This window comes from Arachis hypogaea, chromosome 19 (assembly GCF_003086295.3).
Source record: "Arachis hypogaea cultivar Tifrunner chromosome 19, arahy.Tifrunner.gnm2.J5K5, whole genome shotgun sequence".
Taxonomy (NCBI): domain Eukaryota; kingdom Viridiplantae; phylum Streptophyta; class Magnoliopsida; order Fabales; family Fabaceae; genus Arachis; species Arachis hypogaea.
In genome coordinates this window covers 80,788,209-80,860,297 of record NC_092054.1, presented here as the reverse complement: position 1 = coordinate 80,860,297, position 72,089 = coordinate 80,788,209, and the positions used below count along the sequence as shown (strand labels likewise).

At 39.6% G+C, this 72,089-nt stretch overlaps 2 non-coding genes across 2 annotated transcripts; one reads left to right on the top strand and one right to left on the bottom strand.

Annotated features, from left to right (window-relative positions):
* The first annotated feature begins 32,567 nt into the window (after window positions 1–32,567).
* Window positions 32,568–32,675, top strand: LOC112780357 (small nucleolar RNA R71). Its single transcript, XR_003191199.1, has one exon. It is a non-coding gene; the product is annotated as a small nucleolar RNA R71 (small nucleolar RNA).
* A 4,441-nt stretch (window positions 32,676–37,116) lies between these two features.
* On the bottom strand, window positions 37,117–37,224 carry LOC112780501 (small nucleolar RNA R71). The gene has a single exon (XR_003191333.1). It is a non-coding gene; the product is annotated as a small nucleolar RNA R71 (small nucleolar RNA).
* Between the last annotated feature and the right edge of the window lie 34,865 nt (window positions 37,225–72,089).

Sequence of the window (72,089 nt, the reverse complement as noted above, 5' to 3'; positions counted from 1 at the left end):
CTCCTTCTTCTTCCTCTCTGGATGTTTGAACTGGCGTGGCACGCCCAGAACTAGCATGCCACGCCCTCAGCAAAACATGATCATCCTCCTCTAGAATGTTGAACTAGGGTGGCATGCCCAGAATTGGCATGCCACGCCCTCTATGAACTCTTCTGTCTTCTCCTCTGGAAAATACACTTGGCGTGCCATGCCCTCAATAAGGTTTTTATTGTCTTCTCTGGATAGTTAAACTGGCATGCCACGCCCAAGTCTGGCGTGCCACGCCCTCGATAAAGCATGAGTAAACCCCTTTGGTCTAGTAAACTGGCGTGCCACGTGCAGGATTCAAGTGGCATGCCCCAGGAATGAGCAAGTTTGGCGTGCCACGCCCTAGTCATCAAGTGGCACGCCCCTATTCATGTTGCCTTGGCGTGCCACGCCTAAAGTCCCAAGTGGCATGCCCCTATTCATTGGTCCTTCCTCTTTGGACCAATGAACTAGCGTGCCATGTCTTTGAGCCCAAGTGGCACGCCCGGGGTATGAACAAGGTTAGCGTGCCACGCCTTCGAGCTCAAGTGGCACGCCCATTATGGTATTGGGTTCTATAAGCTTGGCGTGCCATGCCTAGAGCTCAAGTGGCACGCCCATCTATTATTTGACTTGGCGTGCCACGCCTCAAGTCTCAAGTGGCACGCACTTGTTGGTGCTTACTTCATGCTCATCTGTTCAAATGCCTTGGCATGCCATGCCTTCGATCTTAAGTGGCACACCCCATGTAGATGATGGAGTTGGTGTGCCACGCCCAACCTGGCGTGCCATGCCCCTTGTGGGTCTTCAAGGATGCTTCTCTGGAAATTATAGTTGGCATGCCACGCCAATACTAAAGCTCATTGTCCCTTCTCTGGAGTTTACAGCTGGCGTGCCATGCCCATTGTGCTTTATCTCCCTGGCGTTCCACGCCTGGCCTTGGAATGCCACGCCCATTGAAAGCTTCATGGACTTCTTCTCTGGGTTTGATAACTGGTGTGCCACGCCCTCAGCTGGCGTGCCACGCCTATTGAATTTCTTTCACTTTGTTCTCTAGACTTGCTAACTGGCGTGCCACGCCCCTTGGCTGGCGTGCCACGCCCATTCAAATCATTGGTGCTTGCACCAAGTGGCATGCCCAGCACACATGCCCAGCTGCTCCTTCTTCTTTCCTTCTTCTTTTGTTGTTCTTTTCACCTGAAATTCAAATAAAACTTATTTCAAAGCAATGTACCATAAAATTCATGATTTAGTTCATGAAATTGCATTAATTGAATGAGATTGCACTATTTCTATGGCCCTTTTAGATAAGAGAAAGAGGTAGATGATGCAAGTCATCAGCTATCGATAATAATAAAAATCGACTGCAAAATCTGTCGCTTTTAAATGTGTCGATCTTTTAAAAATCTAATAAAATCAACGGCTTGCAGGGCTGTCGATACTTTTTCAATAAAATTGACACCCAATGTGTCGATAATATGGAGTTAAGATTTTTACATATTTATAAAAAGCGACACTTTGGTTGTCGATAATATTATCAAAAAACGACGACACATTTGTTGATATTTTATTTATTAAAATCGATGAACTCTCCGTCGATATAACTATTAAATTATTGACAAGTCTATCCTCTATTTTTTGTTTTATTTTATCCATTTTAAATTAAAAAGCGACAGCGTTGCCATCGATTTTTTTGTCCATCTTAAATTAAAAAATCGATAACATAACTGTCAATTTGAGTAGCCATATTTTTTTATTATTTTTTCCTACTTGAAAATAGTAAACAATTAATACAAATAAATTTAAATAGAGAAATAAAATTTACACTAAATATTAGATAATGAGACAAATAAACTTTTAAGCATAGAAATAAAATTTTTACTAAATATTAGATAATGAATTTACAAACTTATCAAAATAATGAACAATCCTCTAACATAAAGATTCAAAACAAAATAAATAACTAATCTTAGACTTAAATATGTCTAAATTGCAATCTACTAATGATAAAAAATATTATTATTATTGTTACTGAAGAATCCTTCTCAATTTGAGACGCTGCAATCTCCTTGCAATTTTCGAACAAGCATCCTAGATTATTGTTTAGAAAAAAATAGTAAGCATGATACATAGCAGCTACAAAATTTTGCACAACATTCAAAATATAAAATATTAAATATTGTAGTTCAGCAATAGTTGAATGCACTAAAGATGAAAAATGATTAGGATCCTAACTTATCTTCCTAATTTTTAAAGAATGTAAGAGTATCCATTTGTCTTTTTTATAGCTTCATCCCTGTAGAACAGAAACAGATTATTAAAAAGGCTTCATAATTGGATTGTCTTAATAAATGCTTTGATTTCACTTCCTCAAACACTTGAGTTCAATGTGAATGATGGCTTACATATCTCCTCCTTCACAATAACTTAAGACAATAGATACAAAACAACCCTTCAAGAAAGAATATGAATAACTCTGTTAGTAAATCTACCAAACATATATAATTGAGATTCTGATTGTCAAGAAAAGATTGACCCTTTCTACCCATGAATCTTTATGCTCCACTGTAAATAGATTTTGAACTTTAGATATAAGCTCCATCTATAAACCAAGGAAGAAACATAACCAATCATCTTAATTAATCTCTAATAAATTTGAAGGACATCATCATTTCTGGATTCTATGTATATGAAACTACAATTCACATATAAAATTCACAAGAATGAACAAGAATAGGATTAAGGATCAACTCTAAATTCTCAAGCATTTCATAGTACCTGCCAAAACATAATATGGAAAATGTTAAAAATGTAGTGAATTTACATCCTGCTGAGCAGACCTTCGAGCTCTGTCCGTCTAGTGAGCAAGGCGAATCTTCTTGAGGACATATCTAAAGCACAAGGATATGACATGAATATATGTAAACAATGAAATAACATCTTAATTCTTAAATCACACTGAAGATATGGATTGGAATGATCCTTACTTTTTCTTTTCATGCTTGTGCTTGACAAGAAGAGCAGAACCAAAGGTACCTTTGCGAATCTTCTCTAGAATTTTATACTGCTCCATTTCACTCTACCTCTTATAAGTCAGAGTAACACTAGCCTGTAAATATTATTACTAGAAAAGTTAAGTTCAAGAATTCATTGCAGTAACTAATATGGCTTTAAAACCATGACCTAACATATCAATGGTGTGTAATGAAGAGCTTCAAAATTTAAATCTTGTTGGTTGGTTCAAATGACTTGCCACTTGTTTCATTTAATTGAGGTTTTAAATGCAGTGCTGCTAACCAAACTAGAACCATACATCAAAGTGCAATCACTGAGCAAAAAATAAAAAGAAAGAAGCACAAATGGCATTTGGAATCCTTCAACAATAATGAAAACAAAGTCTCGTATATACCATGGCCATTGGAAATTTATCACCAACATGAGTATAGAGTAAATTACTGCCACTAACAAGTTTTTCAAAAATATAGTCACTATGCAATTCTCAGAAACCACCATTACTAGTGAAAAAAAAGGCCTATTGATTTGTTGAGAAGGTGAAAGTGACCTTGGTGGTAATGAATCTCAAAATTCACTTGGGAATTTAGTTTGATATATTTTTCCATGGATTGACTCTCACCTACTTTGTTGGTTTAGGCTTTCAAAGAGGTGTGTCACAGGAGGGGCATAAGAAGAGCCAGTGAACACACCACAAATTTCAACCACAACATTGTCAGAGTACTAAGAAGGAACAATAACATGCTGAAAGCACATCTTGGGGCTCAGAATATGAATTACCAGTTGGCCATAGAACATCAGAAGGAGCAAACAGATAGCTTGGTTACAGCCCTTGGCAAGCTCACAGATGCTCTATCAAAAATTGCTAACAAGTTGTGACTATATTCAGATTTGAGAAGGAACATAAAGCATCCTTATGGGGTGGACAAGGATGTTTCCAGTACAATTAATTTTGGCAGGCATTTCATTCTGGTAACATTGATGCATAGGCATCTTAGTCTAGTTTTACAAGACTTTTTCATTAGTTTTCATTAGGTTTCATGCACTTTCTTAGGCAATAAGTAAGCATTTGGATGAAAATTGCATGCATGTCTTGATTCAATCAAACATTGTTAATTATGTGCATTTTCATGAGATTAATGCAAGAATTACCTAATGCAATGAATTATGAAAAATCTTGTGATTATGGCAAGGCTTTGATTCATTTGTTTGGTTGATGATAGGTGAGGAGAAGCAAAGGAAGGGCAAGGAAGAAGCAAAGGAAGAAATGTTGGTGGCCAAAGTTGGCTCACCAACGTTGCCACAAACGTTGCCTATAGAGAAAGAAGAAACGTTGGTGGCCAAAGTTGGCTCACCAACGTTGGCACAAATGTTGATAGAAGAGAAAGGAAGCAACGTTAGTGAGCCATTGGCACACCAATGTTGCCTACCAATGTGCCAAGCTCAACAAAGCAACGTTGGTGTGCCAAAGTTTCCACTAATGTTGCCACCAACGTCTTCGATAATTCTTCAAATTGGAGCTGGAAAAAGTGCTAGGGTGCACACGCACAAGGCATTGTGCGCACGCACAAAGGGAAAATTTGCAAGTGTGCGCACGCACAAGGCATGATGCGTACGCACAAGGGGGAACATTGGCGGCACCAACGTTGGTGAAAAAATGCCAGTGGCAACGTTCCTAAAGGATTTTAAAACGAACGTTAGCCACTGTTTGTGCACAAATGTTGGTCACCAACGTCAGCACCAATTTCCATTCCAAATGGCAGCCATGCAAGCTTGTAAACGTTTGTGAACTAACATCGTTGTCAACGTCACAAATAGTCACTCCTAACTTGCTTCAACTAAGGCCAAAGCCCACATCCAAAGACTTGAAGATTGTTGGGAAAGTGTATAAAGGATAGATTTTGAAGTAGAAGAAAGGCTGGGAAGCAGGGACCTTAATTGGGAAACCCTGAAATCATTTTCTTTGTACTTTCTTTTCTTCTTTTGTTTTGCTGAGCAATGATGAATTAAACCCCAATTTCATTAGGCGAGGATCTCTATTGTAATTCACCTGATTGAATAAAATTCTTCTTCTTCTCAATCTGCTTGTTGTAGCTATAGGATATCTTCTATATTGATTGTGATTCACTCACTCCGGAAGGGGGTTTGAATCTATTGAGTGCCTTTGTAAGCCTCGGAAGGGGAATCATAGGTATTAGAATTAGAGCTCTATCCTTCACAATTCTCTTGACCAACACTATTCGGAAGGAATTGAGGTCTTTAGAATTTGTGTGGCTTATGGATAAGAGAATGTGCTTAACCTGTTCTCATGACAATTAGATCAAGGAATTGGCAAGATTGATTGTGTTTAGAGAGATTGGGTTGCTAAGGAATTGGGACCCAATCAATTAAAAGTTGCCATAGATGTACTTCATATGATTGTGAAGGAAGTTGAGACCCATTTGATTCACAATGGATTATGATATCTCCAATCTCTAATGAATATTTCCCTTTGATATTCTTCAATTTAGATTGACTTGAATTTACTTTACTTGCTTTGATTTATTGCTTTAGTTTTTCCAGCACCCAATTTCCTTTTTAAATCATGCAATTTAAGTTTCATCGCCATTTATATTCTGCCCTTTACTTTCTCGCAATTTAAGATTCAGCTCATTTACATTTCTTGTCATTTAAGTTTTTGTCATTTACTTTTCAGCATTTATTTCTCTAGTACTTTACATCGTATGCCATTTAAGTTTTTGCCCTTTACTTTCCAGCATTTACTTTCTTGCAATTTATGTTCTGTCCATTAAATTTCACCAAACTCCTTTCAATATTAGCTTGACTAGACTCATCACCCAAATAAAATTTCTTGATCCATCAATCCCTGTGGGATTGACCTCACTCTTGTGAGTTTTACTACTTGATGCGACCCGGTATACGACTAGTTTGTGCGGATGTGATTTTCCGCCATCAAGTTTTTGGCACCATTGCTGGTGATTGATTAAGATTGACAATGATTAAGTAGGTGATAGTCTCGATTAAGCATTTTTCTTTGTTTTTTTTGAAGCCTACTAACTGTTTGACACATTGTGTCTACTAACTCTAACACTACTCTAGCAATAGAGTGTTCTGTTTTATTTTCGGTTTGTTTGTGTTGTGAATGCCAAGGGGAAGAAGAGGTGCATCTACTTCCTTTGAATCTAAACCAGAGAGAACATTCTTGAGACTAAGAAGAGAAGCAAGAGAGAAGGGAGTGATAGGAGAAGAAGAGTCAGAAGAGGGAGACCAGCCTCCAAGGAGAGTGTTAGTTTCCTATACCATCCCTAACCCAAGAAATTGTGGGAGCAGCATCCTTACTCCCAATGTTCATGCCCATAATTTTGAGATCAAACCACAACTTATCACTCTAGTTCAGAACAATTGCCAATATGGAGGAAGTACTGCTGAAGACCCAAATCAACATCTCTTTGTTTTCTTAAGAATCTGTGACACAGTCAAGACCAATGGAGTGCATCCTAACATTTACAAGCTACTTCTATTCCCATTTTCTCTAAGGGACAAAGCCTCTCATTGGCTAGAAATCTTCCCAAAAGAAAGAATTACTAACTGGGATGATTTAGTTAGCAAATTCATGGCCAAGTTCTACCCCCGTCAAAGAATCATCAAGCTCAAAACTGAGGTGCAAACATTTAGACAACTAGATGGAGAGTCACTATATGAAGCTTAGGAAAGGTACAAGGCATTGATTAGAAGATGCCCTGAGGACAGATTTAGTGAGTGGGTTAAGCTCCAAAACTTCTATGAAGGTCTATCCATGAAAGCAAGAAAAGCATTGGACTACTCTTCAGGATGGTTATTACAAATGATGAAGACTGCACAAGAAGCACATGACCTCATAGACATGGTTGTAAATAATCAATACTTCTATTCCTCGGAAAGACAACCAGCTCCCAAAAGAGGTATTTATGAGCTTGAAGGTGTGGATGCCATCTTAGCTCAAAAGAAGCTCATACACCAGCAGCTTCAACAACAAATAGAGATGATGTCAAAGAGGATGGATAGATTACAACTAGCCACAGTGAGCACAACCAACTAACCACCAGTTGTGTGAGGGCAAAATGAAGAGAGCTATGATGCATATAACACTGAGCAGCAGCCTGAACAAGTTTAATACATGAACAACTCAAATTCTGGCCAAAATGACTTTCATGGGGACACTTACAACTCCTCATGGAGGAACCACCCCAACCTGAAGTGGAGAGAAAACCAGAATTCATGGCAAAAAAATTCCAACCCAAGCAACTTCCGCAACACAAACCACCAAAACCACCAACCCACTAACCATAATCCATATAGAAAACCAAAAAACAATCCTCCCCCATTCACCTACTATCTACCAAATAACCCTTCAACTAACCAAAATAACTTCCATCAACCATCAACATCCTACATCAACCACAACCACATCAAGAATCCCAAAGAATCTTCAACTTGGAGATGATGATGGAGAAACTGATAAAGAGTCAAGAAATGGCCAATAAGAATTATGAAGCTTCAATGAGGAATTTGGAAAGGCAAATTGGGCAATTATCTAAGCAGCAGCCAGCTGAAATACCAAGCAACACATTCCCAAGTGACACCATTCCTAACCCCAAAGAGGAATGCAAGGCAATACAACTAAGGAGTGGAAAGACATTGGAGGATGATACCAAGGTTGCCAACAAGGAAGGAACAAAGGATGAAGAGAATGACCAAAAGGATTCCAAAAAGAAGGAGGAACCACAAGCCTCAAAGAAGGGAAAGTAAGTCTCAGAGAAGCAACCACAAAAGCGAAAAGAGGAGGTGAAGCCCTATGTCCCTCCTCTACCATACCCTTAAAGGTTGCACAAAGAGATCAATGATCAACAATTCCTCAAGTTCTTGAAAATCTTTATGAAGCTAGAGATCAACCTTCCACTTACTGAGGCATTAGAACAAATGCCACTATATGCAACATTCCTCAAGGAGCTCATCAACAGGAAAAGAAGTTGGAAAGAAAAAGAAACTATGATCCTAACTCAAGAGTGCAGTGCTATGATTCAAAAAGGCCCCTCGAAAACTCAAGAATCCTGGGAGTTTCTTCATACCATGTACCATTGGCAACATACCAATTGATAAAGCTCTGTGTGATTTGGGTTCAAACATCAACTTGATGCCACTTTCTATGATGAGAAAGCTATATATAGAGGAGGTGAAGCCTATAAGAATGTCATTGCAACTAGCTGATAGGTCACTCATCACACCCAATGGAGTGGTAGAAAACCTTCTAGTCAAGGTGGGCAAGTTTATCTTCCTAGTAGATCTTGCGATTCTAGACTTAGATGAAGAAGGAAGTGATTCAATCATACTGGGATGACCCTTTCTAGCCATAGCAAGAGCTATTATTGATGTAGAAAAAGGAGAGATGATCTTAAGGGCACACGATGAACAAATAACTCTCAATGTCTACAAAGGGATACAACTTCCTGCTGAAAAGAAAGACTGCATGAGGATTGAGGATGAGGATTTAAACTGGAAAGAGAAGCCAAAAGAACCATCTCTAGGACTCACAAATTCACCCTTGGGGAAGAAACTTGAGACTGAAGAAAAGCAGACGGATCAAGAGAATAAAAGAGCTGAGGAAGAATTGCAAACAGAGTTCCCAGAAGTGATCACTAAGAAGAAGGCCCCTGACATAAAGGGTGGAAGAATAAGAGAATTCTAACTGAAGGGTTCCCAGAGGGAGACAAAGTGAAGTTGATCTACCAACAGTTGGAAACACCTCCATATTCTGCTGGATATTACACTGTCAGCAAAATCCTTTCACTAGAGCATACGAAAATCATCAATCAAGACACAGGAAGGAGGCTTACAGTGAGAGGAGATAAGCTGAGACACTGACCATCAGCCACCCTAACAGAGAACTAACGTCAAGCTAGTGAAGATAAAAGAGCGCTTGTTGGGAGGCAACCCAACCAGAGGTAACTATCTTGTCTTAGTTGTTTCAATAAGGAAGTTAAGTAGGTTTCCCTGCATTACAAGGAGTTAACTTTGGTGTTGCACACCAAAATGAGTTTAAACAGGGAGAATGTGTGATGCTAAGTATGGTATTCCACCACAGATTTCATAAAAACACATCACAACCCTTCGAAGAACACAATTAGTCATTAACTCCAAACAATCATGGAAACCACTTAACAGTTGTTTAAATTCTAGTTCATAGTTAGTTTACTTGATGAAAGCACAATGTGCATGCGACCAATTCACTGCATTATGGATGTTGGCAAGAAATTAAGTTTGGTGTTCACACACCAAAACAAGTTTAGAAGCCTACAAACATACATGTATGCTAACCATGTCTCAAGTGCTTGGGGGACAAGCAACTTCCAATATCTTTGCAGGAAGTCATTCAATTTCTTGGAGGGACTATGCATCATCATAAAGAATAACATATAAGGAGGGTGATGAAGGACTAAGCATGAAGGCACCAAGAGGTTGTATTGTCACCTAACTATTTCCAGATTGAAGTGTTTTAATTGGAAGTGTGATTATACCTTGTGTTCATATTCATTTGCATGTTGTGATTGTTCTTTAATTGTCATTTCAATTTTCTAGGCTAAGTGCTTATGCTATTTCATCTTGCTTGAATGTATGTTTTGTTTCCCCTGCATGAATAAAAGAAAAAAATTGTGAAATAGAAAGAGTAATAGTCCATTTTGGTAGGAGAAAGAATAAGGTTAAGTTGTGGTGCATGCTTGAAAACTTAGCTAGTTCACTAATAAAGATGAAGGGTAGAATGTCCTTTAAAGTATGAACTTAGTTGCTTTATATGAAACCTTTGTAAATAAAGATCCTTAGAAGAAAGAAAGAACAAGAAATAAAGAAAGAAAAGCCAACGTTGGTAGCAAAGTTGGGCTACCAATGGCCAGCACCAACATTGGCAATAAAAAGAAAGAAACCTATAATAAGCTAGGCACCAATAGCTTGAACCTTAAGACACGTGCCTGTGGTGCTTTTGTACTAGGATCTGCTTGGATGATTAGGTTCTAAGGAGTGTTTTAACACTTGGTAACTTGGGTTAACTAACCCAGGATTATCAACCAAAAATCCACTATCAAGAGCAACCTAACTACAAAGCATTTAGTGACCCAAAGAGGTACTGGGCATCAATATTTTTAGGTTGAATTGTGAGCCAAGTGTCTGTGTTGTGTATGTGTGAGGAGAGGCTTGAGTTAGTAATTCTGAGGGGTGCTTCATCACCCAACACCTTGAGCCAACTGGGTTGGGAGTGTTAACTGAAAACTTACCTTAAAAAGCTGCTTCAACACAGAACACAAAGCTGCAAATAAAGAATAAGTTTCTAACAAGAAAAAGCAAAAAGTAAGCACCAAGGATCAAAGAATAACAAGGTTTCATAGAAGCACCTTAGTTAGTACTTCAAGGGACATCTCAACCTGAAAACCAATAAGAGTTGAGCTTCAAAGATATCTTGCATGAAACCCCATGAACCAGATTGATTGTCTATAAATAAGGACCCATACTCATCTTTGTTTTCATTCATTCTTTCTTATGTTTTACTGCTTGCTTGGGAACAAGCAAGATTTAAGTTTGGTGTTGTGATGTCTAGGCATCTTAGGCTAGTTTTACAACCCTTTTTCATTAGTTTTCATTAGGTTTCATGCACTTTCTTAGGCAATAAGTAAGCATTTGGATGAGAATTGCATGCATGTCTTGATTCAATCAAACATTGTTCATTATGTACATTTTCATGAGATTAATGCAAGAATTACCTAATGCTATGAGTGATGCAAAATCTTGTGATTATGGCAAGGCTTTGATGCATTTATTTGGTTGATGATGGGTGAGGAGAAGCAGAGGAAGCAACGTTGGTGGCCAAAATTGGCTCACCAACGTTGCCACAAATGTTGGCTCAAGGAAAGCAAGCAACGTTGGTGGCCAAAGTTGGCTCACCAACGTTGCCACAAACGTTGTCTATGTAGGAAGAAGCAACGTTGGTGGCCAAAGTTGGCTCACCAACGTTGCCACAAACGTTGCCTATGGAGAAGAAAGCAACGTTGGTGGCCAAAGTTGGCTCACCAACGTTGCCACAAACGTTGATAGAAGAGAGAGGAAGCAATGTTGGTGGCCAAAGTTGGCTCACCAACATTGCCCACCAATGTCCCAAGCTCAACAAAGCAACGTTGGTGGCCAAAGTTGGCTCACCAACGTTCCTGGCAACGTTCCAAGCTCAATAAAGCAATGTTGGTGGCCAAAGTTAGCTCACCAACATTGCAGGCAACATTGCAAGATAAAAGAGTGCCAACGTTGGTGTGCCAACATTGCCACCAACGTCTTCGATGACTCTTCAAATTGGAGTTGGAAAAAGTGCTAGTGTGTGCACGCACAAGGCATTGTGCGCACACACAAGGCATGATGCATACACACAAGGGGGAACATTGGCGGCACCAACGTTGGTGAACAAGTGCCAGTGGCAATGTTCCTGAAGAATTTTAAAAGGAACATTAGCCACTGTTTGTCCACAAATGTTGGTCACCAACATCAGCACCAATTTCCATTCCCAATGGCACCCATGCAACCTTGTAAACATTTGTGAACTAACGTCCTTGTCAATGTCACAAATAGTCACTCCAAACTTGCTTCAACTAAAGCCAAAGCTCGCATCCAAAGACTTAAAGATTGATTGGGAAAGTGTATAAATAGGATAGATTTTGAGGTAGAAGAAAGGCTGGGAAGCAGGGACCCTAATTGGGAAGCTCTGAAAGCATTTTCTTTGTACTTTCTTTACTTTTCATGTACTTTTTTTCTTTTTTTGTTTTACTAAGCAATGATGAACTAAACCCCAATTTCATTAGGGAAGGAGCTCTATTGTAATTTACGCGATTGAATAAAATTTTTCTTCTTTTCAATCCGCTTGTTGTAGCTATAGGATATCTTCTATATTGATTATGATTCACTCACTCCGGAAGGGGGTTTGAATCTATTGAATGCCTTTGTGAGCCCCGAAAGGGGAATCATAGGCATTAGAATTGGAGCTCTATCCTTCACAATTCTCTTGACCAACACTATTCGGGAGGAACTGAGGTCTTTAGAATTTGTGTGGCTTATGGATAAGAGAATGTGCTTAACCTCTTCTCATGATAATTAGATGAAGGAATTGGCAAGATTGATTGTGTTTAGAGAGATTGGGTTGCCAAGAAATTGGTACCCAATCAATTACAATCCACCATAGATCTACTTCATATGATTGAGAAGGAAGTTGAGACCCATTTGATTCATGATGGATTATGATATCTCCAATCCCTAATGAATCTTTTCCTTTGATATTCTTCAATTTAGATTGCCTTGATTTTCCTTTACTTGCTTTGATTTATTGCTTTAGTTTTCTTAGCACCCAATTTCCTTTATAATTCATGCAATTTAAGTTTCATCGCCATTTATATTCTGCCCTTTACTTTCTTGCAATTTAAGATTCAGCTCATTTACATTTCTTGTCATTTAAGTTTTTGTCATTTACTTTTCAGCATTTATTTCTCTAGTACTTTACATCGTATGCCATTTAAGTTTTTGCCCTTTACTTTCCAGCATTTACATTCTTGCAATTTATGTTCTGTCCATTAAATTTCACCAAACTCCTTTCAATATTAGCTTGACTAGACTCATCACCCAACTAAAATTGCTTGATCCATCAATCCTTGAGGGATCGACCTCACTCTTGTGAGTTTTATTACTTGATGCGACCTGGTATACTTGCCGTTAGTTTGTGCGGATGTGATTTCCTGCCATCAAGTTTTTGACGCTGTTGCCGGGGATTGATTAAGATTGACAATGATTAAGTATATGATACAAACTGTTAACCAAAACAGCTTACTGAAGGTGTCTTGTTAACACTGCTTCCGTGTGTCTAGTCACTTTAGCTGTGCAAGAATGATCAGCAAACTTTGTAAGAGACTAACAGAAAGAAATGATCAGTAAACTTTGTATATAACTCACATGTCCTTTATGCAGAAGCTTAAAGTGTCTCTAATATCCCTAGTAAAAAGCGTTGCAAGACACTAAAGTTTTTTACATATTTCTTCAGCATAAAATGATGTTACATATAGTTGATCTGCACATTGAATCTAACCTAATAAAAAATTAGATAACTAACACCGAAAATAAAGAAAAATCCTATAAATCCATGTCAGTCATGAAGAAAGAATACAAAATTACAGGATAACAGAGAAAAATTTAACACCCGCAATGCCTTTCTTCCTTCGTCAATCTTTGAATTGAAAACCTATATCATTGAGAAAAGTAGTGAATCATCTAATGCTGAGCAAATTTTTTATTGATGAAAAAAAATCAATTGAAGAACAAAAGAGAGAGAGTCACTGATTTTGATTGTGCACGATCAATTAAAGCCAGTAGCAACAACGGCACAGAGAGACGAAGCGATTGATGAAATGTGATGAATTGATTATGCTAACTAGGTTTCATTAATATTGATATGATTGTTATTAACAAACACAAATTAAGAATTTTATTATGAAAATAGTAGATACAACAACTGCAAAAATAGATATAATAATCAGAGAGATTGAGAGGAACTTACATGAAGAGGATGGCGCGGCGACGGGCTCGGGGAGGAGGAGCAGAAGAAGAAGAAGAAGAAGCTCTACTCTCCGGCAGAGGACGGCGGGTTTTCTCAGATGTCAAAGAAGAAGAAGCTCTACTGATCTGCTCTCTGCCTCTCTCCGTGATGGTGACTCCGTCTCTAGTCTCTACTCTCAGGCATTGTAGAAGAAGAAGAAGCAGCCTCACTCTGAACTTTGATTCTTTGGAGGTTTGGGGTTAATGTTTGGTAAATTGAGCTAAACAAAGGACGCGGTAATAAACACGGGCATAATTTTTTGTGGATAAAAATCGACGGTAACTTCATCGATTTTAGTTAAAAAAAAATCAACATTTTAGTCGTTTATTTTATATAATAAATTTACACTATCCATCTAAGTTTAAAAGAAGATCTCCATGGTTTAAATTTATCGACAGAAAAAACCCGATATTATAATTATTAAAATAGACAGCTAATCCGTCAATTTTAAAGAAAAACAATTATAACCCATTATCTCGACGGCAATGTGACGATAATATCAAGGAGTTGAAAGTTGCTAAAATAATAGACGGCATTGTCGTCGATTTTAATATTTTAATTTTAATAATTTCTTTTTCATTTTATCGACGCCAAGCCGTCAAAAAATATCAACGGAAAATTTGGCCGTCGATTTTTGTCGTCGATAATTACATTGTTTCTTGTAGTGCCCTCAGGTGAGTGAAGGTCAACCCACGAAGATTGTTAGACTGAGCAAACAATAGTTGTCTGGTTGGACCTAGTCAAGTGAATCAAAAAGGGGTTTGGTTGGTTGAAACACATAAACAATAAATAAGCAATAAAGAAAGAAATAATCAGGTTTGGTGTAAAAACAATATGAGAAAACAGTTAATATTTCGGAGATGTTTATCTTTTCGAATTAAAATTTCTTACCAACTATTTTAACAATGTATGATTCATTCTATGATAAACTGTAAATGTCTAAACCCTAATCTCTTAGTTATTTACCTCCTCGAACCTTCATTAACTGCCATTCTCGTGGTCACTTAATTCCGATTAGAGGGTTAAGTTCAGAAAACTAGTTTAGCACCACAAAAATCCTAATTACCCAAAGCTAACAGGATTTTATGTCACATATCCCAATTAGTTCATGTAATTAGCGATTTAGGAGGAATTTGTTTTCAAGTTGTAGTTCAAGCAAGATAACTCTGTCGAGAATCACAAGAACTCAAGTAGAAAAGGGTCATACTCTCGTTCAACCCAATTCATAACGTAAAGAACGAAAATAATCCTTAGAATTGAATCAAAACATTAATTAACATAGAAGAATAATAGTTCTAATCCATAGAAATAAACAGAGCTATTAACCTTAACCAGGAGGTTTAGTGCTCATGACTTATAGAGAAACTAGGGTTCTGAAAACGTGTCGAAGGAAGAAGATCCGAATCTTAAGTGATTTTTTCCCTTTTATACTAACCTAATTTGATTCGAAAATAAAATAGAATAATATATTCTAGGCCTAACAGGTTTTTTTTGTAAATAAAAATAACTAAATTATGATAAAATATAACAATTAAAAGCTAAATCCCACTAAAGATGCTCCCTTTGAGGATTTTTACCCGTTTTTGGCATTAAACACCGGCAGGGGGAAGTTCTAGCACTAGTTCTGTCCCTCTTGGGCGCTGAACACCAGGCTTGGTGTTTAGCACCAGATTTGGCAATGATTCCAGAAAAAACATATAAACTATTATATATCGTTAGAAACCTCTGGAAGTTGGCTTTCCAAAGCCACTAAAACCGCGTCAATTGGACCTTTGTAGCTCAAGTTATGTTCCTTAAAATGCAAGGAGGTCATGGTTGACATCATCTACTTTCTTCCTTTGTTTTTACGCAAAACACTGCCAAATTCGCCCAAATTTCACCTGAAATCATAAAAACACCAAAACAACTCAAAGTAGCATCCAAAGAGGATTTTTGCACTAAAATCAAGTAAAACTAAATAAAATCTAACTAAAAACAACTAGAAAATGATACGCAAAAGGGAACAAGATGCTCATGCATCACCTGGTATGAAAAATGATGTGGCGACACATGTTTCAAAGTATTTAGCTTGACAGAAAGTAAAGATTGAACACCAGAGATCGTCCGGGACCTTGTAACCCTTAGAAGTTCCGCAATGGAAATGGGAGAGCATCACAATGGACTTAGTGTCAGGATTGCCGAGGACTCGAGCTGGATTTGACACTGTCTGGGTGATTATGGACCGGCTGACAAAGTTGGCTCACTTTCTACATATTCGTATGAACTGTACATTGGAAGAGCTAGCACATTTATACATAATTTTAGACCAATATCCCCATTTCACTTCAAAGTTCTGGGGGGAGTTTCAGAGAACTTTTGGAACCTGGTTAAGCTTGAGTACAGCTTACCATCCTCAAACTGTGGTAAGTCTGAGAGGACGATCCAAACCCTAGAGGATATGTTGAGGTCTTGTGTTTTGGACCAGCTGGTGAGCTGGGATCGGTATATGCCACTAGTGGAGTTTGCGTATAACAACAACTACCATGCAAGCATCGAAATGGCTCTGTTTGAGGCTTTGTATGGGAGAAAGTATCAATCTCTGCTATGCTGGTATGAAGCTGGGGAGAAAGGCTTGTTAAGGACTAAAATGATAGTTGAAACTACTGAACAAGTCAAGAAAATCCGAAACAGGATGCTCACTGCTCAAAGCCATCAGAAGAGTTACGCAGATCAGAGGCGAAAACCCTTAGAATTTGAGGAAGGAGATCATGTTTTCCTTAAGGTTACTCCAACAATAGGAGTAGGTAAAGCGATTAAAACAAAGAAGCTGAATCCTCAATACATCGGTCTATTTCAGATTCTTGAAAGGATCGGACCGGTGGTGTATCGGATAGCTCTACCACCACATCTTTCGAACCTGCACGACGTATTTCACATGTCCCAGCTTTGGAAGTACACTCCTGATGCTAACCATGTGTTAAAACCTGAATCTGTCCAGTTAAAAGAAGATTTGACACTCCAAGTGACTCCAGTCAGAATTGACAACACCAATATTAAACGGCTGCGTGGAAAAGAAGTTGTGTTAGTCAAGGTTGTCTAGAGTCGAGCTGATATTGAGGAGCACACTTGGGAACTTGAATCAGAAATGCGAACAGACTACCCGCACCTATTCTCATGTAACTAAATTCGAATTTTGTGGGGGAAAATTCTTATTTAAGTGGGTAGAATATAAAATCTAAATAATTAATAAATAATTAACTCATAAATTAATATTTATCTAATAAAATTAGGAAATTTGATTTTATAGTTTAATGTGATAAAGCTAATTAAAACAAGAATTTTGACACTAATTTTAAAGAATTTGGCCAAAGATTAGGCCAAACCGGGCAAGCTAGGCCCATATTGAGGCCAAGGCCCAACCCTTCACCTTAACAAAATGATTTTAACTTATTTCTCTCTCCTCAGGCATGCTGAAACACTGAATGCTCAGCAAGGAAGGGAAGAACACCTTCTAAAAACACAAACCCTCACCTCCATAATCAAATCCAAATAACTTTTGATCCGAAGCTCCGATCGCCATACTGTTTACGGCCACACGACCACAGTGTTGAGCTCTACAAAGCCCACTACATTAATTAAGAGGTAAGTCACATTTTCTCACCAGTTTCCCAGCCCTTGATTTTTGAATTTATTATGTAATGGTGTTGAATTTTTGTGTAATTCCGGTGTTTAGGTTCGAATTAAGTTGTGAGAATTGTTAGGCTTGGTCCGTTTGGTCCGTGGGTATAGTAAGAATTCTCAACCCATAGTGAATTCATTGAGTATATGTGTTTGGGTATTGAGTTTGTATGTGTGGATGTCAATGATGTGTATTAGGTAATATAGATGTAAGTGGTTTGGAGCTTAATTGAGGTCTTGGAAGCTCGGAGAGGAATTTTATGCTGAGAAATCTGTTGGTGAGGTGTTGAAGCCTTGAAAGTTTGAGAAACGGTGAATTTAAGGGGTTCCGGGGTTATTGGAAAATCGACCAAGGTATGGTTTCGGTTTCTCGTATCTAAAATATAATGTATTGTGAAAACTTATGCTAGTGACCCTAGGATAGGAATTGAATTGTTGATGTTGTTGATTGGTTGAGATGGGTTGTATTGATTATGTGGTTAATGGTTTTTGGAGGTTGTGATTAATGCTCTTGTTGATGATATATGTAATTTGTATAGGATATTGATTTGTGTGCATAATGGTTGATGAATTTGAGTATTGTTGGAACTGGAAATGTAGAATTTGAGATTGATAAAAATTGAGAATTGGTAGGTGGTGGATTGAATGTGGAAGTTGGAAATATGAGTTGAGAATGGTTGATGCTGAATTGGTAAGGATTGGGTTGGTTTTAAAAGGTTTTGAATTGGTATATTTTGAAAATGGAAGTTTTGTAAAGTTTTATGAAAACCATGATTTTGACCCAACTTTGGTGGAGCTTAATTGTTCATACCCTGGACCGAGCTATAGGGTCCGGGTTGGACGAAGACAAAACGACCGATTTCTTTATAGCTTGATCTACTGCCGACCTCTTCACAAAGAGCTCGGACGAATCACCCCAAAAGCCCAAGAAGGCCAAAGAAAGAAGAAGTCACCACCTACTAGAAGGCGGCTGGCCAAAAGATAGGTGATCTCACCCTCAAAAAGATAAGATAAGATAGAAAACTCATCTCAAGGAAGGTTACTCAACACTGCTATAAATACACTGGAGCACCCAGGTATAACTCATATTCCAATTCTACTAAAAAGCCTGCTTAAAGCCCGTGCTGATTTAAGATTCGGAGTCTCTTACAGGTACCACCACCCCCTGGTGATCAATGTCCAGCCACATCTCAAGCTCCAAACAAGTCAGACACGGCAACCCCGATCACACCAGAAGATCTCGTCCGAGATCAACCTTAACGTTTCAGGTAACCCTCGGAACATTGGCGCCGTTGTCTGGGAACTTGGAAGTCATCCCATGGCAAACAACCCTGCCAACGACCATAACTCTGGATTGGAGGAAGGAATGCCGCTTAAGAACACGGATGCCACATCAAAAGACACACACCAGTCCAAGGGAGACAAGCAGACTCAGAATGCAGAAATTTTTTATGCCATTCGTGAACAGCAGGATCACCTCAAACAGCTCGAACAAGAACCTGATCGTCAGCACGAAGCCGGGCGAGATCTCCACAGAGAAACAAGACGGCGTTGAGAGCTGGAAGAAAAACTCTTGAAGCTCGAACCCGACCTCAAAACTAAAGCCGTTCGGTCCAACTGCAAAGATAGCCCTCACAAGGACCAAGAGCCATTCACAAAAGAAATCATGAAGGCTAAAGTCCCGTAGGACTTCAAAGCCCCTAACATGACCCCATATGATGGTATGTCCGACCCAAGTCATCACCTCAGCAACTTCAGAAGTCGGATGTACCTCACGGATGCCTCAGATGCAACCCGTTGCAAAGCTTTTCTGACCACCTTGACTAAAACGGCAATAAAGTGGTTCAACAGCTTGCCACCAAGGTTGATCACAAGCTTTGATGATCTCACCAGGAAGTTCTGAGCCAGGTTCTCCATCCAGAAAGACAAAACCAAGCACGCTCCAACCCTACTAGGAATTAAGCAAGGAGATCGGGAAAGCCTCCGCAGTTATGTGGAGAGATTTAATAAAGCATGCCTTGACATACAGAATCTCCCTACAGAAGCAGCAATTATAGGACTCATCAACGTTCTACGGGAAGGACCCTTTAGCCACTCCATATCCAAAAAACACCCCACATCTCTAAACGAGGTACAAGAACAAGCAGAAAAGTACATCAATATGGAGGAGAACTCCCGATTAGGAGAAGCTTCAAAGACCGGATTCTCCTACCCACCACGGGACAAGGATAAAGAGTCCAGGATAAAAGAAGACCAGCCCACTGAGAAACCTAGAAAGTACCATAACTACACCCCCCTTCAGGTGTCCCTTGTGGATGTCTACCGAGAGATATGTAACACCATAGAGCAGATTCTCATACATGTCGATCATGCTGCTCACCAGATGGCCTTGAAGCTTGATGTAATCATCCTGAGCAGATTGAAGTCTCTCCCTAGTTTCCAAGAGCTCGCCATATGTGCGAGTATAGTGCTCCTTGGACTTCTTGGCCATCTCCTCGGCTAGATTGGCAGTCGCTTCTACAGCAGTAGCCTGAGCCTTCTCCTTCTCTACATCAATCTCTAATTTAGCAACCTTGGCATCCAGCTCGTCCTTCAAACCCTTCACCCTGTCGTATTCAGCCTTGGCCTCTTCCAAAAAACCCTTGGTAGCATGGACAGGGGACTCCCGGACAACCCGAGATAAGGCCACACTAAGATTGGCCATCCGAATAGTGTTGCTTGATATAAAATCAAGATGATGCAGGATGGAGACGTCATACAGAGGAAATTTACCATGAGGAGCAATCAACTCGGTGGCAAAGGCCATACCATCAAACTCTTTGTCGTTTAGATTATAAGTCCTACCAAGCTTTTGTCTTTTGGGATGGGGACCAGCAGAAGTAGAGGAGGAGGCAGCACCTGAGGTCGACTACGGCGGTTCAGAGGAAGCTGGCCGAACTCGTGGGGTTAGGATAATCTTCCTCGACCACTGAGAATTAGTTGCTGGTTTCTTTGGAGGTAACTTCTCCGAAGAACCCTCCCCCAAAGTCTTCTTTGACAAGTTATGGGCAGCCACTGCCTTCTTTGCTTTGCGAAACATTTTCATTGAATCTGAAGAAGACACCATCTCTGAAAAGAAGCTAGGAAAATAGTTACACAACAAAAAAGGACAAGATTGCAAATAGTAAAAGAAAACTATTTCTATGAAAACGAAAGAGGTCGGATACTACCTAGTTCGGAACAGAGGAGGGAAGGATCTCCTAGAAATTTCTTTGTGTCTAGATGAGGAGGCTCCCCCCATTGCTCTTCTAAAACACCCACAAAGGCCTGTTCTACCTCATTTAAACTCTCCCAAGGATACTTAAGAACTACGGGATCTATCTGCCACCATAAAGGAAAGGCCGGCTCATTATTTTCGTCCAAGAAGAAGCGACAAACACCCTCAATAGCTCAGACTTTGAAATAATAATTTTTAAAGTCCTGAAAGGAGTCATCGAACATGAAAAAGACTTTTCTACCCTGGGTAGCTCGAAAGGAGATCCCGGAAGCTTTCTTCTTAGTTGCCCCAGGTTTTGTTAGCATAAACAAGAAGAGAAAAAGAGATAGGTTAGGTCGGACACCCAGCTCTTGGCAGTCTGGAAAATCTTCATAAAAGCCCAAAAGTTCCAATGAAGCTGTGATGGCACTACATTACAATTCCATAAAACTTCATTCTCAAAATCAGTAAAAGGAAGCGTTATACCTAGTTGGGAAAAGAAGTAGTCATAAGCATAGAAAAAGGGACGCTATGCCCGACCTAGGGAAGGAAAACTAACCCTCTCTTCAGGATCGGGTGACACCAGCTCATAGTTCTTTTCATCATCTCTACTACTATAGATTCTATGAAATCTCCTAAGTTTTTCACAATACTCTGGATCGGCCACAGTAACACACATCAACTCTATAGAATCTAACCAGTCAGCCATACCAGAAGGAACCTTTGTAGACATCTCGACAATATTTTTACGTGAAGACATAGAACAACTACACCTACAGTAAGAAAAATGAAAAGTGGTCACTACCAAACAACTCGGCCAAAAACAGAACAAAGAAGAAAACCAGCAAACAACAGGTATAGCAGCAAAAGGGGTACCCCAGGATTCACAAAAGCAACAAAAAATCATCATCAAAAACCCAGGGGCACCCTTTGGAGGCGACAGCACAGAAGACAGAAGGAAAAAGATGTTGCAAAAAACCAAAGCCTTAGACCTCCCAACATTTCTTCAAATTATGAGCGCAAAATAAAAAGGTCAAAGCTTTGCAAGGAATAAACAACATGCAACATCACCAGAAGCTAATTCAAGGAAGAATCACAACTATCAAAACCAGAAAAATAAGAAATACATAAAGGTACCAACCTGGATAAGAGAATAAGGCAGGAGGACAAATGAGCAAGCAGCAAGTCATGAACAACCCTCACTAAGAGATGAAAACGCCAAAAATCCATGAAAGGAACAATCTTGGAGTGCTGGGGCAATCAGAGGATGAATGAAAGGAAGCTTCTTTCACTGAGAAAATAAAATGCACGACAAAAGACACGAACGATCCACGAGCAAAACTCCAGAAAAGAAGCGAGCTTAGGGCAAAATCGAAGGGGTCAGACGAGCGAAGTTTTTTGCAAAGAAGCAATGAAGCAGGGAAGCAAAAGAGGGAAGGAAAGTGAAAAAGCAAAACCTCTTCTTTGATTTCAAACAAAGTTTAAAGAGGGAAAAGAAACGACAAAACAAAATAAAAGCCCAATCAATAGGCATTAAAAGCGCGTGCGTATTCCCAAGGAGGTAAAACCGTTGAGGAACAAACGCAGAAATAAAGGAGTGAAAGCAAAAAACGCTTTGCATTTAAAAACAACGCAAAAATTGCGAACGAAGGAGCAGATCGGACAAGATGCTTGAGCACGACTTCCCCAAAGAGATCGAGTCTCAGAAAGCATCATCTCATGGAAAGGTCCAAGCTCAAGCAGGGGCATTGTTCATACCCTGGACCGAGCTATAGGGTACGGGTTGGACGAAGACGAAATGACCGATCCCTTTAAAGCTTGATCTACGCCGATCTCTTCACAAAGAGCTCGGACAAATTACCACAAAAGCCCAAGAAGGCCCAAGAAAGAAGAAGTCACCGCCTACTAGAAGGCGGCTGGCCAAAAGATAGGTGATCTCACCCTCAAAAAGATAAGATAAGATAACAAACTTATCTCAAGGAAGGTCACTCAACACTGCTATAAATACACTAGAGCACCCAGGTATAACTCATACTCCAATTCTACTAAAAAGCCTGGTTAAAGCCCGTGCTGACTTAAGCTTCGGAGTCTCTTGCAGGTACCACTACCCCCCGGTGATCAAGGTCCAGCCACATTTCAAGCTCCAAACAAGTCGGACATGGCAACCCCGATCACACCAGAAGATCTCGTCCGAGATTGACCTCAACATTTCAGGTAACCCTCGGAACAATAATGATGAACGGATATTTTATACGCATTTTGACATCATTTTCGTATAGTTTTCAGTATATTTTGTTTAATTTTTATTAAGTTTTTATAGGTTTTAGTGTTAAATTCACATTTTTGGATTTTACTATGAATTTTTGTGTTTTTGAACAATTTCATATCATTTCTGCCTGAAATTGAAGAGCTGGAGCAAAAGTCTGATTCAGAGACAAGGAAAGCACTGCAGATGCTGTTCGGATCTGACCTCCTTGCACTCGGAAGAGTTTTTCTAGAGATATAGAAGTCCAAATGGAGCATTTTTAATGGCTATAGAAAGCTTACTTTCAGAGCTTTCCAGTGATTTATAATAGTCCATACTTTGCGTCGGATTAGAAGGCCCAAAACTAGCGTCCAACGCTAGCTTCCTCCCCCCTTCCAGGCATCCAGCGCCCAAAGAGTAGAGACCAGTGTCCAAACGCCCAGAGAGGACCCCCTAGCCAGCGTTTTACACCCTAGGAGTTTCATAGCACATGGATCTCATCAAAGCTCAGCCCAAACACTCACCAAGTGGGCCCCAGAAGTGGATTTTAGCACAAAAAGAATGTTTTACCCTTACTAGTCATTTGTTTGGTATTTAACGGATTAGATTTATGTTATTCAGACCTTCTTCGACACTTTTAAAAATTTTACACGTTTACATTGTATTTTCCTTTTAGTATGAGTTTCTAAACCTCCAAGGTTAAGGGGAGGAGCCCTGCTAAGTCCTAGAAATTAATAAAAGTATTACTCTTTCTCTTCGATCCATGTTTGATTAATTCTAAGATGTATATTCACACTTCAACATGGTGAATAGGATGACAAGTGACAATCAGCTCTGTCATCATACTAAGATGAACGTGCCTAACAAAGACCCGCGTCTACTTTGGTTCGTGTGAATACTTCATTGGAAAGCACACACCACCAACTATGTTTATACATCTCTCAGACGGCTAATTCCCAACTTCGTTGGGGACTTTTCGAGACACCAGTTTAGCCGATTTCAGGGAGATTAGGGTCTCTGTGGAAGAGGCTAGAACCCAAAGATGCAGCATTCTCTGATCCAGAAGATCCGACCTTGTCTGTGGCGTTATGAGTAGGATCATTAAGGAGAATGGACTATACAAGCTTCACCCTCAAGAAGAGATGGATCCACACTAACCCTGAGGTTTAGATCCGGAAGAGTATTGACGACCTCTCAATAAAGGCGTGGATCACATACGGCCTGCCATTGAAGAAATCACTCATAAGCAAAGAAGACAGTAATACCAGAGTTAATCCAGAAAGGCAAATGTTCACACCCTAGGTCGAGCTATCCGACCCGGGATGTTTAACGACAAGGCGACCGACCTCTTCTCAAAGAGCTCGGCCAAATTGCCAGGAAAGCCCAATAAAGGGCCCGAATAGAGAAACACGACCCAAATCCAAAGGCAGCCCAAGCCTATAGAGATAAGGGCAGTTCCCTTGAAGATAAGATGACCTCACCTAAAAGATAAGATAAGATAAAGATAACCAACTTATCTTATCTAAAAAGGTCACTCTACACCATTATAAATACACTGGAGCACGCAGGTATAACTCATACTCTGATTCTACTAAAATCCTGCTTAATACCCTTGCTAACTTAAGCATCAGAGTCCCTTGCAGGTACCCCCACCCTCCGGTGACAAAGGATCAGTAGCCTAGCCAGTCCAACAAGTCGGACACAACCGCTCCGGCCGCCACTCACCAGCCGGACACGTCAGCTCTGACCAGTACAGAAGATCTAGTCCGAGATCGACCTACAGTTTCAGGTAACCCTCGGAACATTGGTGTTGTTGCCGGGGAACCTGGAAGTCATCCCATCACCATGGCAGACGAATAGGACAATGACCACGACTCAGATCTAGAGGATGGAACACCGTACAAAAATGCGGACACTGCACCTAAGGATACTCCTTAACTTAACAATGAAAAGAATTCTCCAAACGCAGGAGCCATGGAGGCGCTTCAAGACCGATTAAAATAACTTGAAAAAGAAGCCCTACATCAGCGAGAGGCTGAGAAAAACCTACAAAGGGAAATAAGGCGATGCCGGGAATTGGAGGACAAACTCCTAAAACTCGAAGCCGATCTCAAGGCCAAAGCTACTCAACCCTCTCATGAGGATAGCTCTCGCAAGGACCAAGATCCATTTACAAAGAGATCATGAAGACCAAAATCCCAAAAGACTTTAAACTCCCGGATATAACTTTGTACGATGGCACTACAGATCCCGGCCATCATCTCAGCAATTTCAGAAGTAGAATGTACTTCACCGACGCCTCGGATGCAGTTCGCTGCAAAGCCTTTCCACTACTTTAACGAAGACAGCAATTAGATGGTTCGACAATCTACCTCCTAGGTCCATCACAAGCTTCGATGACTTAGCCAAGAAATTTCTCGCCAGATTCTCCATCCAAAAAGATAAGGCTAAACATGCCCCAAGTCTATTAGGAATCAAGCAAGGAGATCGAGAAAGTCTTCGCAACTACATAGAAAGATTCAACAAAACATGTCTGGACATACAAAGCCTACCAACAGAGGCCGCCATTATGGGTCTCATCAATGGCCTGCGAGAGGGACCTTTTAGTCAATCTATATCAAAAAAATACCCCACATCTCTGAACGAAGTGCAAGAATGAGCAGAGAAGTACATCAACATGGAGAAAAACTCCCGACTAGGAGAGACCTCAAAATTTGGATTCACCTATCGCTCTTGGGATAAGGATAAAGAGTGCAAAAAGAAGGAAGATCGACATGGGGAAAAAATCAAAAAATACCACAATTACACCCCTCTTCGAGTGTCCCTTGTGGATGTTTACAGAGAAGTCTACCACACTGAAAAAATACCCCCAGTTCGACCACTCAAAGGCAAAAAAGGAGGAGGAAATCGGACCGAATATTGTGAATACCATCGAATCCGCGGGCATTCCACCAACGAATGTTTTGACTTAAAGAATGTCATAGAAAAACTAGTAAGAGAAGGGAAATTAGATCGGTACCTGGCCACCCGGGACGATGAGCAAAGAAAAAGAAGAAGGGACGAAGATGTCGGACGAACCGAGTGATCACCTCGTACACCAGAAAAACACGTCCACATGATACACGGCGGATTTGTGGGAGGAGGAACCTCCAAATCATCTCACAAAAGATATCTTAAAGAAGTATATCATGTTGAGGGGAAGGAGGAAGTGCCCGACATCTCCGCAATTACTTTCACCAAAGAAGATGCATCCGGTATCATCTCAGGGCACGACGATCCCATGGTCATCACTATTATACTGGCAAACGCAAATCTCCACCGCACACTGATAGACCAAGGGAGCTCCGCCGACATTGATATGCGAAATTGTTACTCTGAGGTTGTAAAATTTGTTGTTCGTTCTCTCCCTGGCAATGGCTCCAAAAACTGGTGCACGATACGATGGTCTAGACATAACTTCACAACTTCGCACAACTAACCAGCAAGTGCACTGGGTCGTCCAAGTAATAAAACCTTACGTGAGTAAGGGTCGATCCCACGGAGATTGTTGGTATGAAGCAAGCTATGGTCACCTTGTAAATCTCAGTCAGGCGGATATCAAATGGTTATAGAGTTTTCGAATAATAATAAATAAATAGAAAATAAAGGATAGAAATACTTATGTAAATCATTGGTGAGAATTTCAGATAAGCGTATAGAGATGCTTTCGTTCCTCTGAATCTCTGCTTTCCCGCTGTCTTCATCTAATCAATCTTACTCCTTTCCATGGTTGGCTTTATGTAAGGACATCTCCGTTGTCAATGGCTACTTTTCATCCTCTCTGTGAAAATGGTCCGATGCACTGTCACTGCATGGCTAATCATCTGGAGGTTCTCGATCATACTGGAATAGGATTCACCCTCCTTTTGCGTCTGTCACTACGCCCAGCACTCGTGAGTTTCAAGTTCGTCACAGTCATTCAATCCCTGAATCCTACTCAGAATACTATAGACAAGGATTAGACTTTCCGGATTCTCATGAATGTCGCCATCAATCTAGCTTATACCACGAAGATTCTGATTAAGAGATCCAAGAGATATTCATTCAATCTAAGGTGGAACGGAAGTGGTTATCAGGCACGCGTTCGTGGGGGAATGATGATGATTGTCACGTTCATCACGTTCATATTGAAGTACGAATGAATATCTTAGAAGCGGAATAAGTTGAATTGAATAGAAAAGCAGCAGTACTTTGCATTAATTCATGAGGAACAGCAGAGCTCCACACCTTAATCTATGGAGTGTAGAAACTCTACCGTTGAAAAATACATAAGTGAAAGGTTTAGGCATGGCCGAGAGGCCAGGCCCCAAAACGTGATCAATAGATCAAAAGATAATCCAAAGATCATAAGATGTCTAATACAATAGTAAAAAGTCCTATTTATACTAAACTAGTTACTAGGGTTTACAAAATTAAGTAATTGATGCATAAATCCACTTCCGGGACCCACTTGGTGTGTGCTTGGGCTGAGCTTGAATGTTACACATGCAGAGGCTCTTTCTGGAGTTGAACGCCAAGTTGTAACGTGTTTTGGGCGTTCAACTCTGGTTCGTGACGTGTTTCTGGCGTTTAACTCTAGACTGCAACGTAGAACTGGCGTTCAATGCCCTTTTGCATCATTTAAACTCGGCCAAAGTATGGACTATTATATATTTCTGAAAAGCCCTGGATGTCGACTTTCCAACGCAATTAGAAGAGTGCCATTTTGAGTTCTGTAGCTCCAGAAAATCTACTTTGAGTGCAGGGAGGTCAGAATCCAACAGCATCAGCAGTCCTTCTTCAACCTCTGAATCTGATTTTTGCTCAAGTCCCTCATTTTCAGCCAGAAAATACCTGAAATCACAGAAAAACACACAAACTCATAGTAAAGTCCAAAAATGTGAATTTAACATAAAAACTAATAAAAACATCCCTAAAAGTAACTAGATCCTACTAAAAACATACTAAAAACAATGCCAAAAAGCGTATAAATTATCCGCTCATCACAACACCAAACTTAAATTCTTGCTTGTCCCCAAGCAACTGAAAATCAAATAGGATAAAAAGAAGAGAATATACTATAAATTCCAAACTATTAATGAAACATAGCTCCAATCAGATGAGCGGGACTTGTAGCTTTTTGCCTCTTGAATAGTTTTGGCATCTCACTTTATCCATTGAGGTTCAGAATGATTGGCATCTATAGGAACTCAGAGTTCAGATAGTGTTATTGATTCTCCTAGTTCAGTATGTTGATTCTTGAACACAACTACCTTATGAGTCTTGGTCGTGGCCCTAAGCACTTTGTTTTCCAGTATTACCACCGGATACATAAATGCCACAGACACATAATTGGGTGAACCTTTTCAGATTGTGACTCAGCTTTGCTAAAGTCCCCAATTAGAGGTGTCCAGAGTTCTTAAGCACACTCTGTTTTTGCTTTGGACCTTGACTTTAACCGCTCAGTCTCAAGTTTTCACTTGACACCTTCACGCCACAAGCACATGGTTAGGGATAGCTTAGTTTAGCCGCTCAGGTCAGGATTTTATTCCTTTAGGCCCTCCTATCCACTGATGCTCAAAGCCTTGGGATCCTTTTTAATACCCTTGCCTTTTGGTTTGAAGGGTTATTGGCTTTTTGCTCTTGCCTTTTGGTTTTAAGAGCTTTTGGCTTTTTCTGCTTGCTTTTTCTTTTTTTTTCTCTATTTTTTTTTCGCTATTTTTTTTTCTTTTTTTTTTCTGCAAGCTTTGTTCTTTGCTGCTTTTTCTTGCTTCAAGAATCATTTTTATGATTTTTTAGATTATCAAATAACTTGTCTCTTTGTCATCATTCTTTCAAGAGCCAACATATTTAACATTCATAAATAACAACTTCAAAAGACATATGCACTGTTCAAGCATTTATTCAGAAAACAAGAAGCATTGTCACCACATCAATATAATTAAACTAAGTTCAAGGATAAATTCGAAACTCATGTACTTCTTGTTCTTTTGAATTAAAGCATTTTTCATTTAAGAGAGGTGATGGATTCATAGGACATTCATAACCTTAAGACAAAGTTACTAAATACTAATGATCATGTAATAAGACACAAACTTAGATAAGCATTTAACATAGAAAATGAAAAACAGAGAATGTAAGAACAAGGAATGAGTCCACCTTAGTGATGGTGCATTTCCTTCTTGAGGAACCAATGATGTCCTTGAGCTCTTCTATGTCTCTTCCTTGTCTTTGTTGCTCCTCCCTCATTGCTCTTTGATCTTCTCTAATTTCATGAAGGATGATGGAGTGCTCTTGATGTTCCACCCTTAATTGTCCCATGTTGGAACTTAATTCTCTTAGGGAGGTGTTGATTTTCTCCCAATAGTTTTGTGGAGGAAAATGCATTTGAGGCATCTCTGGGATCTCATGGTGATTAGCTTCATGCGTCTCTTGAGATCCATGAATGGGCTCTCTTGCTTGCTCCATCCTTTTTTTAGTGATGGGTTTCTCTTCCTCAATGGGAATGTCTCCTTCTATAAAAGCTCCAACTGAGTAACATAGATGGCAAATAAGATGAGGAAAAGCTAGCCTTGCCAAGGGGGAGGGCTTTTCGGCTATTTTGTAGAGTTCAAGGGAGATGACTTCATGAACTTCTACTTCCTCACCAATCATGATGCTATGAATCATGATGGCCCGATCCACAGTAATTTCAGATCGGTTGCTAGTGGGGATGATGGAGCGTTGGATGAACTCCAACCATCCTCTAGCCATAGGCTTAAGGTCCAATCTTCTTAGTTGAACCGACATGCTTTTGGAGTCAATCTTCCATTGAGCTCCTTCCACACATATGTCCATGAGGACTTGGTCCAACCTTTGATCAAAGTTGACTCTCCTTGTGTAGGGGCGTGTGTTCTCTTCCATCATTGGCAAGTTGAACGCCAACCTCACATTTTCCTGACTAAAATCAAAGTATTTCCCCGAAACTATTGTAATATCATTCTTTGGATTCGGTTTCTTACTTTGATCATGGTTCTTAGTGATCCATGCATTGGCATAGAACTCTTGAACCATTAGGATGCCGACTTGTTGGATGGGGTTTGTTAGAACTTCCCAACCTCTTCTTTGGATTTCATGTCGGATCTCCGGATACTCATTTCTCTTGAGCTTGAAAGGGACCTCGGGGATCACCTTCTTGTTGGCCAAAACATCATAGAAGTGGTCTTGATGAGCTTTGGAGATGAATCTTTCCATCTCCCATGACTCGGAGGTGGAAGCTTTTGTCTTCCCTTTCTCTTTTCTAGAGGATTCTCCGGTCTTAGGTGCCATCAATGGTAATGGAAAAACAAAAAGCTTATGCTTTTACCACACCAAACTTAGAATATTGCTCGCCCTCGAGCAAGAGAAGAAAGAATAGATGAAGAAGAAGAAAAAAATATGGAGGAGAGGAGGGAGAGGTGTATTCGGCCAAGAAGGGGAAGAGAGGGTTGTGTTGTGTGAAAATGTGGAAGAATGGAGGGCTTTATATAGGGAGGGGAGGGGGGTTTAGTTTCGGCCATATAGGGTGGGTTTGGGTGGGAAATTGATTTTGAATTTTGAAGGTAGGTGGAATTTATGAGGTAGGTTTATGGGGAAGAGTGGATGGATGTGAGTGGTGAAGTGGTGATAGGGAAGAGAGATTGAGGTGATTGGTGAAGAGTTTTGGGGAAGTGTTTATTGGGAAGAGAGGATGAACATTGAGAAGAGGGAAGAGAGTGAGTGGTGGTAGTTGGGGATCCTGTGGGGTCCACAGATGCTGAGTTGATCCTGTGGGGTCCACAAATCCTGAGGTGTCAAGGATTTGCATCCCTGCACCAATTAGGCATGTAAAATGCCTTTGCATGCAATTCTGGCGTTTAAACGCCGAATTGATGCTTGTTCTGGGCGTTCAGCGCCCAGATGCAGCATGTTTCTGGCGTTGAACGCCAGTTCTATGCTTGTTTCTGGCGTTCAACGCCAGATCCATGCTCTGTTCTAGCATTGAACGCCAGCCAGATGCTCCTTACTGGCTTTAAACGCCAGTAAGTCCTTCCTCCAGGGTGTGATTTTTCTTCTGCTGTTTTTGATTTTGTTTTTAATTTTTTTGATTTATTTTGTGACTCCACATGATCATGAATCTAATAAAACATGAAATAACAATAAAAATAAATTAAAATTAGATAAATAAAAATTGGGTTGCCTCCCAACAAGTGCTTCTTTAATGTCAATAGCTTGACAGTGGGCTCTCATGGAGCCTCACAGATGTTCAGAGCATTGTTGAGACTCCCCAACACCAAACTTAGAGTTTGACTGTGGGGGCTCTGGTTGACTCTGCTTTGAGAGAAGCTTACTGTGCCTCTTTTCCATGTTTACAGAAGGATGTCCTTGAGTTTTAAACTCAAGGGAGTCCTCATTCAATTGAAGGACTAGTTCACCTCTGTTAACATCAATCACAGCTCTTGCTGTGGCTAGGAAGGGTCTTCCAAGGATGATGGATTCATCCTCATCCTTCCCAGTATCTAGGATTATGAAATCAGCAGGGATGTAAAGGCCTTCAACCTTTACTAATATGTCCTCTACTTCTCAAAGGTCATGGTGCCTATGGTACAAGGTATTAGGAACTTTCCAGGATCCTGTTTCTTCTGAGGCAATTTCAGTTGATCCAACGCATTTAGTTCATTGGTGAACAGGGGAGGTTCATCTCCCCAAGTCTCATTACCAAATAAATTGGCATTCAGCTTCATGATTGCACCAAGGAACTTGGCAGCTTGCTCTTCAGTAACATCTTCATTCTCTTCAGAAGAGGAGTACTCTTCAGAGCTCATGAGTGGTATAAGGAGGTTCAATGGAATCTCTATGGTCTCTAGATGAGTCTCAGATTCCTTTGGTTCCTCAGAGGGAAACTCCTTATTGATCACTGGACGTCCCAGGAGGTCTTCCTCCTTGGGATTCACGTCCTCCCCTTCCTCCTTGGATTTGGCCATGATGGTTATATCAATGGCCTTGCACTCTCCTTTTGGATTTTCTTCTGTATTGCTTGGGAGAACACTAGGAGGGGTTTCAGTGATCTTCTTACTCAGCTGGCCCACTTGTGCTTCCAAACTTCTAATGGAGGATCTTGTTTCATTCATGAAACTCACAGTGGCCTTAGATAGATCAGAGACTAAGTTTGCTAAATTAGAGGTATTTTATTCAGAGTTCTCTGTCTGTTATTTAGTGGATGATGGAAAAGGCTTGCTATTGCTAAACCTGTTTCTTCCACCATTATTAAAGCCTTGTTGAGGCTTTTGTTGATCCTTCTATGAGAGATTTGGATGATTTCTCCATGAGGGGTTATAGGTGTTTCCATATAGTTCACTCATGTAATTCACCTCTGCTATTACAGGGTTCTTAGGATCATAAGCTTCTTCTTCAGAAGATGCCTCTTGAGTACTGTTGGATGCAGCTTGCATTCCATTCAGACTCTGAGAAATCATATTGACTTGCTGAGTCAATATTTTATTCTGAGCCAATATGACATTCAGAGTATCAATTTCAAGAACTTCCTTCTTCTGAGGCGTCCCATTACTTACAGGATTCCTCTCAGAAGTGTACATGAACTGGTTATTAGCAACCATGTCAATGAGTTCTTGAGCTTCTGCAGGCGTTTTCTTTAGGTGAATGGATCCACCTGCAGAAGTATCCAATGACATCTTAACTAATTCAGACAGACCATCATAGAATATATCCAGGATGGTCCATTCTGAAAGCATGTCAGAAGGACACTTTTTGGTCAGTTCCTTGTATCTCTCCCAAGTTTCATAGAGGGATTCACCTTCTTTCTGTCTGAAGGTTTGGACATCCACTCTAAGCTTACTAAGCTTTTGAGGGGGAAAGAACTTGGCTAAGAAAGCCTTGACCAGCTTATCCCAAGAGTTCAGGCTATCTTTAGGTTGAGAATCCAACCATACTCTAGCTCTGTCTCTCACAGCAAAAGGGAAAAGTATGAGCCTGTAGCCTTCAGGATCTACTCCATTAGTCTTAACAGTATCACAGATCTGTAAGAATTCAGTTAAGAACTGAAAAGGATCTTCAGATGGAAGTCCATGAAACTTGCAGTTTTGTTGCATCAGAGAAACTAATTGAGGTTTCAGCTCAAAGTTATTTTCTCCAATGGCAGGGATGGAGATGTGATGAGCGGATAATTTATACGCTTTTTGACATTGTTTTTAGTATGTTTTTAGTAGGATCTAGTTACTTTTAGGGATGTTTTCATTAGTTTTTATGTTAAATTCACATTTCTGGACTTTACTATGAGTTTGTGTGTTTTTCTGTGATTTCAGGTATTTTCTGGCTGAAATTGAGGGACTTGAGCAGAAATCAGATTCAGAGGTTGAAGAAGGACTGCTGATGCTGTTGGATTCTGACCTCCCTGCACTCAAAGTGGATTTTCTGGAGCTACAGAACTCGAAATGGCGCGCTTCCAATTGCGTTGGAAAGTAGACATTCAGGGCTTTCCAGAAATATATAATAGTCCATACTTTGGCCAAGAATAGACGACGTAAACTGGCGTTCAACGCCAGCTTTCTGCCCAAATCTGGCGTCCAGCGCCAGAAAAGGAGCCAAAACCAGAGTTGAACGCCCAAACTGGCACAAAAGCTGGCGTTCAACTCCAAGGAGGACCTCTACACGTGCAACACTCAAAGCTCAGCCCGAGCACACACCAAGTGGGCCCCGGAAGTGGATTTATGCATCAATTACTTACTTCTGTAAACCCTAGTAGCTAGTTTATTATAAATAGGACCTTTTACTAGTCTTTTTGACCATCTTTGGATTATCTTTTGATCTATTGATCATGTTTTGGGGGCTGGCCATCTCGGCCATGCCTGGACCTTTCACTTATGTATTTTCACGGTAGAGTTTCTACACTCCATAGATTAAGGTGTGGAGCTCTGCTGTTCCTCAAAGATTAATGCAAAGTACTACTGTTTTCTAATCAATTCATCTTATTTGGCTTCTAAGATATTCATTCGTACTTCAATTTGAATGTGATGAACGTGACAATCATCATCATTCCCTATGAACGCGTGCCTGACAACCACTTCCGTTCTACCTTCGACTGAATGAGTATCTCTTAGATCTCTTAATCAGAATCTTCGTGGCGTAAGCTAAAACGATGGCGGCATTCAAGAGAATCCGGAAAGTCTAAACCTTGTCTGTGGTATTCCGGGTAGGATTCAATGAATGAATGACTGTGACGAGTTCCAAACTCGCGATTGCAGGGCGTTAGTGACAGACGCAAAAGGATAGTAAATCCTATTCCAGCATGATATAGAACCAACAGATGAATAACCGTGCCGTGACAGGGTGCGTTGACCATTTTCACTGAGAGGATAAGATGAAACCATTGACAAGGGTGATGCCTCCAGACGATTAGCCGTGCCGTGACAGGGCATTGGATCATTTTCCCGAGAGATGACCGAAAGTAGCCATTGACAGTGGTGATGTATCACATAAAGCCAGCCATGGAAAGGAGTAAGACTGATTGGATGAAGATAGCAGGAAAGCAGAGGTTCAGAGGAACGAAAGCATCTCCATTCGCTTATCTGAAATTCCTACCAATGAATTACATAAGTATTTCTATCCCTATTTTATTATATTAAATTCGAAAACACCATTATCAATTTATATCCGCCTAACTGAGATTTGCAATGTGACCATAGCTTGCTTCATACCAACAATCTCCGTGGGATTCGACCCTTACTCACGTAAGGTATTACTTGGACGACCCAGTGCACTTGCTGGTCAGTTACACGGAGTTGTGAACCGTGGTTTTGGCATCATGTTTTTGGCGCCATTTCCAGGGTAAGAAAGAGCAATGAACTTTACATAATTAAAGTGTAATCACGATTCCGCGTACCAAGTTTTTGGCGCCGTTGCCGGGGATTGTTCGAGTTTGGACAACTGACGGTTCATCCTGTTGCTCAGATTAGGTAATTTTCTATTTGTTTTGTTTTCAAAAATTTTTCAAAAATCTTTCAAAAATTTTTCTTCTGTTTTCGAAAAAAAATATTTTTTAATAAAGATGTTTTCAAAAATACAATTTTTCTTCAGAATTTTTAAGAATGAATTCTAGTGTTTCATGAAGTATGGCTGGCTGTAAAGCCATGTCTAATACGACTGTAGGGCATATTAGACGTGTCATGTCTGAGTTACATACTAAAGCTTGGCTGGCTATTAAGCCAAGCCTAACCCTTTGATTGGAGCTTTAGAGCATAAGATTTCTGGAATTCATATTAAAAATTTTGGAATCCTTATTTTTCTTTTTGCTAAATAATTTTCGAAAAATATAAAATAAAAATCCAAAAAAATTAGAAAATCATAAAAATCAAAAATATTTTTTGTGTTTCTTGTTTGAGTCTTGAGTCATGTTATAAGTTTGGTGTCAATTGCATGTGCATCTTGCATTTTTCGAAAAAATCATGCATTCATAGTGTTCTTCATGATCTTCAAGTTGTTCTTGGTAAGTCTTCTTGTTTGATCTTTGTATTTGCATGTTTTGTGTCTTTTCTTGTTTTTCATATGCAATATTGGATTCTTAGTGTCTAAGCATTAAAGAATTCTAAGTTTGGTGTCTTGCATGTTTTCTTTGCATTAAAAATTTTTCAAAAATGTGTTCTTGATGTTCATCATGATCTTCATAGTGTTCTTGGTGTTCATCTTGATATTCATAGCATTCTTGCATGCATTCATTGTTTTGATCCATAACTTTCATGCATTGCATCATTTTTCTTGTTTTTCTCTCTCATCATAAAAATTCAAAAATAAAAAATATATATATATATATATATATATATATATATATATATATCCTTCCCTTTTTCTCTCTTAAAATTTCGAAAATTAGATTTGACTTTTTCAAAAATTTTTAAAATCTAGTTGTTTTTATGAGTCAAATCAAATTTTCAATTTAAAAATCTTATCTTTTTCAAAATCTTTTTCAAAAATCAAATCTTTTTCATTTTTCTTAGTTATTTTTGAAAATTATAAAAATATTTTCCAAAAATCTTTTTCTTATTTTTATATCAAATTTTCGAAAATAACAATAACAATTAATGTTTTGATTCAAAAATTTCAAGTTTGTTACTTACTTGTTAAGAAAGATTCAAACTTTAAGTTCTAGAATCATATCTTGTGATTTCTTGTGAATCAAGTCATTAATTGTGATTTTAAAATTCAAATCTTTTTCAAAAACTAATTTCTATCATATCTTTTCAAAAATATCTTCTTATCTTACCTTTTTCAAAAAAATTGATTTCAAAATATCTTCTCTAACTTCCTAACTCCTTATCTTTTCAAAATTTGTTTCAACTAACTAACTAACTTTTTGTTTGTTTCTTATCTTTTTCAAAACTACCTAACTAACTCTCTCTCTCTAATTTTCGAAAATATTTCCCCTCATTTTCAAAATTTCTTTTTAATTAACTAATTATTTTAAATTTTGATTTTTATTTTCAAAAATTACTAACACTTTTCAAAAACTATTTTCGAAAATCACTAACTCTTTTTCAAAAATTATTTTCGAAATTTTCCCTCTCTCATCTTATTCTATTTATTTATTCATCTACTAACATCTCCCCCTCACCCACCAAAAATCCGAACCCTCTCTCTCTCTTTCTGAGTTCAGATTTTTCTCTTCTTCTTTTCTTCTACTAACAATAAGGGACCTCTTTACTGTGACATAGAGGATTCCTCTTCTTTTCTTTTTCTCTCCTCTTTCTTATGAGCAGGGACAGAGAAAAAGGCATTCTTGTTGAAGCTGATCCAGAACCTGAAAGGACTCTGAAGAGGAAATTAAGAGAAGCTAAATTACAATAATCCAGAGACAACTTGATTGAAAATTTCGAACAAGTAAAGGAGATGGCAGCCGAACCCAACAACAATGCAAGGAGAATGGTTGGTGACTTTACTGCACCAAATTCCAATTTACATGGAAGAAGCATCTCCATTCCTGCCATTGGAGCAAACAACTTTGAGCTGAAACCTCAACTAGTTTCTCTGATGCAGCAGAACTGCAAGTTTCATGGACTTCCATCTGAAGATCCTTTTCAGTTCTTAACTGAATTCTTGCAGATATGTGATACTGTTAAGACTAATGGAGTAGATCCTGAAGTCTACAGGCTCATGCTTTTTCCTTTTGTTGTAAGAGACAGAGCTAGAGTATGGTTGGACTCTCAACCTAAGGATAGCCTGAACTCTTGGGATAAGCTGGTCAAGGCTTTCCTAGCCAAGTTCTTTCCTCCTCAAAAGCTGCGCAAGCTTAGAGTGGATGTTCAAACCTTCAGACAGAAAGAAGGTGAATCCCTCTATGAAGCTTGGGAGAGATACAAAGGACTGACCAAAAAGTGTCCTTCTGATATGCTTTCAGAATGGACCATCCTGGATATATTCTATGATGGTTTATCTGAGTTATCAAAGATGTCATTGGATACTTCTGCAGGTGGATCCATTCACCTAAAGAAAACGCCTGCAGAAGCTCAAGAACTCATTGACATGGTTGCTAATAACCAGTTTATGTACATTTCTGAGAGGAATCCTGTGAGTAATGGGACGCCTATGAAGAAGGGAGTTCTTGAAGTTGATACTCTGAATGCCATATTGGCTCTGAACAATATATTGACTCAGCAAGTCAATATGATTTCTCAGAGTCTGAATGGAATGCAAGCCGCATCCAACAGTACACAAGAGGCATCTTCTGAAGAAGAAGTTTATGATCCTGAGAACCCTGCAATAGCAGAGGTGAATTACTTAGGTGAACCTTATGGAAACACCTATAACTCATCATGGAGAAATCATCCAAATTTCTCATGGAAGGATCAAAAGCCTCAACAAGGCCTTAATAATGGTGGAAGAAACAGGTTTAGCAATAGCAAGCCTTTTCCATCATCCACTCAGCAACAGACAGAGAATTCTGAGCAGAATCCATCTAGCTTAACAAACTTAGTCTCTGATCTGTCCAAGGCCACTGTAAGTTTCATGAATGAAACAAGGTCTTCCATTAGAAATTTGGAAGCACAAGTGGGCCAGCTGAGTAAAAGGATCACTGAAATCCCTCCTATTACTCTTCCAAGCAATACAGTAGAGAATCCAAAAAGAGAGTGCAAGGCCATTGACATCAGCATCATGGCCGAACCTGTAAGGAAAGGAGAGGACGTGAATCCCAAGGAGGAAGACCTCCTGGGACGTCCAGTGATCAATAAAGAGTTTCCCTCTGAGGAACCAAAGGAATCTGAGACTCATCTAGAGACCATAGAGATTCCATTGAACCTCCTTATGCCATTCATGAGCTCTGATGAGTATTCCTCTTCTGAAGAGAGTGAGGATGTTACTGAAGAGCAAACTGCCAAGTTTCTTGGTGCAATCATGAAGCTGAATGCCAAATAATTTGGTATTAAAACTTGGGAAGATGAACCTCCCTTGTTCACCAATGAACTAAGTGATCTGGATCAATTGACATTGTCTCAGAAGAGACAGGATCCTGGAAAGTTCATAATACCTTGTACCATAGGCACCATGATCTTTAAGGCTCTGTGTGACCTCGGTTCAGGAATAAACCTCATGCCCCTCTCTGTAATAGAGAAACTGGGAATCTATGGGGTGCAAGCTGCTAAAATCTCATTAGAGATGGCAGACAATTCAAGAAAACAGGCTTATGGACAAGTAGAGGACGTGTTAGTAAAGGTTGAAGGCCATTACATCCCTACTGATTTCATAGTCCTGGATACTGGAAAGGAAGAGGATGAATCCATCATCCTAGGAAGACCTTTCCTAGCCACAGCAAGAGCTATGATTGATGTGGACAGAGGAGAATTGATCCTTCAATTAAATAAGGACAACCTTGTGTTTACAACTCAAGGATCTCTCTCTGCATCCATGGAGAGGAAGCAGAAAAAGCTTCTCTCAAAGCAGAGTCAACCAAAGCCCCCACAGTCAAACTCTAAGTTTGGTGTTAGGAGGCCACAACCAAACTCTAAGTTTGGTGTTGAACTCCCATATCCAAACTCTAAGTTTGGTGTTGGAGAGTTTCAACAATGCTCTGAACATCTGTGAGGCTCCATGAGAGCCCACTGTCAAGCTATTGACATTAAAGAAGCGCTTGTTGGGAGGCAACCCAATCTTTATTTATCAAACTATATTTTTCTTAGTTATATGTCTTTATAGGTTCATGATCATGTGGAGTGACAAAATAAATATAAAAATTGAAAATGGAATCAAAAACAGCAGAAGAAAAATCACACCTTGGAGGAAGCATCTGCCTGGCGTTCAACGCCAAAACAGAGCATGGTTCTGGCGCTTAACGCCCAAAATGGGCAGCATCCTGGCGCTGAATGCCCAGAACAAGCATGGTTCTGGCGTTCAACGCCAGAAATGGCAACAAATGGGCATTAAACGCCCAAAATGGGCACCAACCTGGCGCTGAACGCCCAGAGTTGTGTGCAAGGGCATTTTACATGCCTAAATTGGTGCAGGGATGTAAATGCCTTGACACCTCAGGATCTGTGGACCCCACAGAATCATCTCAGGATCTGTGGACCCCACAGGATCATCTCAGGATCTGTGGACCCCACAGGATCCCCACCTACCTCATCATCTCTCTTTCCATTCATGATCATCCCTTCTGTTTTCCATTTACCACTCACATCCACACACCCACTACCTTCAACATTCAACATCTCTCTCTCACCCAATCCCACCCATATGGCCGAATACACACATCCATCCATCTCCTCCATATCTTCTTCTTCTTCTTCTAGTCTTTCTTCTTTTGCTCGAGGGCGAGCAACATTCTAAGTTTGGTGTGGTAAAAGCATAGCTTTTTTTTGTTTTTTCCATAACCATTGATGGCACCTAAGGCCAGAGAAACCTCTAGAAAGAGGAAAGGGAAGACAAAAGCTTCCATCAAGGGTCTATAGCTCAGTGGTAGAACATTTGACTGCAAATCAAGAGATCCCTGAGATACCTCAGGGGATACATTTTCTTCCACATAATTATTGGAAGCAACTAAGGGTGGAACATCAAGAGCACCCCATCATGCTTCATGAAATAAGAGAAGATCAAAAAGCAATGAGGGAGGAGCAACAAAGACAATGAAGAGACATAAAAGAGCTCAAGGACATCATTGGTTCCTCAAAAAGGAAATGCCACCATCACTAAGGTGGATTCATTCCTTGTTCTTATTTCTTCTATTTTTCGTTTTCTATGTTATGTGCTTATCTATGTTTGTATCTTCATTACATGATCATTAGTAGTTAGTAACTGTGTCTTAAAGTTATAAATGTCCTATGAATCCATCACCTCTCTTAATTGAAAAATGTTTTAATTCAAAAGAACAAGAAGTACATGAGTTTTGAATTTATCCTTGAACTTAGCTTAATTATATTGATGTGGTGACAATGCTTCTTGTTTTCAGAATGAATGCTTGAACAGTGCATATGTCTTTTGAAATTGTTGTTTAAGAATGTTAAATATGTTGGTTCTTGAAAGAATGATGACTAGGAGACATGTTATTTGATAATCTGAAAAATCATAAAAATGATTCTTGAAGCAAGAAAAAGCAGCAAAGAACAAGGCTTGCAAAAAAAAAAAAAAATATAGGCGAAAAAAAAAATAGAAAGAAAAAGAAAAAGCAAGCAGAAAAAGCCAAAGCTCTTAAAACCAAGAGGCAAGAGCAAAAAGCCAATAACCCTTAAAACCAAAAGGCAAGGGTAAATAAAAAGGATCCCAAGGCTTTGAGCATCAGTAGATAGGAGGGCCTAAAGGAATAAAATCCTGGTCTAAGCGGCTAAACCAAGCTGTCCCTAACCATGTGCTTGTGGCGTGTAGGTGTCAAGTGAAAACTTGAGACTGAGCGGTTAAAGTCAAGGTCCAAAGCAAAATAAGAGTGTACTTAAGAACCCTGGACACCTCTAATTGGGGACTTTAGCAAAGCTAAGTCACAATCTGAAAAGGTTCACCCAATTATTTGTCTGTGGCATTTATGTATCCGGTGGTAATACTGGAAAACAAAGTGCTTAGGGCCACGGCCAAGACTCATAAAGAAGCTGTGTTCAAGAATCATCATACTGAACTAGGTGAATCAATAACACTATCTGAACTCTGAGTTCCTATAGATGCCAATCATTCTGAACCTCAATGGATAGAGTGAGATGCCAAAACTATTCAACAGGCAAAAAGCTATAAGTCCCGCTCATATGATTGAAGCTATGTTTCATTGATAGTTTGGAATTTATAGTATATTCTCTTCTTTTTATCCTAATTGATTTTCAGTTGCTTGGGGACAAGCAACAATTTAAGTTTGGTGTTGTGATGAGCGGATAATTTATACGCTTTTTGACATTGTTTTTAGTATGTTTTTAGTAGGATCTAGTTACTTTTAGGGATGTTTTCATTAGTTTTTATGTTAAATTCACATTTCTGGACTTTACTATGAGTTTGTGTGTTTTTCTGTGATTTCAGGTATTTTCTGGCTTAAATTGAGGGACTTGAGCAGAAATCAGATTCAGAGGTTGAAGAAGGACTGCTGATGCTGTTGGATTCTGACCTCCCTGCACTCAAAGTGGATTTTCTGGAGCTACAGAACTCAAAATGGCGCGCTTCCAATTGCGTTGGAGGGTAAACATCCAGGGCTTTTGAGCAATATATAATAGTCCATACTTTGGCCAAGAATAGACGACATAAACTGGCGTTCAACGCCAGCTTTCTGCCCAAATCTGGCGTCCAGCGCCAGAAAAGGAGCCAAAACCAGAGTTGAACGCCCAAACTGGCACAAAAGCTGGCGTTCAACTCCAAGGAGGACCTCTACACGTGCAACACTCAAAGCTCAGCCCGAGCACACACCAAGTGGGCCCCGGAAGTGGATTTATGCATCAATTACTTACTTCTGTAAACCCTAGTAGCTAGTTTATTATAAATAGGACCCTTTACTAGTCTTTTTGACCATCTTTGGATTATCTTTTGATCTATTGATCACGTTTTGGGGGCTGGCCATCTCGGCCATGCCTGGACCTTTCACTTATGTATTTTCACGGTAGAGTTTCTACACTCCATAGATTAAGGTGTGGAGCTCTGCTGTTCCTCAAAGATTAATGCAAAGTATTACTGTTTTCTATTCAATTCATCTTATTTTGCTTCTAAGATATTCATTCGTACTTCAATCTGAATGTGATGAACGTGACAATCATCATCATTCCTTATGAACGCGTGCCTGACAACCACTTCCGTTCTACCTTCGACTGAATGAGTATCTCTTAGATCTCTTAATCAGAATCTTCGTGGCGTAAGCTAGAACGATGGCGGCATTCAAGAGAATCCGGAAAGTCTAAACCTTGTCTGTGGTATTCCGGGTAGGATTCAATGAATGAATGACTGTGACGAGCTCCAAACTCGCGATTGCAGGGCGTTAGTGACAGACGCAAAAGGATAGTAAATCCTATTCCAGCATGATCGAGAACCAACAGATGAATAGCCGTGCCGTGACAGGGTGCGTTGACCATTTTCACTGAGAGGATAAGATGAAACCATTGACAAGGGTGATGCCTCCAGACGATTAGCCGTGCCGTGACAGGGCATTGGATCATTTTCCCGAGAGATGACCGAAAGTAGCCATTGACAGTGGTGATGTATCACATAAAGCCAGCCATGGAAAGGAGTAAGACTGATTGGATGAAGATAGCAGGAAAGCAGAGGTTCAGAGGAACGAAAGCATCTCCATTCGCTTATCTGAAATTCCTACCAATGAATTACATAAGTATTTCTATCCCTATTTTATTATATTAAATTCGAAAACACCATTATCAATTTATATCCGCCTAACTGAGATTTGCAATGTGACCATAGCTTGCTTCATACCAACAATCTCCGTGGGATTCGACCCTTACTCACGTAAGGTATTACTTGGACGACCCAGTGCACTTGCTGGTCAGTTACACGGAGTTGTGAACCGTGGTTTTGGCATCATGTTTTTGGCGCCATTTCCAGGGTAAGAAAGAGCAATGAACTTTACATAATTAAAATGTAATCACGATTCCGCGTACCAAGATGCTTCTTCCATGTAAATTGGAATTAGGTGCAGTAAAGTCACCAAGCATGCTCCTTGCATTATTATTATTTTTGGCTGCCATCTCCTCTTCCTGTTCGAAAATTTCTGAAAGGTGCTTGCTGGATTGTTGTAATTTAGCTTCTCTTAGTTTCCTCTTCAGAGTCCTTTCAGGTTCTGGATCTGCTTCAACAAGAATGTTCTTGTCCTTGCTCCTGCTCATATGAAAAAGAGGGAACAGAAAAATAATAATAATAGGGATCCTTTTTACCCAGGTATAGAGGTTCCCCTGTGTGAGTAGAAGAAGAAAAGAATGTAATGTGAAGAAGGGAAGAAGAGAAAATTCGAACACAGATGGAAGAGGGGGTTCGAATTTGTGTGAGATGAAGTGTTAGTAGATAAATAATTAAATAGAAGGAGATGAGAGAGAAAGAGGATTTTCGAAAATAAAATTTTGAAAAGGGTTTAGTGATTTTCGAAAATTAGGAATGAAATCAAGTTTAAAATTAAAAATTGAAACAATTAGTTAATTAAAAAGAATTTTTGAAAAAGAGGGAAGAGATTTTCGAAAATTAGAGGGAGAGAGTTAGTTACGTAGTTTTGAAAAAGATAAGAAGCAAAACAAAAAGTTAATTAGTTAGTTGAAACAAATTTTGAAAATCAATTTTGAAAAGATAAGAAGATAAGGAGTTAAAAAAGATATTTGAAAATCAAATTTTTGAAAAAGATAAGATTTAAGAAAAAAAAAGATATGATAGGAAGATATGATTAGAATTAGAAAAATATTTGATTTTTAAAATCATAATTAATGACTTGACTCACAAGAAATCACAAGATATAATTCTAGAATTTAAAGTTTGAATCTTTCTTAACAAGCAAGTAACAAACTTGAAATTTTAGAATCAAAACATTAATTAATGATGTAATTTTCAAAAATTATGAGATAAAATTAAGAAAAAGATTTTTGAAAAAGATTTTGAAAAAGATAAGATTTTTTTAATTTAAAAATTTGATTTGACTCATAAAAACAACCAGATTTTAAAATTTTTTGAAAAAGTCAATCCAAATTTTCGAAATTTATGAATGAAAAAGGGGAAGATATTTTTTTGATTTTTGAATTTTTAATGATGAGAGAGAAAAACATGAGATTGATGCAATGCATGAAAGTTATGGATCAAAACAATGAATGCATGCAAGAATGCTATGAATGTCAAGATGAACACCAAGAACATTTTGAAGATCATGATGAACATCAAGAACATATTTTTGAAAAATTTTCAATGCAAAGAAAACATGCAAGACACCAAACTTAGAAATTTTTCATGTATAGACACTATGAATGCAATAATGCATATGAAAAATAAGAAAAGACACAAAACAAGAAAATATGAAGATCAAACAAGAAGACTGGCCAAGAACAACTTGAAGATCATGAAGAACACTATGAATGCATGAATGCATGAATTTTCGAAAAATGCAGAGAACTTTTAGAAAAAATACAATTGACACCAACTTGAAATTGACTCAAGACTCAAACAAGAAACACAATATATATATATATATATATATATATATATATATATTTTATGATTTTATGAATTTTTTTGGATTTTTTTTTTCGAAAATTAATGTGAAAAAGAAAAATAAGGATTCCAAAATTTTTAATATGAATTCCAGGAATCTTGTACTCTTAGTCTAAAGCTCCAATCTGAGGGTTAGACATGGCTTAATAGCCAGTCATGCTTTAGCATGTAAATCAGGTGGATCAAGAACAACAGCAGGTGGATTAGCAACAACTAGCTTGCTCTTGATAATGTTGGGTTGGAAGCTCCAGTCCAAATAAATTTAAACATGGCTTTATAGCCAGTCAGGCTTCAACATGTTTCATGAAACACTAGAATTCATTCTTAAAAAATTTTAGAATAATTTTTGAAAACAGATGAGAAATTTTTGAAAGATTTTTGAAAAAATTTTTTGAAAACTTTTTGAAAATAAAATAAGAAGAAAATTACCCAATTTGAGCAACACGATGAACCGTCAGTTGTCCAAACTCGAACAATCCCCGGCAACGGTGCCAAAAACTTGATATGCGAAATTGTTACTCTGAGATTGTAAAATTTGTTGTTCATTCTCTCCCTGGCAATGGCTCCAAAAACTGGTGCACGATACCATGGTCCAGACATAACTTCACAACTTCGCACAACTAACCAGCAAGTGCACTGGGTCGTCCAAGTAATAAAACCTTACGTGAGTAAGGGTCGATCCCACAGAGATTGTTGGTATGAAGCAAGCTATGGTCACCTTGTAAATCTCAGTTAGGCGGATATCAAATGGTTATAGAGTTTTCGAATAATAATAAATAAATAGAAAATAAAGGATAGAAATACTTATGTAAATCATTGGTGAGAATTTCAGATAAGCGTATAGAGATGCTTTCGTTCCTTTGAATCTCTGCTTTCCCGCTGTCTTCATCTAATCAATGTTACTCCTTTCCATGGCTGGCTTTATGTAAGGACATCTCCGTTGTCAATGGCTACTTTTCATCCTCTCTGTGAAAATGGTCCGATGCGCTGTCACTGCATGGCTAATCATCTGGAGGCATCACCGTTGTCAATGGCTGTTTCCCATCCTCTCTGTGAAAATGGTCCGATGCGCTGTCACTGCATGGCTAATCATCTGGAGGTTCTCGATCATACTGGAATAGGATTCACCCTCCTTTTGCGTCTGTCACTACGCCCAGCACTCGCGAGTTTGAAGTTCGTCACAGTCATTCAATCCCTGAATCCTACTCGGAATACTACAGACAAGGTTTAGACTTTCCGGATTCTCATGAATGCCGCCATCAATCTAGCTTATACCACGAAGATTTTGATTAAGAGATCCAAGAGATATTCATTCAATCTAAGGTGGAACGGAAATGGTTGTCAGGCACGCATTCGTGGGGGAATGATGATGATTGTCACGTTCATCACGTTCATAATGAAGTACGAATGAATATCTTAGAAGCGGAATAAGTTGAATTGAATAGAAAAGCAGTAGTACTTTGCATTAATTCATGAGGAACAGCAGAGCTCCACACCTTAATCTATGGAGTGTAGAAACTCTACCGTTGAAAAATACATAAGTGAAAGGTTTAGGCATGGCCGAGAGGCCAGCCCCCAAAACGTGATCAATAGATCAAAAGATAATCCAAAGATCATAAGATGTTTAATACAATAGAAAAAAGTCCTATTTATACTAAACTAGTTACTAGGGTTTACAGAAGTAAGTAATTGATGCATAAATCCACTTCCGGGGCCCACTTGGTGTGTGCTTGGGCTGAGCTTGAATGTTACACGTGCAGAGGCTCTTTCTGGAGTTGAACGCCAAGTTGTAACATGTTTTTGGCCTTCAACTCTGGTTCGTGACGTGTTTCTGGCGTTTAACTCCAGACTGCAGCGTAGAACTGGCGTTCAACGCCCTTTTGTGTCATCTAAACTCGGCCAAAGTATGAACTATTCTATATTGCTAGAAAGCCCTGGATGTCTACTTTCCAACGCAATTAGAAGCGCGCCATTTTGAGTTCTTTAGCTCCAGAAAATTCACTTTAGTGCAGGGAGGTCAGAATCCAACAACATCAGCAGTCCTTCTTCAACCTCTGAATCTGATTTTTGCTCAAGTCCCTCAATTTCAGCCAGAAAATACCTGAAATCACAGAAAAACACACAAACTCATAGTGAAGTCCAGAAATGTGAATTTAAATAAAAACTAATAAAAATATCCCTAAAAGTAACTAGATCCTACTAAAAACATACTAAAAACAATGCCAAAAAGCGTATAAATTATCCGCTCATCAGACATCTTGTTCAAAAATGCCTTTGACAAGCTCGGCCTGGAAGAAAAAGAACTTAGAGCATATCCAAACAGCCTGTTCGGACTAGGAGACACCCCAATTCAACCACTTGGATACATTTCACTACATACAACCTTCGGAAAAGGAAACCAGTTAAGAACACTCAAAATAGACTACATTGTGGTCGACGTGAGTTCAGCCTACAACGCCTTAATAGGTCGGACAACTTTGAATCAGCTTGGCGTAATAGTCTCGACTCCACATCTATGCATGAAATTCCCAACTGCGGAAGGGATAGCTACAATAAAAGCAGACCAGAAGACGGCGCACCACTGCTACAACGAAAGTCTAAACCTCAGATACAGAGGAGAAGAATTCCACACAATCGAACTCAGTGGAGTTCAGAGGCGGGAAGAACTCCGCCCACAACCCAAAGGTGAAGTAAAGAAAGTCCAGATTGGAGACATACCGGACAAAACAACCAATATTGGTACGATTCTGAAAGGAGACATAAAAGAATCACTCGTACAGTTCTTACGAGATAACATCGACCTCTTTGCATGGAAAGCTGCAGACATGCCAGGCATATACCCCAAGTTAATGTGCCATCTCGACGACTTCGTCCATACTTCCAAGCTCACACCATTAGGGTTCGGACCAACCAGCCCATAAAAGGGATTTTACAGAAAACAGACCTAGCAGGTAGAATCTTACAATGGGCAGTCGAGTTGTCCGAATTTGACCTTCAATACGAAGCTCGGACAGCCATCAAATCACAATACCTGTCCGATTTCAATGCAGAATTTACAGACACCCCGAAAATCCCCACAGAATGGAATCTTTACGTGGACGGTTCCTCAAATAAAAATGGAAGCGGCGCGGGTGTGATAATTGAAAGCGACCAAGGAACCCAAATCGAACTCTCCCTCAAATTCGGGTTTTCCGCCTCAAACAACCAGGTGGAATATGAGGCGCTACTAGCTGGTTTGAAGCTGGATAGGGAGGTTGGAGCTCAAAAGCTTATCATCTTCAGCGACTCACAAGTAGTCATTTCACAAATAGCAGGGAGCTACCAAGCGAAGGATCCCACCATGAAAAAGTATTTGGATAAAACTAGGGAACAGCTCGGACAACTCGGAGAACATGAGGTCTGTCACATACCCCGAGAGCAGAATGCCCGGGCTGACGCACTCTCAAAACTAGCCAGCACCAAACCAGGGGAAACAATAGAAGCCTCATCCAAGAAATGCTGCAGAACCCGTCAATCTCAGAAGAAGAAAAAGTCCTAGCTATAATAGGTCAGGATCAAGGATGGATGACTCCCATAATTAAATACCTCAAAACAGAAACACTCTCCACAGAGGAAAAGGAGGCAAAGAGGTTAAAACGGGAGGCAAAGTACTACACCATCATAAATAATACTCTATACAAAAGAGGGATTTCAATACCATTGTTAAAATGTGTGCCGACTTCCAACACAAAGGAAGTTCTAGAAGAAGTACACAGTGGCATTTGCGGCAATCATCTCGGAGCGCAAGCACTTACCAAAAAAGTACTCCGGGCAGGATTTTATTGGCCAACGCTACAAAAAGAAGCCACAAAGTTCATAAAAACATGTCCACCATGTCAAAAACATGCCAACTCATCAGCGTGACCTCACCGTGGCCATTCAAAAAATGGGGACTCGACTTTCTCGGACCCTTACCTCAGGGATTGGGACAAGTTAAATTTCTCATAGTAGGGGTAGATTATTTCACAAAATGGATCGAAGGAGAACCTCTCGCTAACGCCACTACTTAAAGAAGTCAAAAATTCCTATATAGGAACATTATCACATGGTTCAGAGTTCCATACTCCATCACCACAGACAATGGCACCCTTTCACAGATGCAGGCTTCAGAAAGTTAGTGGCCAATTTGAACATAAAACACCAGTTCACTTTCGTAGAACATCCCCAAGCTAATGGACAAGCCGAAGCTGCCAACAAAGTCATATTGGCTGGGCTAAAACGGAGATTACAGGACGCAAAGGGAGCCTGGGCGGAAGAGCTCCCACAAGTCCTATGGGCATATCGAACAACGCCACATTCCACCACAATGGAATCACCCTTCTGATTAGCGTACGGAACGGAGGCAATGATCCCAGTGGAAATTGAAGAAGGGTCGCCCAGAATGATCCACTATAATGAAGAAGCCAACTCCCAACTTCAAAGGGAAGACCTCGACCTACTTCCAGAAGTCCAAGAAAGAGCTCGGATCAGGTAAGAGGCATTAAAATGTCGAATGGCTTCGAGATATAATCAAAGGGTAGTGCCGCGAGGTTTTTCTGAGATTGATCTCATCCTAATCCGAAATGATATCGGAACGACTCGACCTGGAGAAGGAAAGCTGGCAGCAAACTGGAAAGGACCCTACCGAGTTATAGAAGTACTTGGAAAGGGCTACTACAGACTATCTGAACTCGATGGGCAAGAGCTTCCAAGGACATGGCATGCCTGCAACCTAAGAAGGTACTATAGTTAGGGATGATAAAGGATCTTAGGATGAGGCGCACTCTTTTTCCTGAAAAGGTTTTTTAATGAGGCGCCAAGCCAAGACCTATAAATTGCCCAACTTAGAGGGATAAAGCTTCCACATGTATATATTTGCATTTTCTCTTGAATAAAATCTGTTTAGATCTTCTACAAATTCGCAAGCCGCATTAATCTGAAACATTCATCGTCCGATTATAAAGCTACAGATCGGCAGAAAGTGAAAATCAAATTCACTACACGATCACGATAAAGACCAACAGAGATGAAAACCAAATTCATTAAAAGGTTGACCAAATGTGGATTAAACCCAATTTCTACAAATCGGCAAAGATGAAAACAGAATAATGCAAGTTATCGAAAGTGATCCATAGAAAGGACTTGACGAGGTCTTAATAAAATGGATTGCTAAAAAATAAATTAAAGACTGGCCAACGTAAAGAAGTTGGACCAGTCGCAATAACCAAAGTTATAAGTAAATCCCTGGAAAGAGGTCTGGCCAGTCCTATAAAAGAGGATTACTATAGCTTAGAAGGGCCCGACATGATGAAGTCGGCCCAAAACATAAAATTTATAGAAGTAATCCCTGAAAGAGACCGAAACAAGGTCCAAGAAAGAGGATTACAAAAATAACTTCGAAGGGTCCGACATGATGAAGTCAGCCCAAAACATAAAACTTATAGAAGTAATCCCTGAAAGAGACCGGAACAAGGTCCAAGAAAGAGGATTAAAAAAATAACTTAGAAGGGTCCGACATGATGAAGTCGGCCAAAAACATAAAAGTTATAGAAGTAATCCCTGAAAGAGACCGGAACAAGGTCCAAGAAAGAGGATTCCAAAAATAACTTAGAAGGGCCCGACATGATGAAGTCAGCCCAAAACATAAAAGTTATAGAAGTAATCCCTGAAAGAGACCTGAACAAGGTCCAAGAAAGAGGATTACAAAAATAACTTAGAAGGGCCCGACATGATAAAGTCGGCCCAAAATATAAAGTTATAAAAGTAATCCCTAAAAGAGACCTGAACAAGGTCCAAGAAAGAGGATTACAACAATAACTTAGACGGACCCGACATGATGAAGTCGGCCTCCCAAAAATCCTAATGTTATAAAAAGTAATTCCTAGTAGAGACCTCACAAAAGGTGCAAACAACACAAGATTACTATAAATAACTTTAGAAGCCGACATAACATCCACAACCCCAAAGGAATGAAAGCCACAAGTATGAAACGCAAAGGCAATCCAAAAAGGTCGAGCAACAAGGCTCTAACACTACCAAAAAACCTAAAAAAGGTACCAAGATAGATAAAAACCAACATGATATGAAAAGCATAAAGTTATAATCATAACAAGCTCAAGAGGCTACCCAAATCAGCCCCAAGAACTTGGAAGCTATTTTGTTTTTCAAAATGAAGTTGCTAAACAAGCAATTAAAAGAGTGTCAACAGTCAACAAACATTACAAAAAGAAAGTTTAAAAGCCCACAGGCCAGGCTATCTACACAAAACATGTACATAATCAGGGAAGATCCGAAGGCTTCTCGGCAACGTCAACACGAGGTGAAAGAGGGCGAGTCTGAATGGGCACAGCATCCACTGTCCCATCATCCCGGTTTAAGATTTGACAATCAGGTTCCAACACGGAATGACCAACCTCAGCTAAAGAAGTCGGCACCACAGAGGCTTTGGCAGCAGGCACAGAGGGAGGTTCAACATCATCGTCATCAGGGTCGTTAGGGACAATCTTGCCATCCCTTACAACATTGTCCAGGCTGAAGAGAGTAAGGTCGACCTCAGGTGCAAGAACTCGAACCTGCTCCTTCAGGTTCTCATAAGCAGCATTTACGCTACCTACAAGGTGACCCTGGAGCTCGGCATAATCAACCCGGGCAGACTCCAACTCCTCCCTGAGACGCATCACTTCCCTGTAGGCCGTGACATAGCTATCCTTGTGCCTCAATGCTGTGTCTTCAGCCAACCTCACAGAAGCCGCCAAGGCAACAGAACTAGCCTTTTCGCTCTCCAACTCCTTCTCTAGCTTGGTCACTTTCACTTGGAGCTCCTCCTTTAAACCCTTCATCCGGTCGAACTCTTGGGCAGTTCGGTACAGGGCAGCTCCCATATGTGCCATCTTGACGCTACTCCGAGTAATAAAGTCCAAATGGCGAAGGAGAAAGACATCGTCAGTAGGAATGATACCGTAAGGACCAATCTGCTGATCGACAAACTCAGCCACGTCGAAGTCAGGGGCGTCAAGGTTAAAAGGCTCAGTTGTCTTTTGTTTTTTGTTTGGAGGAGCACCAGAAGTAGCAACAGAAGCTTGCGGAGGTTCAACCAAACGAACCAGGGGAGTAGGGATTACCCTCCTCGCCCCTGGTGAGCTCGATACGGCCCACTTCGACTGAACCTGGGACAACCCCCCAGCCGCCTTGGCCGAGACATTTTGAGCTGCAGTAGCCTTCTTTACCCTTTTAAAGGCCTTCATGGATTCATTATTTTTAATCATCTCTCCAAACAAAACATAACAGCGAGAAACCAAGTTACGAATCAGAAAAGACCTCACAAGAGATAAACTCGACAAAACAAGCAAAACCAAAAATTAACCACTACCTAGCTCAGCTCGGAGGAGAGAAGGGTTGGCTAAAAATTTCTTTGTGTCGAGATGGGGAGGCTGCCCCCAGTTTTCTTCCTGCACAGTCATAAAATCTTGCTCAGCCTCCTCTAACATCTCCCACATATATTTAGATACTATTACATTCTTTTCCCATTCCAAGGAAAAGGCGGGCTCATCATTCTCATCCAGAAAAAAGGGTCGAGCTCCTTCAACAGCTCGGACCTTAAAAAAGTAATTTTTGAAGAAACGGAAAGATTCATCAAATATAGAGAAAACCTTTTTTCCCTGGGAAGCTCGGAAAGAAACCCAAGCGGCTTTCTTCTTAACCACCCCAGGCTTTGTCAAAACAAAGAGATAAAAGAAGAGAGATTGTGAAGCAGGGATACCAAACTCATGACACAGCAACTGAAAGATTTTTATAAAACCCCAGGAATTGGGGTCAAGTTGGGATGGAGCTACATTACAGGACCATAATAGGTTGGTCTCAAAAGGGGTAAAGGGGAGAGTGATATTCATTTGACTAAAAAAGAAGTCGTAGGCGTAGAAAAAGGGGCGCTCTCCAGCAAATTGGGTAGAAAAATAGACCTTCTCCTCAAAATTTAGAGATACAAGCTCATAGTTCTTTTCATCACTACCATTACCACAAATCCTATGAAATTGCCTAAGTTGCTGACAAAACTCAGAGTCAACCAACGAAATACACAGAAGAACCATGGAATCCACCCAATTAGCCATGCCCTCAGGGACTTGGGAAGATATCTCAATAATATTTTTGCGAGAAGACATGAGGTCAACTAGTCCTACAACAAGAAAAGAAGATTGGATTACTAAAAAACATCTCGGACGAAAGCAAAACAACTCAGCCAACATAATCCAGCGCAGTACAAACAACAAAAGGAAACCCCCAGGACCCACACCAAAGATCCAGGGGCATCCTTTGGAGGCAGGCACAGAACAAGGACTCAGGAAAACCTACAAGCTCACACCTCGACAACGACCCCTTTTCAACTAAGACGACACTCTAAATAAAAGTCCATGAGCCACAGGTAAAACCATCAAAATAAACTACCCTCCAGACCCACAGTCCCAGTCTAGTCAACAAACGAAGCAACCAAATAACAAAACAGCTCAAGAAGAAGTCATCAAAGACACAACCTTTTTCAAGAAGAATAAAAAATATAAGTTATCTCTTGCAAAATTTGTCAACAAAGAAAACTATCAAACATGGCAAAAGACATCAAAGGAGCAACCTTTCGCGAAAGCAAGTGGATTCATGCAGATCACAGAAGAAGAAAAATAAACGACAATAAACAAGCAGATGCACGGCAATACAAAAAGATCAAAACTTTCTAAAGTCAAAAAAAGGCACAATGCAAGCAACGAAGAAAGTAAGGAAGAACCAACCTAGAAAAAAGGGAGAAAACTCTGAAGAAAAATGGAAAGCAGAAGTGGTACGCGGAATCGTGATTACACTTTAATTATGTAAAATTCATCGCTCTTTCTTTCCCTGGTAATGGCGCCAAAAACATGATGCCAAGACCACGGTTCACAACTCCGTGTAACTGACCAACAAGTGCACTGGGTCGTCCAAGTAATACCTTACGTGAGTAAGGGTCGAATCCCACGGAGATTGTTGGTATGAAGCAAGCTATGGTCACCTTGCAAATCTCAGTCAGGAGGATATAAAATAATTATGAAGTTTTCGAAAATAATTAATAAAATAGGGATAGAAATACTTATGTAAATCATTGGTGAGAATTTCAGATAAGCGAATAGAGATGCTTTCGTTCCTCTGAACCTCTGCTTTCCTGCTATCTTCATCCAATCAGTCTTACTCCTTTCCATGGCTGGCTTTATGCAAGGGCATCACCGTTGTCAGTGGCTACATCCCCTCCTCTCAGTGAAAAATATGCTCACATGCTCTGTCACAGCACGGCTAATCATCTGTCGGTTCTCGATCATACTGGAATAGGATTCACCCTCCTTTTGCGTCTGTCACTAAATCCCAGCACTCGCGAGTTTGAAGCTCGTCACAGTCATTCAATCATTGAATCCTACTCGGAATACCACAGACAAGGTTTAGACTTTCTGGATTCTCTTGAATGCCGCTATCATTCTAGCTTACACCACGAAGATTCCGATTAAGAGATCTAAGAGATATTCATTCTAGCTTATTTCATGTAGAACGGAAGTGTTTGTTAGGCACGTGTTCATAGGGGAGAATGGTGATGAGCGTCACACATAATCATCACCTTCATCACGTTCTTGGGTGCGAATGGATATCTTAGAAGCGAAATAAGATGAATTGAATAGAAAACAGTAGTACTTTGCATTAATCTTTGAGGAACAGCAGAGCTCCACACCTTAATCTATGGAGTGTAGAAACTCTACCGTTGAAAATATATAAGTGAGAGTCCAGGCATGGCCGAATGGCCAGCCCCTCTGATCTAAGAACCAGGCATCCAAAGATGGTCAAAAGATTCAAAGATGGTTCAAAAGATGCCTAATACAATAGTAAAAGGTCCTATTTATAATAAACTAGCTACTAGGGTTTACATGAGTAAGTAATTGATGCATAAATCCACTTCCGGGGCCCACTTGGTGTGTGTTTGGGCTGAGCTTGAGTGTTGCACGTGTAGAGGTCTTTCTTGGAGTTGAACGCCAGCTTTTGTGCCAGTTTGGGCGTTCAACTCTGGTTTTGGCTCCTTTTCTGGCGCTGGACGCCAGTTTTGGGCAGAAAGCTGGCGTTGAACGCCAGTTTTTGTCGTCTATTCTTGGCCAAAGTATGGACTATTATATATTTCTTGAAAGCCTTGGATGTCTACTTTCCAACGCAATTGGAAGCGCGCCATTTCGAGTTTTGTAGCTCCAGAAAATTCATTTTGAGTGCAGGGAGGTCAGAATCCAACAGCATCAGCAGTCCTTCTTCAACCTCTGAATCTGATTTTTGCTCAAGTCCCTCAATTTAAGCCAAAAAATACCTGAAATCACAGAAAAACACACACACTCATAGTAAAGTCCAGAAATGTGAATTTAACATAAAAACTAATGAAAACATCCCTAAAAGTAACTAGATTCTCCTAAAAACATACTAAAAACAATGTCAAAAAGCGTATAAATTATCCGCTCATCAAGAAGCGACAGGGAGTAGAGTCACCTCTCGAACAGAAAGACTCACAGAAGTTGAAAACGGAAGATGGAATCCAGAGTCACCCTTTCACAGCAAGGAAAGCACTAATGATCGCCAAAGAATACGGCACAGGGAAGAAATACGGAAATCGCAAATTTCAGAAAACAGAAAGAGAGAAAGAAAGGGGAAGTTACGGAGAAGAGAAACCATTTTAGGAGTGTGAAATTCAAAATAGAGAGGCTAAGAGAAATGGGGCAATTAAAAACGAATTAATGAGGGTATTAAAACCCTCTCATATTCCCAAGGCTAAGAGCGCTAATACAAAAGCGCGCGCTTTTAAGAAGAAGCAAAAGAAAACGTTCCATATTCAAAAAGGAGAACGCTACGAAGATGAAGTCGACAAGATGCTCGAGTTCAGCTTAACCAAAGAAGGATCGAAGTCCTAAAACTAAGACTCGACCTCAAAAAGAAAGACCGAGCTCGAGCAGGGGCACTGTTCACACCCTGGGTCGAGCTATCCGACCCGGGATCTTTAACGACAAGGCGACCGACCTCTTCAGGTCTGACTATCTGACCTCTTCTCAAAGAACTCGGCCAAATTGCCAGGAAAGCCCAATAAAGGGCCCGAATAGAGGAACACGACCCAAATCCAAAGGCATCCCAAGCCTATAGAGATAAGGGCGGTTCCCTTGAAGATAAGATGACCTCACCCAAAAGATAAGATAAGATAAAGACAACCAACTTATCTTATCTAAAAAGGTCACTCCACACCATTATAAATACACTAGAGCACCCAGGTATAACTTATACTCTAATTCTACTAAAAACCTGCTTAATACCCTTGCTAACTTAAGCATCGGAGTCCCTTGCAGGTACCCCCACTCTCCGGTGACAAAGGATCAACAGCTTGGTCAGTCCAACAAGTCAGACACAACCGTTCCGGCCGCCACTCACCAGCCGGACATGTCAGCTTCGACCAGTACAGAAGATCTTGTCCGAGATCGACCTACAGTTTCAGATAACCCTCGGAACAGCAAAGCAACTCTAATCCTCAACTATATCCCTATCACTGATTCCTTTCAATTTCACAATCAAACTACATCTAAACAAAAACCTTCTGATTTCGCCTAACTAAGACCTGCAAGATAACCATAGCTTGCTTCAAACCATAATCCTCGTAGGATCAACCCTGACTCACTCAGGTATTACTTGGACGACCCAGTGCACTTGCTGGTACAGCTGTACGAAAGTCTGGGGATTCGTTCACCAAGTTTTTGGCGTCGTTGCTGGGAATTGTTGAGTTTGGACAAACTGACGGATTGTCTTGCTCCCTAGATTAGGTAATTTATTTTATTTTATTTTATTTGAGTCTTTTATTTTTATTTTCTTCTTTTTCAATTTTCGAAAAAATAAAAAAAACTCTTTTCAATAATATTTTTCTTTTCTTTGTTTTTAGTTTGAGTCTTTTTGTTTATGTTCATGGTAAATTTTCGTTTCTTTGAGTCTTTGTTTTTGTCCTTATTGCAATTTTCGATTTTTTGGTATCTTCCTTTCAAAAATTTTTCAAAAATAGTTTTTCTTTGTTTAAATCTTGTGTCAAATCTTTATGTTTGGTGTTCTTTATGTGTTCTTTTGTTCTTTAAATTTCTTGAGTCTTGTTCTTTGTGTTCTTGTTATTCTTCAAAGTGTTCTTGAGTTTTCCTTTTCTTTTGATCTTAAAATTTTTAAGTTTGGTGTTCCTTTCTGTTTTCCTCCAAAATTTTCGAAAATAAGGAGCATTAGATCTAAAAATTTTAAGTCTTGTGTCTTTTACTTGTTTTTCTCTTTCATCATTAAATTCAAAAAAATAAAAAAATATATCCTTTCTTATCTTTCAACTTAATTTTCGAAAATTTCAAATTAAAAATTCAGATTTCAATTTAAAATTTTTATCTTATCATATCTTAGTTTTCAAGTTTTCAAAAATCTTATCTTTGTCTCATCTTTTTTTCAAAATTTAAAAATCCTTTTTTATCTTTTTCAATTTTCAAAATTTAAGAATTCAAATTTCAAATTTTAAAATTTAATATTTTTCAAATCAAATTTCAAAATCTTATCTTTTTCAAATCTTTTTAAATTCTTTTTAATTTCTTATTTTATCTTTTATAATCTCAAATTTTAAAATTAAATCTTTTTCAAATCTTTTAAATTTCCTACCTTATCTTTTCTTATCTTTTTAATTTTAATTTCAAATCTTTTCTTATCTTATCTTTTATCTTATTTTAAATTCAAATCTTTTCTTAATTAATTATTTATCTTCTCTCTCCTCTTTTTCAAAACTTCCTAACTAACTCTTTGACATGGCAGAAATTGGCGAATTAAGAATTGTTATAAGATATGCGTTGCAAGTATAGTTCTTAACCAACCAGAAATTTGCTTATCAATTTAGAAGGGTTGTCACAAAAATTAAAATTAAAATACTGGGAGTATGAATCTCAGGTCGTCTCGCAACGAGTTGCAGAAAGGTGTGCTATTTTATTAATCAGATATTTTCAAAAAGAGTTTGAGTTGAATAAACAGGAAATTAAATTGGGGAAATTAAGTAATTTAAATAAAGGCCTTGACTGGGAGTAGATTAGTTGGAAGCCCTATTCTTGTTGTAGTACCCTCAAGATTAATTGATAATTGAAGGTTGTTCTGTTTAGTTATCCCTTACTAGGTAAGGGAAAGTCAAACAAGTTGGAATGCTATTTCTATTCACAAGTCCCAATCTGCTTACTTGGAAGGACTGGCGTTAGTGACTAGAGAGCAATCCAACAATAAACTCAATTACAATTTCTCTTTTGAGCATTCCAACTCAAGGATTCCTTTCAATCAACTCTCCATCAAGTTAGGGAACTACTCGCTCATTGTGAATGTAGAACTCATAACATAGGAAAGGGAATTAAAGAAAGACATGATAAATAAAACTCAAAGGAATCAATTAAAAATAAAAGTAACTCTTGTATTAATAAATTCTAAAATAATCCAATAGTAAAATTCAGTAAATTAAAGGACATGGAAGAGTAAAGCCAAGTAAAGAAAACGAACTAGAATGACGAAGTCTTGATGAGGTAATAACTCTTCTCAATATCCCAATGCAAAGAGCAATAGAAATAAAAATCCTAAGAACTATGAATGTGTAGAGAGAAAACCTAGAAGAGGATTAAAACTAGATCTAAAACTAAAAATTGTGTAGAATGAATGTTCTTTTGGTTTCTGCATGTTCTCTGGCTCTAGTCTGCTTTTCTGGGCCGAAAACTGGGTCAAAACAGGGCCCAAAATCGCCCCCAGCAAATTCTGCAGATTATGCAGATCGCGCACGTCACGCGATCGCGTCATTCATGCGGACGCGTCATTCGGTGTTTTGCTTTGCCACGCGGGCGCGTCGTCCACGCCTCCACGTCACTTGTGCTATTCCAATCCGCGCGGTCGCATGAGCCATGCGGCCGTGTCACTGCGATTTCCTCTCTTCCGCGCTGTCCCGTGAGCCATGCGGCTGCGTCACTTCTCGTTGGTCATCTCCTTAATTTCTTGTGTTTTTTCCATTTTTGCAAGCTTCCTTTCCAATCTCCAACTCATTCATGCCCTATAAAGCCTGAAACACTTAACACACAGATCACGGCATCGAATGGAATAAAGGATAATTAAAATACATAATTAAAAGTCTCTAGGAAGCATGTTTTCAATCATGTAATAATTTTAGGAAGGAAATATAAATGCATGCTAATCATATGAATAAGTGGGTAAAGATCATGATAAAACCACATAATTAAACAAAAAATTATAAACCATAAAATAGTAGTTTATCAACCTCCCCACACTTAAACATTAGCATGTCCTCATGCTTAGTTGAAGGAGATAAAATAAATGAGTAGGAACATGTAAAACTCATGCAATGCAATGCAACCTATATATATGAATGCAACTATATGATTCTTGTCCACTTGATCAATAGCAAATAAGCTCTTCAAAATATAAATCAAATTCCACTAATTCAATTCTTATACAGTAATAACAGATAAAAGTGCAAGAAGATAACTCATGAAAGCAGGGAACATAAAATTTCAAGCATTGAACCCTCACTGATGATGTATGTATACTCTAGTCTCTCTAGTGTATAGGGTAATCACTCTATCCTTCTCTAATCATGCTTTCTAATTTTTTTTTGTTCTTTTCCTAATCAATCAACAATATTTAATATACCAATGCAAACATCATGAGGTCTTTTCAAGGTTGTAATGGGGCCAAGGTAATGGTAAGGATACACATATGGCTAAGTAAGCTTATAAACTGAATCTTTAATTAACCCAAGTTTTAACATAACCTATATATATATTCTATATAACTTTAGAATTCATACCTAGCTACCCAAAATTTCCTTTTCACATTCCATACTCATGTATCAACTTTTTATTTTAATTTTATCATACATGCATTGATCTTTGAATTCTTAACTTAACATTGGGGTAATTTTGTCCCCTTATTTATTTATTAAATATTTTTGGTTTTTTTTTTCAATATAAGCATAAAAATAAACATAGCTTATCAATGCACATAGATTTTTAATTCTTATAGTTTCACATGAGTAGGTATCCAAATTTCCATTATATTATCCTGACACATTCCCTTATTATCTTTTGTTCCCACAATTTTCCATACTTAATTAGCACACACAATTCTATCTTAAGCTAACCAAAGATTCAATTTGGAATATATAATTATTTTTCCGCTTAAGGCTAGTAATGTGGTAAAATATAGAACAAATGGGATTTAAAGGCTCAAAGTGGCTAACAAAGGTAATTGAAAGGGTAGGCTTAATTTGGATAAGTGAGCTAAATAAATAATAGCCTCAATCATATGCAAACATATAAATATAATAAACATTGGACATATAGGATGAAACAAAATATAGATTGCAATCATAGAGAAGTAAACACAAAATAATAAAATAATTATGGTTAAATAATGTAACCATGCATAAAGGCTCAAATCTCACTGGTTGTGTGTTTTTTAGCTTAAAAATCATGTTCCAAATACAACTTCAAGCAAATTTAACATAAAAATTTTAATTAAAATTAGTGAAAATTTGTTCCAAAAATAGAGTCTTAGAAGAAACTTATTATCTTTTCAATCAAGTAGAACATGCATGCAACTAATCTATTACTATGTAATTTATCCTCTTCTACAAAAGAAAAACTAACTAAATATCCTAATTTATTGGTGTTTAGGGAAGAGAAATTACCTCCAGAAGTCAGGTACTGACCGACCTCCCCACACTTAAGGCTTTGCACCGTCCTCGGTACCATCTGTCAGGAACAGGGGTGGGCTGGTAGTAGTATCTCCACAGTCGGGACCATCATGGCTCCCTGTGCTGGTAAAGGAAGTGGAGTCCGGAGTGTCTGAGTCCTTGAATTTTCCCATGATCAGCTCCTTGAGGTATGTGAATCGGCGCTTGTTACGGTGCTTTCTCATCTTAGCTTTGTGTTCCTGCCGATCCAACCTTTCGAGTATCTGATAGAGCAGTTGGTCTGTTGTAGGTGCTTGTGGTGTTGAAGGAGGAATGTCTGCAGCCGGTTCAATAGTCTGGCTTGTAGTGGCTGCTGAAGGTCTGATATATTTCCCATTAGAGACATATTGATCATCCCGTGGAAGCATGGCTTTGGTGTCCCCAGCTCTGAAGGAAGCTCCGGCTGTTGAGATAAGATTTGAGACCAAGGCAGGAAAAGGTAAGTTGCCCGCGATTTGTACGTGTCCCATGGCATTCTGGATGTGTCTTGCTAGGTTCAGAGGTTGGTCTGTAAGGATGCACCATAGTAGAACGGCCATGTCCGCAGTAAAGGAGGACTCGTGAGTGCTCGGAAAGACGTAATGGGACATGATTTGTGCCCATACGCGAGCCTCCAAGGTAAGTGCTGAAGCCGAAATTTCCTTAGGGCGGGTACGATGGTAACCGTAGATCCATCTGCTGCCAGGTAGTGCGATAACTCTGAGAATGGTGTTCCAGTCAAATTGGTACATCTGGCGCTTGAGTGTGGCTTCTTGAAAGGTGTCCAATCCTTTTGGAACAAGGGGAAGACCGAGAACTTTTTAAATGGCCTCTTCTATAATGGGGACTTGCTTCTGACGGACAAAGACAGACTGCAGGGTTGGCAGGTGGAAGTTGGAGTAGAACTCGACTACCCAAGAAATATTGACCTGCCTCGACTGTCTCTGTAGGAAACCCCATTGTCTTTGTGCAATTTGTGGCTCAACAAATGTAGCAATATGGTTTGGGAGGAGAAGAAGGTATTCATTGTTGTAACTCCTTTCTGCCAGGATGGGGAACATCTGCTCACAGTAGCGATTGGGAAATCACGCAGTGTCCTTTGTTGGGAAGGCTTTTTCTTTATCATCAACCTTTATAGTCCTCTTAAGTCTCTTTGTTCCTCTCCTTGCTGTTGATTTGGGAGTAGCTTTCTCTTTGCCCTTCTTGGTGGCCATTCTGAAAAAGGAAAGAGAAAGTAAATTAAATTCAAAGATATAGAGCAAGGAAAGGAACAGAAAAGGGTGGTGATGAATGCACAGTAAAAGGTAAATGATGTTAACACATGATCATGACTACATGTGAAAAGTCATCAATGGAAAATAGTTAGTGCATATGATGACAAGTGAATGCAAGGTGTTTATTGGCATGCTAGCAAAGGCATGAGTAGCATAGATCAAGCATCACTCATAACAAACCATCATGTTTATATTGACAATTAATTTCAATTAATACAATAGTAAAGGGGATTTGTGAAAAGCAAGCATTGAATAGTAGAATAATGTAGAAAAATGTATAATGCCATATGGGCTTTTTCACAAGCACATAGCATGCATGATAATTAAGGTATAGAAAGTATTAAATTGAACATGCAAGCAACCCTTTAAAAAGTAAGATATAATTGCCAAACAAATTTACAACAATCCACAAGCATATAATGAGAAATAATGACTCAAATAAATTTCTAACACCAAGTAAAAAGGAAAAAGAAAGAAAAAGAAAATATGGATAATGAAAGTAAAAAGAAAAGAAAAGAAGATAACATATAAAAATAAGAAGAAAAATAGAAAAGTAAGGAGGGAAGAAGAAAAGAAAACCTTGTTAATGGGGGTGAGAGAGAGAGAGTAGAAAGTGAGAAAGAAGGAAGAAGAGAGAAAGAAGAATTAAGGAGGGAAAAAGGAAAAATAGGATTTAGGGAAGAGAAAGATAAGATAAGTGGCAAATCAGGGAAGCTGTGCGGCGCAATCGACGCGGTCGCGTAGGGCACGTGGTCGCGCGACTTGCGCTGATACTGATTGCTGTGGTCGCGTCGGTCACGCGGTTGCGTGACCCGTTTTATGCCACTGGCGCGAGGGCAGCCTCGCACTCGCACAACTCGCTGTTCAAAATCATTAATTGCCAAATATTGGGTGACGCGATCGCGTGGGGCATGCGATCGCGTGAGTGGTCATGAGAAGGATATGACGCGGTCGCGTCGGTTACGCGGCCGCGTGGGAAGGATTGTGCGTTTAGCACCAATCCAGCACTACTCTAGCATAACTTTCGATCATGCACCCTTTTGACGTCGAATTCCAGGGCACGCGGCCGCGTGAATGACGTGGTCGCGTGGGAGGCCAATATTCCCATGTGACGCGGACGCGTCGGCGACGCAGTCGCGTGGGGCGATTTGTACCACTGGCACGCCTCCAGCCACACTCCTGCGTGACTCTCTGTTTGTTTTATTATTTCCTCCCATCTCCTGCAACGTGGACACGTCAATGAGGCAGTCGCGTCGCGTGAAAAATTCTTCTTTTTTTTTTTCAAATAAAAGTATGGAAATACAGATGCACGAAATGCACTAATAAGGAGAAGAGTTATTGAATAGGAAAACTAAAAATAAAGAAAAGAACGATCATACCATGGTGGGTTGTCTCCCACCTAGCACTTTGCTAACGTCCGTAAGTTAGACGCTCCACTAGCTCAGGCTTCGGCTATGTGGGGATCTTCCAAGAGGAAGATCTCGAGCTCCTTATTTTTCTTCATCTGCTCGCCATGGTACAGCTTTAAACGATGTCCATTGAGTTTGATAAGTTCAGAGCTTGAAGGATGACTTAGGTGATAAACTCCGTACGGTTCGGCCTTCTCTACTCTGTATGGACCTTCCCATCTTGATCTCAACTTGCCTGGCATGAGCCTCAGTTGAGATTTGTAAAGGAGGACTAAGTCCCCAGGTTGGAACTCTTTTCTCTTAATGTGCTGATCATGTACAGCCTTCATCTTTTCCTTGTATAGTCTTGAGTTCTCATAAGCTTCTAGGCGAAGGCTTTCCAGTTCTTGCAGTTGCAACTTCCTTTCAGCTCCGGCTTTCGCAATTCCTATGTTGCACTCCTTTACTGCCCAAAAGGCTTTGTGCTCTACTTCAACAGGGAGATGACAAGCTTTTCCATAAACTAAGTGGAAAGGACTCATCCCAATGGGTGTTTTGTATGCTGTTCTGTATGCCCAGAGTGTATCTTTTAGCCTGGTGCTCCAATCTCTTCTATGAGGTTTGACTATCTTCTACAAGATATGCTTTATCTCTCTTCTATGGTAGGCTGTTGCAACCTTATGAATTATTCCATGCTTTCTTCATTAATCCTGTTAGTCTCCTGTTACAAAAATGGGTGCCTTGATCGCTCACAATTGCTCGTAGTGATCCAAAGCGACAAATAATGTGGTTTCTCACAAAGGAAACAACAGTGTTAGCATCATCAGTGCGGGTAGGAATTGCTTCCACCCATTTGGAAACGTAATCCACAGCTAACAATATATAAAAATAACCATTAGAATTTGGAAATGGACCCATGAAGTCAATGCCCCAAACATAAAAAATTTCACAGAAAAGCATAATATGTTGAGGCATCTCATCCCTCTTGGATATATTACCAAGTTTTTGGCATGGGAAACAAGACTTACAAAACTCAGCAGTGTCTCTAAAAAGAGTATGCCACCAGAATCCATAGTCTAAAATTTTTCTAGCTGTTCTTTGAGGGCCAAAATGTCCTCCACTCTCAGATGAGTGACAGGCCTCTAAGATGGACTGGAATTCTGATTGAGGAACACACCATCTAATTACCTGGTCAGCGCCACATCTCCATAAATATGTGTCATCCCATATATAATATTAAGACTCGCTTTTCAGCTTGTCTCTTTGATGCTTAGAAAAGTTTGGAGGAAAGGTGCGGCTAACTAGATAATTAGCTATAGGTGCATACCAAGGGACTACCTCAGATATTGCTTGCAAGTTATCAAATGGGAAATTATAAGCTATAGTAGTGGGGTCATCTGTAACGTGCTCAAGGCGACTCAAGTGGTCTGCCACTAAATTCTGGTTACCACTCCTATCCTTAATTTCTAAATCAAATTCTTGTAATAGCAGTATCCAACGTATAAGCCTTGGTTTGGACTCCTTTTTAGCTAATAGATACTTTAGAGCTGCGTGGTCTGAGTACACTACTACCTTCGTACCAAGAAAATAGGCTCAGAATTTATCCAGAGCAAAAACAATAGCAAGAAGCTCTTTCTCAGTAGTAGTGTAATTGGACTGTGCGGCATCTAGAGTTTTAGACGCATAAGCAATAACAAAAGGATCCTTACCTTCACGCTGAGCCAATGCTGCTCCTACTGCATGGTTGGAAGCATCGCACATTATTTCGAATGGCTGGCTCCAGTCTAGTCCTCTCACAATTGGAGCTTGAGTCAGGGTGGTCTTCAGCTTATCAAATGCTTGTTTGCAATCCTCACTGAACTCGAACTCAATATCCTTCTGCAGTAGTCTGGATAAGGGAAGTGCTACCTTACTGAAGTCCTTAATGAATCTCCTGTAAAAACCTGCATGGCCAAGGAACGAATGGACTTCCCTCACAAAAGAGGGGTAAGGTAAACTAGAAATAACATCCACCTTTGCTGGATCTACAGAAATGCCAGTATTAGACACAACATGTCCTAGCACAATACCTTGTTTAACCATAAAATGACATTTTTCAAAATTTAATACAAAGTTTGTACTGACACATCTATCTAATACTCTAGATAATCCATCTAAGCAAAGGCTAAAGGAATCTCCATAAACACTAAAATCATCCATAAAAACTTTCATATAGTCCTCAATAAGATCAGAGAAAAGACTCATAATGCATCTTTGGAAGGTAGCTGGTGCATTGCACAAGCCAAAGGGCATTCTCTTGTAAGCATAAGTCCCAAAAGAACATGTAAAAGTAGTCTTTTCCTGATCCTCAGGAGCTATATGAATCTGGAAATATCCTGTATAACCATCTAAAAAGCAATAATGTGATTTACCTGACAGGCGATCCAGCATTTAATCAATGAATGGAAGAGGATAGTGATCCTTACGGGTTGCTTGGTTGAGGCGTCTGTAGTCAATGCAGACCCTCCAAGCGTTCTGTACTCTGGTTGCTATGAGCTCTCCATGCTCATTCTTCACTGTAGTGACTCCAGACTTCTTTGGCACCACTTGTACTGGGCTTACCCATTCACTGTCTAAGATGGGATAGATGATATCTGCCTCCAGTAGTCTGGTCACTTCCTTCTTGACAACCTCTAAGATAGTGGGGTTCAGTCTTCTCTGGGGTTGACGAACGGGCCTTGCTCCCTCTTCTAAAAATATTCTATGCTCACATACTTAAGGGTTGATGCCTACTATATTTGCCAAACTCCACCCAATTGCGTTCTTGTGCCTCCTCAGCACACTAAGTAACTGCTCTTCTTGTTGAGAAGTGAGTTCCCGTGCAATGATAACTAGAAACTTCTGCTTGTCCTCAAGGTAAGCATATTTGAGGTGTGGGGGAAGGGGTTTCAACTCTAACTTCTGCTCATGGTTAGGCTCTGGATTGTCTGGAGCTGGTGATAATGGCAAAGTGCCCTCATTGTCGTTCAAGAGTGTCCCCACACTCGGACCTTGTCCTTTGTGCTTCTCCTCTAACTCCTCCTGGTGAACTTCAGCTACAGTTTCATCTATGATGTCACACTGGAAGATAGAATGATCTTCTGGAGGGTGCTTCATAACTCCATTCAGATTGAAACTTACTAATCGGCCATCTATTTCAAAAGACTATGTTCCTGAAAAAGCATCCAATTTGAACTTTGATGTCTTCAGGAATGGTCTTCCAAGTAGGATTGATGATGGCTTCTCTAAGTCATTTTGGGGCATCTTCAGGATATAAAAATCAGTAGGGAATGTGAGCCCCTTAATGCCCACTAATACATCTTTAGCAACTCCAACCACTGTAATAATGCTTTTATCTGCTAACACAAAACGAGCTGCCGACCTTTTTAAGGGAGGGAGCCTCAAAATATCATATATAGACAAAGGCATTATACTCACACATGCTCCTAAATCACACATGCAGTCAGAAATTATCACACCACCAATAGTACAATTAACCATACAAGGACCTGGGTCACTACACTTTTCAGGTAAACCTCCCATTAAAGCAGATATGGAACTACCTAAAGGAATAGTTTCTAATTCATTAATTTTGTCTTTATGTATACATAAATCTTTTAGAAACTTTGCATATTTAGGTACCTGTTGAATAACATCAAAAAGAGGAACAGTTACCTCAACCTTTTTGAATATCTCTACCATTTTGGGATCAGGTTCCAGCTGCTTCCTGGGCTTCCTTGCAAGTTGTGAAAATGGAATGGGAGTGGTGTCTTCTGCAGTATCTGCGCCCTGTGGTGCTTCCTCCTGTGGTTGAACTTCTTCTTTTTCAGCTATGTCCTGTATGTCCTCTTCCTCTTCAACATCTTCTACTTCCACTACCTCTTCAGCTGAGGCGTGTTCTGGTGAGCTTGGCTCCTCCTAATTCCTCTCCTGCAGTGTGGTTCCGGACCTTAGGGTGATGGAATTAATGCCACCCTTTGGATTGGGTAATGGTTGAGAGGGGATTCCACTGGAGCTCAAAGGCTGGTTATTGGAGTTATTCATTGAGCCAATCTGTGAGACAAGAGCTTGCAGGGTAGAGTTCAGACCATTTACTGTAGCATAAAGGTTATTTTCCATGGTCTGTTGTCTCCGATCAATGGATTGTAGTAAATCATCATTAGAAGATGAGGAAGGATAAGTAATTTGAGAGGTCTACTATTGGGTATTCTGTGGTCCTTAGGATTGCCTCAGGTGAGGTACTTTGTAAGGCCGGTTCTGGTTCTGCTGCCTGCTGTTATTATTATTATACCTCTGATTTCCCTGATTGTCTCTGCCTCCTCTGTTCTTGTTGTCCCTCCAATTCTGGTTAGAATTGTCCTGCCATCCATCGCTGTAATTGCCACCTTGATTGTACCCTTGGTTAGGGCGGTCATAGAAGTTATGAGTGGCTACCACGGTGTTGTATTCCTGCTGGAGCTACAGACATTCATCAGTATAATGGCTATAATCACCACAGATTCCGCAAACTCTCTGTGGGACTAACTGTTGGCTTTGCTGTGGTGGAGAAGGTTGGGCATGCTGAACTTGTTGTTGATTCAATTGCATCTGATCTGCTTCAGCAAGTTGGTCATTTCACAGATACTCTGAGTTAGAGCAGCAGTCTCTCTGCTAGAGGATACTTCTGCAATGGCTTTTGAACGGCCTTGTTTCTGCCTGTGATTCCGATTAGATTCAGCTAAGTTGCTGATCAATTGCCATGCCTCATCAGTGGTCTTGTACTTTTTCATGGACCCATTGCTACCACTTTCCAATGTGGTCTTATCTTGGGGCCTCATGCCTTGTGTGACGTAACCGAGTAATACTATCTTGTCAATCATATGGTGGGGGCAAGCTTCTAGAAGATTATTGAAGCGCTCCCAGTATTCATAGAGAGTCTTGGATTCATCCTGAACAATCATGGAAATGTCTTTCCTCAATTTATCAGTAACTTCAGCTGGAAAGAATTTTTCCAAAAATTCTCTTCTAAGTGTATCCCAGTTGGATACAGTTGCTGCGGGTTGAGTGTAGTACCACTTTCTCGCCTTTTCCTCAAGAGAGAACGGGAAGGCTTTTAGCAAAATAGAAGTTTCATTCGCACCATCACGCCTGACAGTAGAACAGGCTGCTTGAAAATCTCTCAGGTGCTTGATAGGCTCTTGAGCAGGAAAGCCATGAAACTTAGGCATTAAATTGAGCAGTGCAGTCTTTATTTCAAAGTCTGTAGCCACCGCTGGGTGATGTACTTGAAACGGTTGCATTGTAAAATCAGGGGCTCCAGCCTCCTGGATAGTAACTCTCCTAGGTGCTGTCATGTCACCTATACGTAAATCAACCGAATCAGTAGAACGGGGGCTGGTTTCTTCCTCAAATGACGTTTTAGATCCGCCCTCAGAGAGGACTAACCGACGCCGAGCTTGCCTTATTCGTGAAATAGTTCTTTCAATCTCAGGATCGAATACTGGCAAGCTTGGATCAGGATGTGAACGCGTCATCTAACGAAAGAAACAAGCAGCTCATAGTAGCAAAATAAAATAAAATGCAAATAAATAAAATGCAATCAATAACTTTAGCACTCTATTGCAACTCCCCGGCATCGGCGCTAAAAATTGACGTGGCAGAAATTGGCGAGTTAAGAATTGTTATAAGATATGCGTTGCAAGTATAGTTCTTAACCAACCAGAAATCCGCTTATCAATTTAGAAGGGTTGTCACAAAAATTAAAATTAAAATACTGGGAGTATGAATCCCAGGTCGTCTCCCAACGAGTTGCAGAGAGGTGTGCTATTTTATTAATCAGATATTTTCAAAAAGAGTTTGAGTTGAATAAACAGGAAATTAAATTGGAGAAATTAAGTAATTTAAATAAAGGCCTTGACTGGGAGTAGATTAGTTGGAAACCCTATTCTTGTTGCAGTACTCTCAAGATTAATTGATAATTGAAGGTTGTTCTGTTTAGTTATTCCTTACTAGGTAAGGGAAAGTCAAACAAGTTAGAATGCTGTTTCTATTCACAAGTCCCAGTCCGCTTACTTAGAAGGACTGGCGTTAGTGACTAGAGAGCAATCCAATAATAAACCCAATTACAATTTCTCTTTTGAGCATTCCAACTCAAGGGTTCCTTTCAATCAACTCCCCATCAAGTTAGGGAACTACTCGCTCATTGTGAATGTAGAACTCATAACATAGGAAAGGGAATTAAAGAAAGATATGATAAATAAAACTCAAAGGAATCAATTAAAAACAAAAGTAACTCTTGTATTAATAAATTCTAAAATAATCCAATAGTAAAATTGAGTAAATTAAAGGACATGGAAGAGTAAAGCCAAGTAAAGAAAACGAACTAGAATGACGAAGTCTTGATGAGGTAATAACTCTTCTCAATATCCCAATGCAAAGAGCAATAGAAATAAAAATCCTAAGAACTATGAATGTGTAGAGAGAAAACCTAGAAGAGGAGTAAAACTAGATCTAAAACTAAAAACTGTGTAGAATGAATGTTCTTTCTGTTTCTGCATGTTCTCTGGCTCTAGTCTGCTTTTCTGGGCCGAAAACTGGGTCAAAACAGGGCCCAAAATTGCCCCCAGCAAATTCTACAGATTATGCAGATCGCGCACGTCACACGATCACATCATTCAAGCGGACGCGTCATTCGGCGTTTTGCTTTGCCACGCGAGCACGTCGTCCACGCCTCCGCGTCACTTGTGCTATTTCAATCCACGCGGTCGCGTGAGCCATGCGGCCGCGTCACTTCTCGCTGGTCATCTCCTCAATTTCTTGTGTTCCTTCCATTTTTGCAAGCTTCCTTTCCAATCTCCAACTCATTCATGCCCTATAAAGCCTGAAACACTTAACACACAGATCACGGCATCGAATGGAATAAAGGAGAATTAAAATACATAATTAAAAGTCTCTAGGAAGCAAGTTTTCAATCATATAATAATTTTAGGAAGGAAATATAAATGCATGCTAATCATATGAATAAGTGGGTAAAGATCATGATAAAACCACACAATTAAACACATTATAAACCATAAAATAGTGGTTTATCACTCTTCTCTCTTAATTTTTGAAAACTCTATCCCTCTTCTCTGTATTCTATTTCCGAAAATCACTAACAAATTTTCAATTCTTTTTAAATTATTGATGACAAGTCATCTTAGCCTATTTTAGCTAGTCTTTTTCTTTTGTTTTCATTAGAATTATGCACTTTCTTGAGCTACAAGCAAGCTAATTGAGTAGATTTTCATGTTTCCCTTGATTGAACCAACCATATATGAATTCATGCCATTTCATGAGGTTTTATGCTATATTTGTTGCATATTATGAAAGAATGAATATCTCATGATTTTGAGCATAGCTTTGATGAGTTTGGTTGATTAATGATAGGTGAAGAAGGCTTGGAGAAAGGTTGAAGCAAGAAGGAATGGCTAGGAGTGAAGAGAGGACAATGGAATAAGTGAAATTGAACCAGGAAGCAAGAAGCTGGACCTAAAGTTAGCACCAAACTTTTGCACAAACTTTTGGTTGAAAAGTTAGCCCCAACGTTAGCCCCCTAACTTGGAGGCTAACGTTGGAGCTTGAAAATTTATCCCCTGGGCTCCAAAAGTTAGCCCCAACGTTAGCCCCCTAACTTGGAGGCTAACGTTGGAACTTGAAATTTCTCCCCTGGGCATCCAACGTTTGCGCCAACGTTAGCCCCCTAACTTGGAGGCTAACGTTGGCACATGAATTCCTCCCTGGCCATCCAACGTTTGCGCCAACGTTAGCCCCCTAACTTGGAGGCTAACGTTGGCACATGAATTACAATGGGGAAAGAGCAAAAGTTTGCGCCAACGTTAGCCCCCTAACTTGGAGGCTAACGTTGGCACCACAAGCACACTAGACAAGGCCAACGTTAGGGTCAAAGTTAGACCCCTAACGTTGGCACCAACGTGCATACCAGAAAAATGTGTTTGCTGCTATGAAAAGTTGGAGCCAAAGTTAGACCTCTAACTTTGGCTCAAACTTTTGGTCCAACTTTTGCTAACCTCAAAACCGGTTCAATTGGTTCACTTCGGTTCTTCTCCAAACTTCAAGAGCAATCAACCAAGGCCTCTTTCAACCCAATTCCACCAAGAGCAAAGGCCCAACTCAAGGCTTGAAGATCATTTGAAGAAAGTGTATAAATAGGATAGAATTCAAGTTCTTTGGGGGAGCTTTCCTTTGGAAATTTTCATAATAGTTTTCAGAGAGCTTTTGTTATTGAGTGAACTTGAATTTCTTTGTTTTCATTGCTTTCAATTTCATTTACACTTGTCTTGGATCTTGGATTGGAGAATTGAAGAAATTTTGTTTCAATCTCAATCTTGGATCTCTCTGTTTCTTTACTGTTAATTGAATTTCATTTTCGGTTAATTGCTCTTCATCTCTTTTCTCTACAATTTACATTTTCCTTGCAATTGTTCTTGTTGGATCTAGGAAGGCATTGAGATCTAGACTTGGTTTTCTAGTCTCTGGGCCCTGAGATCTCAATTTTATATTCTCTGTTTCTTGCTTTTAATGTTCATTTACTTTACTGCTTCAAGATCCGTTTCAATCCCAATTCCCTTTCCCTCTTCTGTTTAATGCAATTCAACTTGTCCTTGTTTAAATTCTGCAAATCCATTCCCCAATTCCCTTTACAATTCCAGCTGTTTACATTTCTTGCACTTTAAGATTCCGTAATTTACATTTCTTGCACTTTAAGTTTCTGTTATTTAATTTCTTGTCCTTTACGTTTCAGCAATTTATTTCTTGTTCTCTTTACTTCAATGCAATTTAATTCTGCAAGTCACAAAACCATCAACCAAATCTTGATTCGCTTGACTAAATCAACCACTAAGCTAAAATTGCTCAATCCTTCAATCCCTGTGGGATCGACCTCACTCCCGTGAGTTTTTATTACTTGATACGACCCGGCACACTTGCCGGTTGGATTTGTGTGTTTTGGGAGAGATTTAATTTTCCTCCAAAATACTCATCAAGTTTTTGGCGCCGTTGCCAGGGATTGATTAGATTGACAATGATTAAGTGAGGTGGTAATCTAGATCAAGCACTTTTTCTTTAATTTTGATTAACCCACTA